The sequence below is a fragment of the Thalassophryne amazonica genome, chromosome 4, assembly GCF_902500255.1.
Source record: "Thalassophryne amazonica chromosome 4, fThaAma1.1, whole genome shotgun sequence".
NCBI classification, from domain to species: domain Eukaryota; kingdom Metazoa; phylum Chordata; class Actinopteri; order Batrachoidiformes; family Batrachoididae; genus Thalassophryne; species Thalassophryne amazonica.
Window position 1 is genome coordinate 16,911,014 of NC_047106.1, and position 67,408 is coordinate 16,978,421.

Genomic DNA, 67,408 nt, shown 5'->3' on the forward strand with positions numbered 1-67,408 from the left:
AAGCTCATCTCCATGCTTGTCGTCCTCATCGGGGTCTCGACCTGACTGCAGTCGTCGTCGTAACTGACTTGAGTGGGCAAATGCTCACATTCACTGGTGTTTGACACGTTGGAGAGGTCTTCTCTTCACGGATAATCCCGGTCACACTGTTCAGGGCAGATGGCAGACAGCGTGTGTGGCGTCGTGTGGGTGAGCGGTTTTTCTGATGTCAATGTTGTGGATCGAGTGGCCCATGGTGGCGGTGTTGGGTTATGGTATGGGCAGGCGTCTGTTATGGACGAAGAACACAGGTGCATTTTTATTGATGGCATTTTGAATGCACAGAGATACCGTGAGGAGATCCTGAGGCCCATTGTTGTGCCATTACATCCAAGAACATTCACCTCATGTTGCAGCCAGGATAATGCACGGCCCCATGTTGCAAGGATCTGTACACAATTCTTGGACGCTGAAAATGTCCCAGTTCTTGCATGCCGGCATACTCACCGGACATGTCACCCATTGACAGTGTTGGGGAAAGTAATTTGGGAAAGTTACTTCATTAGTTAATTTATACAGTTATATTTTACAGTTACTTCCCACAGTTAGTTTCATTAGCAGCTGCGGACACCTTGTCGGCAGCTGCTGTGTTGGGAAAGTGTAGTGACACGGACCCCAAACAGGGGGGCCGTAAATGATCGGACAATGAAAGAGTCGACTATGAAACTTTACTGTTGTGAAAGAGCACAACAAAACACAGAGGATTACAGAATTTGATGCAACAGTCAATCCACAAAGGTGACGTGTGGGCAGGCTCGAGGATAGGAAGACGTCTGTCCTGAGAAGACACCGGAACCCACACGATTTCCTCCGACACCGAACCTGGAGAATATGGAGCCGCCAAGTCCGAGTCCCAGGTGGCCACCGTCTCCGAGTGTCGGATCTGGTACTGCTGGCGAGGAGCAAAAACAGTCAGATGTGGGTGCGTGCACACCCAGTAACAACAATGGTGGGAATTCCACCTCCACCTCTAATACACACTCGTGCAGCTCCTGTCTAACAACTTATCTGGTTGGGGTGTGAAGCAAAGCCGTCGCTGATCACACCAAACGCCAATCTCTCAGATAAGGAACACCACAGGAAAGCGGTCTGCAAAAAAGAGTTCAGACTAAGACACAGTTTATGTTAAGGCTGAGAATATTACCTTCAACAGGTAGATGATATCTCAGCAACGAGTGGAGATGACGTCTGGTTTTTTTATGGAGTGGAATGATGAAGTGTAGATGGATGACAGCTGTCATGAGATAATGAGTGAAGCTGTCACCCCGGGCTGTGTTGTGGCGGCAGCGCCCCTCTAGTGCCTGACGCCCGCACTTCAGGCAGGGCGCACTCTGGTGGTGGGCCAGCAGTACCTCCTCTTCTGGCAGCCCACACAAACATGCTGAATGTATTAATAAAGTTACTCATAATCTAATTGGTTATTTTTAAGACTTTATCTACTCATGAAAAGTAACTATTAGTTACTTTGCAGATGAGTTACTTTGCTGAATTGCTCAATCTACGAGTAACCACGTTACATTACTCGTTACCTGTTAGTTACATACTTATCAGTTGCAAGTTTTCGGCAGATTCTAATAAAGTAATTGCATAATGCTGCTAATGAAGTAACTGCATAAAGCAACTGTATAAAGCAACTAAAAAAGTAACTAAAAAAGTAACTTGTCAAAGTTACTTTTCACAACACTGCCCATTGAGCATGTTTGGGATGCTCTGGACCGGCGTATACCACAGCGTGTACCAGTTCCTGCCAATATCCAGCAACTTCGCACAGCCATTGAAGAGGAGTGGACCAACATTCCACAGGCCACAATTGACAACCTGATCAACTCTATGCGAAGGAGATGTGTTGCACTGCATGAGGCAAATGGTGGTCACACCAGATACTGACTGGTATCCCCCCAATAAAACAAAACTGCACCTTTCAGAGTGGCCTTTTATTGTGGACAGTCTAAGGCACACCTGTGCACTAATCATGGTGTCTAATCAGCATCTTGATATGGCACACCTGTGAGGTGGGATGGATTATCTCAGCAAAGGAGAAGTGCTCACTATCACAGATTTAGACTGGTTTGTGAACAACATTTGAGGGAAATGGTGATATTGTGTATGTGGAAAAAGTTTTAGATCTTTGAGTTCATTCATTCATTCTCTTCTACCGCTTAGTCCAATTAAGGGTCGCGGGGGGCTGGAGCGTATCCCAGCAGTCATAGGGCGCGAGGCGGGGTACACCCAGGACAGGACGCCAGTCTGTCGCAGGGCCACAAATAGACAAACAAACACAGACACACCCACACACACCTAAGGACAATTTAAAGATGCCAATCCACCTAACCCGCATGTCTTTGGATGTGGGAGGAAACCGGAGCACCCGGAGGAAACCCACGCAAACACGGGGAAATGCAAACTCCACACAGAAAGGCCACGGGAATTGAACCCACAACCTTCTCGCTGTGAGGCAACAGTGCTAACCACTAAGCCACCGTGCTGCCCATCTTTGAGTTCATCTCATACAAAATGGGAGCAAAACCAAAAGTGTTGCGTTTATATTTTTGTTGAGTGTAGAATAACGTCACTAGGAATACTAGAACAGACAAGCTTCTACCTGTTCTAATTCACACAAAATGACACAGAGGCAATACTTATAAGCCTGGGTGCAGAGAAGGCTTTAGATTCTGTTAGGTGGTCTTTTCTGTATAAAGTATTAGCAAAATTTGGCTTTCATAAGTCGATCATTGACACATTGCAAGCTCTATATGACTGTTATGTGTCGATGCGGGTTGAGGAGCGGACCTGCGTCTGACTGAACCCAGAGCTGAAATAACCAGAAAGTGGTTCCAATAACAAAACAATTTATTATCCCCCTTTTGTGCAATACTCGGTGTACAAACTTAAAACGCGTCTGTCTGGCGGAGTGAAGGACGGCGCGCTCTCCAGCGCCCAAAGGGATCGAAGCCCGGCGCCTCTGGACTCACGTTCACCGCCAAACACCCCCCAGGTGGACACGACAAACCGACTCTGTGAAGGATAGAAAAGGTGAGGTAAGTCAGCAGCTACAACTAATATCCTTCAAAGGCACACACTATCAGCAACACATTCAGGTCTGAATTTAAGCTTTATGTAAATGAGCAGCTTCTCACAACAGGTGGAGGATCATCAGTCCGCACGTCACGGCCATGAGAAGCAAGCTGCACAACTCTCATCATTCACATATACTGCGTAACAAAATACCAAATTACTGTTAACAATTATTCAGACAATCAAATCACCTCTGATGTGTGCTGACAGCATGTGTCCCTCACCCGTCCTCCTTCACAGGCATGATGTCAAACCCAGGCGCGGTCCTCAGCGTCTCACAAACGAACATCACAAGGTCGAGTTCCCGGCCATTCTGCTTGAATCACACATGGCTTAAATGCAGAACGCCATCTCATTATCTGCTTCAGCTGAAAGTCTTTAAGGTTGCACGTGAGCATCATCCACAGGTGCTGCATATCACGTTGCTGAGGGTGAAGGACTCTTCTGCCAGCACCTTCTCCACAGACAATAAATCAGTTTGCATACCACCTGGAGAGCAAAGAAAAGAACACCCAAATGTCCAGCCAAACCCCCCAACAACAACAATGACAGCCCTTCTGCCAGGATTAAAGTTAATGGTTAAAGGCAATGGATACAGATGGAAAATTCTGACAGTTCTTCTCTCTATGATTAAGTTTTCTTTTTTCCTTTCTTTGCTTTTTCTATCTTTCAGAAACCTGCAAATATATAACAAAAAAGAAATATCCAACATTGTATAAAACTTGTTGGGCTCAATAAAGATAAAATAAAAAAAGAATAACGTCACTAGGAGCTATTTTTAGCCTTAGGGTGTTTTGTGCATACAGTCCCTGGATCTTAGTCGTGATCATTACAATCTCAAACCCACACATTCGATTCCTGACTCAGCTTCTCAAGTGCTGCAATTAGAATATCAACTGATTCTGCAAAGATCCCGACACAGTCCACAAAGTCAAGGTAAACATTTCCTCGCCAACAAAAGCACCTAAGTCGCTGGTTTCCACAACACCCAGTCCATACAAGTGTTGAACAGTGGAGGTGCCAGAACACATCCCTGGGGAACACCAGTTTTCACTTGGAAAAACGCCGAATCTCTGCCTTCACTCCATACAGCACTCACAGCATCCCTGTGCAGGGTGGCTATGATGTCCAGCAACTTCTTGGAGATCCCATGAATTCTCAGGATTTCCCAGAGAGCAGTCCGATCAACTGAATCAGACACTTTGCAAAAACCAACAGAGGCTGCAAGCACTGCTAATATTTTTTTAGAGACTATCACTAAGTGTTCTTAAACCCAAACAAAAATCTCTTTGCACAATGTAAAAAGTGACAAGCATTTGAATGATACACAGTTTACATAATTCCATCTAAGACTTGCATGAGTATTCGCTGACATCTCTCCCTGGGTACATGCGTGCTTTGATTGCTTAGTTTGAAAAGGGGAAGCGTTACTCCATCCATCTTAAGGCGGATCTTGTTCAGCAGCAGCTGTCAGTCTGTTGCAGGCTGTTGGTAACAAGTCATTTCTGCAAGGTGGTGAAGACTGCAAGGTAGAACCGGACTCTTTGAGGATGGTAGGACAAACTGATGCAACCGCTTGAAAGTTTATGCCCTGTTGTCGACATGTACTGCTTCTCACACTTATATGCACATACCCGGTATATATATATATATATATATATGCAGCTGTAATCTGAACCCTATTCGACTGTCGCTCTTTTTCTTTTAGACAGGAAATTGCTCTTTCATGCTGCTTGAAAAACATTTCCTGCTGCTTTCAGTGTCACAAACTGCAACAAAAGTGCTTCAATGTTTAGTGTGACTTTGGAGAGCAGACAAAGAATTTCACATTTTCTGAAGAGCAAGCGTTATTTGTTTCTGTTTTAGGGGCACAGGAGCATTTTCGATATTTGATCGAGTAATACTCATCTTGAATACGTTTCTGTTTGCATGTCAAAGTCGAGTTCTCTTGTCGTGTGTGAGGTGGACGAAAGCCTGAAAGATAAACTGAAAAAGTTTCGATTTCGAAAAGAAACCAACAATGCTGCCATGTTAAGTAAGTAAGCAATACATCACATATAAAGTGGCAACATGAAAGACATGAGAGCAGAATAATAGTTGGAATCATATAAATTTCTCAGTTAAAATAGACATGAAGCAACAGCGTGTCGTCCTTGAAGAGAATATGAGGCAAGTCAAATTTTGTGATTTTTTTTTTTCTTTCTCATTTGTTACATTCGAAGCAAAAAGTTGTTTTACTTTCCTTTTTCAGGATATCACTCTGGATGCACTGAGAGATGAACTTCCAGACCGGCAACCAAGATATCCTTTACAGAATGTCCCCAATGTGCTCAGAGTTTTGTCAAACTTCACTTTACTTACTTTCCAACTAAGTAATCGTAACCCAAAGACAGTAATGATTTTAACTTACTTGTCCTCAAATGTGTGGTTAATGTCTTTAAGGTGGAGATGAACTGCAGACTGATGTCCACTGGCGCCCTCTCTGCAGTGCTGGTATAGCCTTTTGTTTAACGGCTGCTTAGTCTCATCTATGTAGTGTTCGTTACAGTTTTCATGAAATCTGATAGAATACACTACATTGCTCTGTTTGTAACTAGGGATCCTGACCTTAGGGTGAACTAATTTCTGTCTCAGGGTGTTAACAGGTTTAAAGTAAACTGGGATTTTGTGCTGTCTGAAGATCCTCTGTAATTTTTCCCCTACTCCTGCTAAAAAAGGGAGAGACACCCCCTTTTTGTCTTCGTCTCCTGTCTGTCTGGTGTCTTTGTTCTCTGGGACTTCTGCACTTTAGTCCCAAAGACAAAGTTCTCAAAGACAAAGAACATCTTCTTTCAGACCTGCTTCTTCTTGTTGTTACAGCAGATTGCATCCAGGAAAATGGTTTGTACTCCAGAGTGTGAATCAAAGCAATTCATTCAGTATTCAGGAGCGGCCTGTCACGCATGTAAACAGTGCCATTTTGTCCTCATGCCATAGATGATAATACAGCATTTTTTTCTTCATACAAGGTGCTTTAGAAAACATTAGTTACAGGACCTTGCAAACTAGCTAAAAAAAAAAAAAAACATGACTTATAGTCTAGAGAGCACAGTAACTATTACATGAAACTTGGTGAATGTATTAATTAATTTACTTTTAATTAATTCATTATGGATAACTGTTTTTTATTTATTTATTTATTTGTCTATGTTCCACTTTGTGATTACAATGCAACTGAGTGTGAAAGTCTTGTCTGTTCTTTCTCACAGCTTGAAAACATTTCCTGTAAATGTACAATACACACCGCAGTTTAAACTGTGCTAAAACTTTAAAATTACATGACAAACAAAACCCAGCAGACAACTTGTTCACCATGATCCACAGAAAAGTAGAAAAATATTACTAATGTCAAATATGGTTGCAAGTACAATTCCAAATATGCCAACTGTGTATGTGGTGTGAAAACATTAACACAGTCTGGATGTTCCACCAGCATATATTCCAGTCCCAGCTCAACTTGTTTCACTGTGTTTCATGCAGATCACTCTATTACACTGAGTAATCCCACTACAAAACCAGTCTGCCAATGAGAGCAAAAATAGAACCAAATCAGTCGATGTAATAAATAAATTAAGCTCAATGTGTGAGAGTATTGCAAAAGTGCACAATGCTCTCAAATTCCCAGGTCACAGTACGTCTCCATGACTGCTTCCTACTTGTAAAGAGAGATGAAAATGGGAACATTACCTGTGCTATTGCTGTTGATGGGAGAAGACATCCGGCCTGGGAAAGGAAGGTGTCCATTCTGGCCTGCTGGAGACGTGCTGGAGGAAGGGGATTTGTCATGCCAGGCCAGTCCAGGGTCCAGAACCTCACCAGAGTTGGGCCACTCGTCTGAGCCCTGGCGAGGGTGATAGGGGCTCGATGGAGTACGTGAGGATGGTGCATAGCCACTGGATAGGTGCTCTTCCAGGTGGTTGAGCCACATGGCCAGAGACGTGCGATCATCCAGCGTGGTGGCAGGGTGAATGAGAGCGTACGACAGCAGCTGTCTGCTCTCCTCCACAAACAGGCTACTTTCAATAGTGTGGCTCAACACCTTCTGCAGCAACTTCATGTACTCACATTTGGCCTCACTGTTCCGTGGCTGCAGCAGGGGAAGGTGGGACAGCAGCAAGGACACCACTTTCTCTGTCGGCTCTTGGTGCCACCGGCTAACAATCACTAATCGCAAAAGACCAACAGGGAAAAAGGTTAATTCTTTTTGCCATGTTTCATTATTGATTTAATATGTTTTGCTGGTTTTATCAAACCATATATCAAAATAAGTAAAGACGGCATAATTCAAACTAAAAAAAAAAAATCTACCTGCATTGTTGGCCTCAGCTTCAAGGATGTGGATCTCTGTGCAGTCTGCCAGCCAGTGCTCAAGGCAATGTGCAAAAGCGAGCTTGGGTCCGAGACACCCTCTTCAGGAGGGACAACAGAGCCACTGTCTGTTCACACTCGTTCCAGCCCTTAAACCAATCCGTAAGGATACCTACTGGTCTCGGAACATCATGGCGTGATTCCTCAGTAAGGAGACTGGGAATGTTTGGATGAAGAGGGAGGGGTACGGGAAACAAAGATAGGATCAGTCTGGCCCCGCACAGCGGGGTCGTATTTGCAACAGTCCTGGGATCCCCTTCAACTGGACTGAGGGGCCCTCACATGGTTCAGATGCAGAAGCAAATTGCAGTCAGGGACACTGCGTTGGTACTTGGAAGAGGTCTGATGAGATGAAGGTGGAAAGTGTGTCAGATCGTGTGAAAAAAGACACAAAGAGGAAAATGGACTTTCTCACTCTGGTATGTTCAGGATCACATCATGCCAGTCCTATCAAATCAACAAACAGACAGAGAATAGATCTACTCATTCAAGTGAATGTTCAACACTTTTGCCACATACAGATACATGTCTGATGGCCAAGTCACGAAATCAATGAAAGCCTGGATACTGGTCTTGGTAAATCAATATTGGTCCAGGACAATCATAGACCCAGGTGCTGAAACTCTTCTTCTACATTAAAACCGTGGATGTTATTTTATGAGTTTCTAAATCACCAGTTAGGTTAGTATTGGACATACATTTCCCCATATATGATCTGCATAAATAACATTATCAGTACAAAGGCAGGTATCACAAATACACATTCAAATGATAACAATTCACTGTACAGCCCGACCGATATTGATTTTTTGAGGCCGGTGCCGATAACGATATCTGGATGAAAAAATGCAGATAATCAATAAATCGGCTGATTTGCTGCTAGCCGATAAATCAGCCGATATTATTATTTATTATTTAAATGAACAAAATGTTCTTTTTTGGACCCTTAACAAAAGGTATGGGCTAAAAGCTGAATCTTTGTCCTCATATTGATAACTTTATAACAGAGAAGAATTTCAACTTCAAAAAAAAATGCAATTGCAGCAGTTAGGGGGCTATTCAAACGGGCCAACTAGTAAGATATCACTCCTGAAAACGATCTTCGCCATAATCACATGAGGTAATCTGCCCTATGATTGGATTTTGGAAAACCATGTGACAGAGAACCAATTCCGATTGGACACTCACATTGCCCACGTCATCACACTCTTCTATGAGGAGTACCAAGATGGCCGATGGTGGATCGAAAGTCTGCGGAGTTAACTTTTCAGCAAAAAAAAAAAAAAAAAAAAGTAAATTTCTATCTCATATCATTAAAAAGTTATTTACAATTTAGTAAAGCTTGGTCCCAGCCGTCGTATACGACGTTGTCGGCCCCAGAGGTTTAATGGCGAACGGCAGTAATTCCCAGAGCCCTTCCGGACGACAGTGAATCTGAATGTTTCAACCTCTTAGCAGTAAACGAAAGTTTTTCATGCGAGAAATAAGGTCTACACAACGTAAGCTTAATAAAAAGCGTGACCGACACAATGAAGCACATTGACACATTACTACATAAACTGAGTAACCAAACTGAGTTGAACTGCAATGTGGGGTGAATGTAATCGCAAGTTATTACAAACAACATCCTTATAAACTTACTTGTATGATTTTGTCAGCCGATCAGTGCATTGTGACGGCGAAATATGGGGGCCGGTGAAGAAAACATTTAAGCAGGGTGTGTAAGCAGTTCTCAGTTGCATGGAGTCAGAGCTCCATCTACTGGACAACAGTGCAAGGACATTTTACATTGCCGACACAAACGTTGCAGTAACTGTTCTGTTATGAGAATTAATTGGCATTCTATCTGCAAAATTTCGGCCAATAGTGAGTACTTTGAAAAGGGCTTATTTCGGCTGATAATAATGGCCGGCCGATATCAGTCGGGCTCTACAATTCAGCTCAGTAATACTGGGTCGTGCCCAGCCTATAACATATTTGACTAATGCATTAGGTTGAAACACACAATAAGAAGAAATACTCAATTAATCATAGCCAGCTACTGTAATAATGGGTATGTAAACGATTAAAAAAACTTTCCTACAACCCCAATTCCAATGCAGTTGGGACGTTGTGAAAAATGCAAATAAAAACAGAATACAATGATTTGCAAAACCTCTTCAACCTATATTTAATTGAATACACCACAAAGACAAGATATTTAATGTTCAAACTGATAAACTTTATTGTTTTTGTGCAAATATTTGCTCATTTTGAAATGGATGCCTGCAACACATTTCAAAAAATCTGGGACACTGGTATGTTTACCACTGTGTTACATCACCTTTACTTCTAACAACACTCAATAAGCTTTTGGGAACTGAGGACACTAATGTTGAAGCTTTGTAGGTGGAATTCTTTCCCATTCTTGCTTGACGAACGACTTCAGTTGTTCAACAGTCTGAAGTCTCCGTTGTCATATTTTGCACTTCATAATACCCCACACATTTTCAACGAGTGACCGGTCTGGATCTGTAGGCCAGGCCAGTCTAGTACCCGCACTCTTTTACTACGAAACAACGCTGTTGTAACACGTTCAGAATGTGGCCTGGCATTGTCTTGCTGAAATAAGCAGGGTACGCCCCTGAAAAAGACATTGCTTGGATGGCAGCATGTGTTGCTCCAAAACCTGGATGTACCTTTCAGCATTGATGGTGCTATCACAGATGTGTAAGTTGCCCATGTCATGGGCACTAACACACCCCCATACCATCACAGATGCTGGCTTTTGAACATTGCACTGGTAACAATCTGGATGGTCTTTTTCCTCTTTGTCCAGAGGACATGACATCTATGATGACGTAGATGTAGCGACGAACTATGGTAACTGACAATGGTTTTTCTGAAGTGTTCCTGAGCCCACACAGTAAGATCCTTTACACAATGATGTTGGTTTTTAATGCAGTGCTGCCTGAGGGATCGAAGGTTCACAGGCATTCAATGTTGGTTTTCGGCTTGGCGCTTATGTGTAGAAAGTTCTCCAGATTCTTCTGAATCTTCTTGATTATATTATGGACTGTAGATGATGGAATCCCTAAATTCCTGGCAATTGAACATTGAGAAACATTGTTCTAAACTGTTGGAATATTTTTTCACACAGTTGTTCACAAAGTGGTGATCCTCGCCCCATCTTTGCTTGTGAATGGCTGAGCCTTTTGGGGATGCTCCTTTTACACCCAATCATGACACTCACCTGTTTCCAGTTACCTGTTCACCTGTGGAATGTTCCAAACAGATGTTCTTTGAGCATTCGTCAACTTTCCCAGTCTTTGTTGCCCCTGTCCCAGCTTTTTTGAACGTGTTGCAGGGCATCCATTTCAAATGAGCAATATTTGCTACAAAAACAAAAAAGTCTATCAGTTTGAACATTAAATATCTTGTCTTTGTTGTGTATTCAATCGAATATAGGTTGAAGAGGATTTGCAAATCAATGTATTCTGTATTTATTTTACATTTCACACATCCAACTTCATTGGAATTGGGGTTGTAGTTCTAGAGAATTTGCAGTTTCTCATGTTTTTTCTAAATCATGATAAGATGAATACATGTGGTGTATAGCCTGTTAATGATTGCACCAAAATAAGACAACTGAACTTGCTATCTTAGGCTTTAAACAGTGTCATTGCCAATTTTTTTAAAAGTAACATTTTTACAGGCCAAGGAATCTGTTTCCAAACTATAGGGGTGCACCCCTCAGAGATTGCAAGTGAGGAAGGAGTGATCAGAGGAAAAAAAAATGTAAAGTCACTGTAAAGTTAAAATGCAAAGCATCATAAACAAAGAGCAGCACAGTGCCACTGCAAGGCTCTAAGCTCCAGTTTTACACTTCAAACTGAAATGGATACATTTTTCACAGGGACGAAAAACACAAATGCTCACTGACCAAACATCATTCATCCCATCTGTCACATTACTTCCTACTGCAGAGAATGACATTCAGTCACTTTTTAAATATTTATTTAACTTTTTCCCTTAAAAATGCTGACCTACATGCTGTAGAAATGTAGTAAAGTAAAAGTCTGGTCAGAATCCATGCTACGATAACCCCTCCCCTTGTCTAGTATCACGGCTGATAACCTAAAACTGTCTACAACCACCATCACAAAATACGTTACCGTTAAAGATTCACACCCCTAATATATTATATATCAGTGGTAAATTTTTCTTGTGATGACATATCTGAATTAACAAACTGGTCAACCTTTGCATTGATGATTGTATGATGATATGTTGCATTATAATGGACACCCACAGTGACTTAGTGGTTAGCAATGTTGCATCACAGCAAGAAGGTCATGGGATCGATTCCCACCTGTGGCCTTTCTGTGTGGAGTTTGCATGTTCTCCCCATGTTTGCTTGGGTTCCCTCTGGGTGCTCCGGCTTCCTCCCACATCCAAACACATGCAGGTAAGCCCCGGTCACAACCTACCATGTGTTTTTTTTTTTTTTTGCCGTACGTTTTCTGCAGATGCCACGGCCCCCACGTTTTTGTGAAAACGTAGGAAGGCAGTAGCAAGAGCAAGGAGCGAGACGTCAACGCACGCCCCCAGTACTCCTGGTGAATCCGCAGCTCGACCGCAGTGAAAGTCTGCATGCCACTAAAACCTCTGCGGCGTGTCTGCATGCTCCCAAAACCGTAAGGAGGCAGTACTTACAACGTACGAATCTCCAGATTTTTCCCACGTTTTTTGCAAGTAGACTGCACGCACCTGCAAGTTCGGCGGGTTGTGACCACGGCTTTAGGTGGACTGGACTGGTGTGTGTGCGGGTGTGTGAATAAGCAAGCCCAGTACACATGCGCGGCGTGCGCTTCCGGTCGGCGGCTATCGGGACAAACAAAGCCATGTGTGCAGCTGTCAGTGCTTCAGCCAGTACATACATCATCTGACTTCACTCTAAACACACAGGTTGTGGGACATTGTACAGGTGGTACAGCGATATTACGTTGATACGCGTCCGCCATCAAGCATGTGCATTGTTTGTCCCGATGCCTTCCCATCAGCCCCGCACGCTCGAGATGCTGAACGCGCCTATGTGTTTGTGGCCCTGCGACAGACTGGAGTCCTGTCCAGGGGTACCCCGCCCACACCCTATGACTGCTGGGATAGGCTCCAGCCCCCTGTGACCCTTAACTGGAGTAGTGGTTGAAGATGAGTGAGTGATGCATTATAATGTATTTATTTTCGGCTACTGATACCACACCATTTGCAAACCATGAATAGCTGTTATGGCACTCATTACTATTTAAAGTTCCCAACATCATGGTTCATGCACAACCTTAACCCCAACCCTACCGACCGTATGCCCAATTTGTGAGAGTACTCATGACGGTTTGTTACTGGATGCCATATAGGGCCAGATCAATGGTCACTGTTTATTTTAATGCACATCTTCACATAGTGTGTTGCTGCTTTCCGAAGTGTGAGTGACATCCATGAACCGGTTTAGAAGGAGGTGCGCTTGCTAAGTCAATATCATGTGAAACATCAATAACCACAAAGTTTGATTATCTCCCCTTCAAGACACTGGATGGGAATTATTTTTCTTCCAGCACATCTTCATATGATGTGCTATCACTGTGAAAATTCACAGTAACCCAGTAACTGGTTTTGGGGGGTGCTGTGCTTACAAGACTCAAGTCAAGAATGACTGACAGACAGACAGACAAAGTGATGATTCCAACCTACAAGACAGACAGACAGACAGAGACACCACCCCAAACCAATTTACATCAGTCAAGCCACTTTAAAACATCAAGAGTTGAATCCAACAAAGTTTGACAAAAACACATGTGCCAAAGCAACAAGTGCACATGCACACAGCAATCGCAGACTATGACATGGGCAACTAGAAGTGCCAGAACAACAACATGAGCTAGAAGTCCAATCCCTTATTAGACCCACAGTGCATTTGCAACTGTTGGAGCTGGAAGAATAACGAGTCAGGTCCAGATGTCTGGCAATGACCATAAAAACAGGTTTCATTTTGTTCCATGCTTGCTCAACACTAAAAGGTGATTAAAAAATACATCTTTAATTGGTGGGTATGACTTTATGTGGCTTCTAACAGGTGACGTAATAGGAAAAAGTTTAGGAACCACTGGGTGGAAAAAAATGATCAGATAAATGATCGAGTCTATGTCTATTATGTTTTCATATATGGAGAAGCGATACATACAGTTTGTCACTTAGGTCAGACCCCAACCATAACCAGTAATTAACAAGCTATCGTTTTGTGACAAACACTACAGAACTACAAAGTGAGCCGTAAGATGTCTATAAGCACAGGTCATTGCGCTTGTGAAGCCCCCAGCAGTGTTTATATTCGAATCTGACTAACATTATAAACATAGCAGTTAGCCAGTTAGCTTCATCGGCCTAGGATTCGTACTGTTTTTCGTTGCCGCTGTAGCTGCGATGTGCCTTTTTCTCTCTCAGTCTTCTGGCGTTTTAAAACGTTAAATGCCAAAGCTTGATGAAGTAAGCTTTTTAACTGGAGGAAGTTGTGCGGTTTGTTGTTTACCTTTTGTCAGTTGTCGCTGGTTTAGCGAGCTAGGCTAAAGCGCTCCTCCATAGGTAGCTCGGCGCTCGGGCAGGGTTAGCTAGCGTTAGCTTCTCGCCTTAGCTTGAGAAAAAGCGTCCCATACGTAGTATTCTTTAAGGGTATTCCTTAGCAGCGGCAAACTCCTGTGACTTCAAACACACCATGTTAAAAAAAATATATGTAAATATTTATTGGAATACAGAAATAAAGTGTACGCCTAGAGAAGGCTACTTCGATTTTGAGTTGACATAAGGACGTAAAAACGACGTCATACGTCTGGAGTTGACGTTGAATTTCGTACCGCCCCGCCCACAGTCTGGTATGCTCGCAAATAAATAAATAAATAAATAAATAATAATAATAATAATAATAATAATAATAATAATAATAATAATAATAAATAATAATTACTTAGGTAGCACAATTACCAAAAATTTACCAAAATTGTTGAGGAATTATGACCATCTGTATACAGTACACAGTCTGCAAATCAGTGATGCGGACCCACCTAGTACCAAAGACATACCGTTGTTGTCTTAGGTCACTGGTTAGACTTCCAAGTCCACAACCATACAGGCAGGCAGCAGTAGGACCCCTAAAGATGGACCTTCATTCTCCTGCAAAGACATCAACATTTCCAAACGCCTCTGAGCATCCTCAAGAATTCATGAGCTTCACCCAGGTGCCCCTTGATCTAAAAAACAAGTACCCAGAAACATGTCCACTGCCAAGATCAGTGACTGTCCTCTACAGGTCTGGCACTTTCACAACATACAGATGCACTTCTGATGGCTGAGGTTCAGGAAGTCCTTAAAAATCTGGGCTTGTATGCCGGTGCATCTCAAATTCCTCTCAAAGAGGTCCTAATTTAGCTTAAAATATCCTGGCAAGGACTCCCAGAGAGACCCAGAGCTGTCTGAGAGCAACTCTTGGCAAGGAGTTGACAGAAACTTCTATCGTAGTGAGGAGGCGGGGGTTGACCCTGTTGTTTGGTATGACGTGGTCCTGTAAGAGCTGTGATTGGTTGTCACAGAAGGGAGGGGAAATAAAAAAATAAATGCACTCTGCTCCTACATATGAATGAACAGTAAAATCAACCATCATATAACTGCATTAAGAAATGCGTAATCGTGAAAATAATTAATGTCATGATGATGAAACTCAGCATGATTAATTAGGAGCGATCGGTGCTAAACCTGTAAATTCTTGGCTGCAATGCATTATGGGATTTCTGGGTTTGGGGGTTTTAAATGTTGTTGTTATTGGTGGTCATGGTAGTTTAACAGTGTTGTTAGTGTTATTGATTTATTGTGTTTTTGTAGTTAATTTGGTTTAGTGACTTATGTGTCACCATGTTGTCACCATAAGTGAAAAGTGTATCGTGTTTGATGCCGAGCACCTCCTAGTGGCAGAGTGCCAAAAAACAGTCAGTTCACCACAAATGAATTGATACACAGCTTGAAGATGTTTGAACAATCTCATTCACATGCTGATTATCTACATATTAAAAGTGTGCGTGCAGTTTATTAATAAGTTCATTGTAAGTACATAATATAATTGTAAATATGTTAAAATGACATGCATGACGCAATAAAGTGAAAACACTTATTTCCATTGTGGTTCCATTTAAAAATCCAATCACAAAATAGAAGTAATCATAAAACAGAATGATATCAATAATACTGATAATAATAATAAAAATAATGATAATATTAATGTGTGAATATGATAACAGCAACTTAAACAATTTATAAATACATTAAGACAGTAAATTAACATAAATAATTATGTAGATCAAGCCGGTCGTGTGTTACTGGACTCACTGTCATCCTACATATGGAGAAAATCTGTTTCCCTCTCTGTCTTTTCCACCAGCTTGTCTGCTTGAGGATTCTTAAAAGTCCTCCTCACTACGCTTACCAGTTTGGCACCTTAGGAGCGTTCTTAAGGCCTAAGGTGCTTTGCAGACAACTTTCATCTTACCAAGAGAAAATTCTGAGAAATGTCTAAGAATTTGAGGAATTCTAAGACTTTTTTACACTCAACAAAAATATAACGCAACACTTTTGGTTTGCTCCCATTTTGTATGAGATGAACTCAAAGATCTAAAACTTTTTCCACATACACAATATCACCATTTCCCTCAAATATTGTTCACAAAACCAGTCTAAATCTGTGATAGTGAGCACTTCTCCTTTGCTGAGATAATCCATCCCACCTCACAGGGTGCCATACCAAGATGCTGATTAGACACCATGATTAGTGCACAGGTGTGCCTTAGACTGCCCACAATAAAAGGCCACTCTGAAAGGTGCAGTTTTATCACACAGCACAATGCCACAGATGTCGCAAGATTTGAGGGAATGTGCAATTGGCATGCTGACAGCAGGAATGTCACCAAATCAAAAATCAAATCAATTTCATTTATATAGCGCCAAATCACAACAAACAGTTGCCCCAAGGCGCTTCATATTACAAGGCAAAGCCATACAATAATTACAAAAAAACCTCACTGTCAAAACGACCCCCTGTGAGCAAGCACTTGGCGACAGTGGGAAGGAAAAACTCCCTTTTAACAGGAAGAAACCTCCAGCAGAACCAGGCTCAGGGAGGGGCAGTCTTCTGCTGGGACTGGTTGGGGCTGAGGGAGAGAACCAGGAAAAAGACATGCTGTGGAGGGGAGCAGAGATCAATCACTAATGATTAAATGCAGAGTGGTGCATACAGAGCAAAAAGAGAAAGAAACACTCAGTGCATCATGGGAACCCCCAGCAGTCTACGTCTATAGCAGCATAACTAAGGGATGGTTCAGGGTCACCTGATCCAGCCCTAACTATAAGCTTTAGCAAAAAGGAAAGTTTTAAGCCTAATCTTAAAAGTAGAGAGGGTGTCTGTCTCCCTGATCCGAATTGGGAGCTGGTTCCCACAGGAGAGGAGCCTGAAAGCTGAAGGCTCTGCCTCCCATTCTACTCTTACAAACCCTAGGAACTACAAGTAAGCCTGCAGTCTGAGAGCAAAGCGCTCTATTGGGGGTGATATGGTACTATGAGGTCCCTAAGATAAGATGGGACCTGATTATTCAAAACCTTATAAGTAAGAAGAAGAATTTTAAATTCTATTCTAGAATTAACAGGAAGCCAATGAAGAGAGGCCAATATGGGTGAGATATGCTCTCTCCTTCTAGTCCCTGTTAGTACTCTAGCTGCAGCATTTTGAATTAACTGAAGGCTTTTCAGGGAACTTTAGGACAACCTGATAATAATGAATTACAATAGTCCAGCCTAGAGGAAATAAATGCATGAATTAGTTTTTCAGCATCACTCTGAGACAAGACCTTTCTAATTTTAGAGATATTGCGCAAATGCAAAAAAGCAGTCCTACATATTGTTTAATATGCGCTTTGAATGACATATCCTGATCAAAAATGACTCCAAGATTCTCACAGTATTACTAGAGGTCAGGGTAATGCCATCCAGAGTAAGGATCTGGTTAGACACCATGTTTCTAAGATTTGTGGGGCCAAGTACAATAACTTCAGTTTTATCTGAGTTTAAAAGCAGGAAATTAGAGGTCATCCATGTCTTTATGTCTGTAAGACAATCCTGCAGTTTAGCTAGTTGGTGTGTGTCCTCTGGCTTCATGGATAGATAAAGCTGAGTATCATCTGCGTAACAATGAAAATTTAAGCAATGCTGTCTAATAATACTGCCTAAGGGAAGCATGTATAAAGTGAATAAAATTGGTCCTAGCACAGAACCTTGTGGAAATCCATAATTAACCTTAGTCTGTGAAGAAGATTCCCCATTTACATGAACAAATTATAATCTATTAGATAAATATGATTCAAACCACCGCAGCGCAGTGCCTTTAATACCTATGGCATGCTCTAATCTCTGTAATAAAATTTTATGGTCAACAGTATCAAAAGTAGCACTGAGGTCTAACAGAACAAGCACAGAGATGAGTCCACTGTCTGAGGCCATAAGAAGATCATTTGTAACCTTCACTAATGCTGTTTCTGTACTATGATGAATTCTAAACCCTGACTGAAACTCTTCAATAGACCATTCCCTCTGCAGATGATCAGTTAGCTGTTTACAACTACCCATTCAAGAATTTTTGAGAGAAAAGGAAGGTTGGAGATTGGCCTATAATTAGCTAAGATAGCTGGGTCAGTGATGGCTTTTTAAGTAATGGTTTAATTACTGCCACCTTAAAAGCCTGTGGTACATAGCCAACTAATAAAGACAGATTGATCATATTTAAGATCGAAGCATTAATTAATGGTAGGGCTTCCTTGAGCAGCCTGGTAGGAATGGGGTCTAATAAACATGTTGATGGTTTGGATGAAGTAACTAATGAAAAAAACTCAGACAGAACAATCGGAGAGAAAGAGTCTAACCCAGGGGTGGGCAATTAATTTTTACAAGGGGCCACATAGGGAACCTGAATTATGTCCGAGGGCCACACCATCGATAACTTGGCTGTCTCCCATTACAAATTTTTTACAAAAAATTACCTATTTAATAGCTTTTATAGGTCATTTTTATTATTGTAATAATATGTAAATATTTAAATATACCTAAATAAACCTCTCTGATTTGCAACACACAAGCTTGACATTTTTAATATATGTAATAATAATCACAGACCTCATGAGGGCCGGACAGAGACATGCAAAGGGCCGTATGTGGCCCCCGGGCCGCAGTTTGCACAGGTATGGTCTAACCAAATACCGGCATCACTGAAAGCAGCCAAAGAGAATGATATGTCTTTGGGATGGTTATGAGTAATTTTTTCTCTAATAGTTAAAATTGTATTAGCAAAGAAAGTCATGAAGTCATTACTAGTTAAAGTTAAAGGAATACTCGGCTCAATAGAGCTCTGACTCTTTGTCAGCCTGGCTACAGTGCTGAAAAGAAACCTGGGGTTGTTCTTATTTTCTTCAATTAGTGATGAGTAGTAAGATGTCCTAGCTTTACGGAGGGCTTTTTTATAGAGCAACAGACTCTTTTTCCAGGCTAAGTGAAGATCTTCTAAATTAGTGAGATGCCATTTCCTCTCCAACTTACAGGTTATCTGCTTTAAGCTGCGATTTTGTGAGTTATACCACGGAGTCAGGCACTTCTGATTTAAGGCTCTCTTTTTCAGAGGAGCTACAGCATCCAAAGTTGTCCTCAATGAGGATATAAAACTACTGACGAGATAATCTATCTCACTCACAGAGTTTAGGTAGCTACTCTGCACTGTGTTGGTATATGGCATTGGATAACATAAAGAAGGAATCGTTGTGTGGGCCACTGAAGAGGAGGTACTGCTGGCCCACCACCACTAGAGGGCGCCCTGCCTGGAGTGCGGGCTCCAGGCACCGGAGGGCGCTGCCGCCCTACAGGAGCAGCCAGGATGACAGCTGTCACCCATCACTGGAGACAGCTGATTCCAATCAACCGGGAGGTATATCAGCAGGACGGCATCTTCACCTCATTTGCCGAGATATCGCCTTATCAAAGAGGTAACACTCTCAGCCCAAACATATAAATAACCATTGTTGTATTTCTTGTTGAGTATTCGTAGGACAGCTGACTACTGGACAACAGTTGGATAAGTACTCATCTTCCTACAACTCCTGTATTGTTGTTAACGAGAGGTGGAGGTGGACTCTCCACCCTCCGTGTTGCTGGGTGCAGCCGCATCCACACCTGACTGTTTTTGTTCCTTGCCAGCAGTACCAGATCCGACGAGCGGAGGCAGTGGCCACCGGGAATTCGGGACTTGGCGGCTCCAGTATTCCCGGGGTTCGGTGGCAGAGGAAATCGGGTTGGTTCCGGTTCGACTTGGACAGACGTCTCCTATCGTCGAGCCTGCCCACACGACACCGTTGTTATTGGACTCAGTCTCAATATTGTAATCGGCTGTGTTGTTGTGCCTGTTTTCACAACAGTAAAAACAGTGTTATTTGACTCCTCCATTGCCCGTTCATTTGCGCCCCCTGTTGTGGGTCCGTGTTCCTACACTTTCACAACAATCATATCCTTAAACCTAGTTACAGTGCTTTCTGAAAGACTTCTACTGTAATGAAACTTATTCCCCACTACTGGGTAGTCCATCAGAGTAAATGTAAATGTTATTAAGAAATGATCAGACAGAAGGGGGTTTTCAGGGAATGCTGTTAAGTCTTCAATTTCCATACCATAAGTCAGAACAAGATCTAAGATATGATTAAAGTGGTGGGTGGACTCATTTACATTTTGAGCAAAGCCAATCGAGTCTAACAATAGATTAAATGCAGTGTTGAGGCTGTCATTCTCAGCATCTGTGTGGATGTTAAAATCACCCACTATAATTATCTTATCTGAGCTAAGCACTAAGTCAGACAAAAGGTCTGAAAATTCACAGAGAAACTCACAGTAACGACCAGGTGGACGATAGATAATAACAAATAAAACTGTTTTTTGGGACTTCCAATTTGGATGGACAAGACTAAGAGACAAGCTTTCAAATGAATTAAGCTCTGTCTGGGTTTTTGATTAATTAATAAGCTGGAATGGAAGATTGTTGCTAATCCTCCGCCTTGGCCCGTGCTACGAGCGTTCTGGCAGTTAGTGTGACGGGGGTGTTGACTCATTTAAACTAACATATTCATCCTGCTGTAACCAGGTTTCTGTAAGGCAGAATAAATCAATATGTTGATCAATTATTATATCATTTACTAACAGGGACTTAGAAGAGAGAGATCTAATGTTCTAATCTAAGGTGCTATATTATTTTTTCTTTTTGAATTTTTATGCTTAAATAGATTTTTACTGGTTATTGGTGGTCTGGGAGCAGGCACGGTCTCTACGGGGATGGGGTAATGAGGGGATGGCAGGGAGAGAGAAGCTGCAGAGAGTTGTGTAAGACTACAACTCTGCTTCCTGGTCCCAACCCTGGATAGTCACGGTTTGGAGGTTTTAAGAAAATTAGCCAGATTTCTAGAAATGAGAGCTGCTCCATCCAAAGTGGGATGGATGCCGTCTCTCGTAACAAGACCAGGTTTTCCCCAGAAGCTTTGCCAATTATCTATGAAGCCCACCTCATTTCACAGAGCTGTTGCTCATGTCTTCTTCTTTGTCTTTCGGCTGTTCCCGTTAGGGGTCACCACAGCAGATCAATCGTTTCCATCTCACCCTGTCCTCTGTATCTTCCTCTGTCACACCAAACACCTGCATGTCCTCTCTCAGCACATCCATGAACCTCCTCTTTGGTCTCCCTCTTCTCCTCCTGCCTGGTGGCTCCATCCTCAGCATCCTTCTCCCTGTATACCCTGGGTCCCTCCTCTGCACATGTCCAAACCATCTCAATCTCGCCTCTCTGACTTTGTCTCCAAACCGTCCCACCTGAGCTGTCCCTCTGATATGTTCATTCCTAATCTTGTCCATTCTTGTCACTCCCAAAGAGAATCTCAACATCTTCAGCTCTGCCACCTCCAGCTCTGCCTCCTGTCTTTTTGTTAGTGCCACTGTCTGTAAACCATACAACATAGCTGGTCTCACTACTGTTTTGTAAACTTTCCCCTTCACCCTTGCTGATATTCTTCAGTCACAAATCACTCCTGCCACCTTTCTCCACCCACAAACATCATAGTCCATGGGGACTCCTGTCTGATCTCATCCGTCAACCTGTCCATCACCACTGCAAACAAGAAAGGACTCAGAGCTGATCCTTGGTGTAATCCCACCTCCACCTTGAATGAGTCTGTCATTCCGACTGCGCATCTCACCGCTGTCACACTATTCTTGTACATGTCCTGCACTACCCTAACATACTTCTCTGCCACTCCAGACTTCCTCATACAATACCACAACTCTTCTCTTGGCACCCTATCATAAGCTTTTTCTAAGTCCACAAACACACAATGTAACTCTTTCTGTCCTTCTCTGTACTTTTCCAACAGTATTCTCAGAGCAAACATTGCATCTGTAGTGCTCTTTCTTGGCATGAAACCATATTGCTGCTCACAGATCTTCACCTGTTTTCTAAGCCTAGCTTCTACTACTCTTTCCCATAACTTCATGCTGTGGCTGATCAGCTTTATGCCTCTGTAGTTACTGCAGCTCTGCACATCACCCTTGTTCTTGAAAATAGGAACCAGCACACTTCGTCTCCACTCCTCAGGCATGCTGTCACTTTCCAAGATTTTATTAAACAATCTGGTTAGAAACTCTACTGCCATCTCTCCTAGACATTTCCATGCCTCCACTGGAATGTCATCTGGACCGACTGCCTTTCCACTCTTCATCCTCTTCATAGCAGCCCTCACTTCTTCCTTGCTAATCTCTTGTACTTCCTGATTTACTCTCACCACATCCTCCAGCCTTTTCTCTTGCTCATTTTCTTTATTCATCAACTCTGCAAAATATTCCCTCCACCTTCTCAGCACACACTCCTCACTTGTCAGCACATTACCATGTGCATCTTTTACCACCCTAACCTGCTGCACATCCTCTCCAGCTCTGTCCCTTTGTCTGGCCAATCGGTACAAGTCCTTTTCTCCTTCCTTACTATTCAACTTCTTGTACAGCTCGCAATATGCCTTTTCCTTTGCTTTTGCCACTTCTCTTTTCGCCTTACGCCGCATCTCCTTGTACTCCTGTCTACTTTCTTCATCTCTCCGACTATCCCAAAACTTTTTCGCCAACCTCTTTCTCCTTATGCTTTCCTGGACCTCTTCATTCCACCACCAAGTCTCCTTGTCTTCCTTCCACTGTCCAGATGTCATACCCAGTACTGTCCTAGCTGTCTCCCTCACCACATCTGCAGTACTTTTCCAGTTGTCCAAAACTGCTTCCCCTCCAACCAGTGCTTCTCTCACCTGCTCGCTAAATTTCACACAACAGTCTTCCTCCTTCAGCTTCCACCATCTGATCCTTTGTTGAGCTCTCACTCTCTTCTTCTTCTTTACCTCTAAAGTCATCCTACAAACAACCATCCTGTGCTGTCTAGTGACACTCTCTCCTGCTACCACCTTACAGTCTGTGATTTCTTTTAGCTTGCATCTCCTATAAAGAATGTAGTCCACCTGTGTGCACCTTCCTCCACTCTTATATGTTACCCTGTGCTCCTCCCTTTTCTTAAAGTAGGTATTCGCCACAGCCATTTCCATCCTTTTTGCAAAATCAACTACCATCTGTCCTTCCCCATTCCTATCCTTGATACCATATCTACCCATTACTTCCTCATCACCTCTGTTCCCTTCACCAACATGCCCATTGAAGTCTGCTCCTATCACCACTCTTTCATGCTTGGGCACACTCTCCACCACCTCATCTAACACACTCCAGAAATCTTCTATCTCCTTCATCTCACAACCAACCTGTGGGGCATATGCACTGATGATATTCATCATCACCCCTTCAATTTCCAACTTCACACTCATCACCCTGTCAGACACTCGCTTAACCTCCAACACACTTTTACCATACTCTTCCTTTAAAATGACCCCAACACCATTTCTCTTCCTGTCCTCACCATGGTACAACAACTTGTACCCACCGCCGATGCTCCTGCTCTTACTTCCCTTCCACTTGGTCTGTTGCACACACAATATGTCTACCTTTCTCCTCTCCATCTTATCAGCCAGCTCTCTCCCTTTACCAGTCATACTACCAACATTCAAAGTCCCCACTCTCATTTCCACCCTTCTAGTTTTCTTCTTCTCCCGCTGTTCATGGCAACGTTTTCCTCCTCCTTTTCGTCATCTTCGCCCAGCAGTAGCCCAATTTCCACCGGCACCCTGTTGGGCAATAGCACCGGTGGCGGACGTTATTAACCCGGGCCGTGACCGATCCGGTATGGGAATTCGATTCTGAGTCTGCATAGTTCGGTTGGCTTGTTTTACGCAGGATGCCCTTCCTGACACAACCCTCCTCATTTATCCGGGCTTGGGACCGGCACTCAGAATGTACTGGCTGCACACCCCATGTGGCTGAGTTAGAGCTGTTGCTCATGTATTGAATGTTAATTTCTCTACCATAAGCCGTCTCCAAAGGCGTTTCAGAGAATTTGGCAGTACATCCAACCAACCTCACAACCGCAGACCACGTGTAACCACACCAGCCCAGGACCTCCACATCCAGCATGTTCACCTCCAAGATCGTCTGAGACCAGCCACTCGGACAGCTGCTGAAACAATCGGTTTGCATAACCAAAGAATTTCTGCACAGACTGTCAGAAACCGTCTCAGGGAAGCTCATCTCCATGCTTGTCGTCCTCATCGGGGTCTCGACCTGACTGCAGTTCGTCGTCGTAACTGACTTGAGTGGGCAAATGCTCACATTCACTGGTGTTTGACACGTTGGAGAGGTCTTCTCTTCACGGATTAATCCCGGTTCACACTGTTCAGGGCAGATGGCAGACAGCGTGTGTGGCGTCGTGTGGGTGAGCGGTTTTCTGATGTCAATGTTGTGGATCGAGTGGCCCATGGTGGCGGTGGGGTTATGGTATGGGCAGGCGTCTGTTATGGACGAAGAACACAGGTGCATTTTATTGATGGCATTTTGAATGCACAGAGATACCGTGAGGAGATCCTGAGGCCCATTGTTGTGCCATACATCCAAGAACATCACCTCATGTTGCAGCAGGATAATGCACGGCCCCATGTTGCAAGGATCTGTACACAATTCTTGGACGCTGAAAATGTCCCAGTTCTTGCATGGCCGGCATACTCACCGGACATGTCACCCATTGACAGTGTTGGGGAAAGTAAATTTGGAAAGTTACTTCATTAGTTAATTTATACAGTTATATTTTACAGTTACTTCCCACAGTTAGTTCATTAGCAGCTGCGGACACCTTGTCGGCAGCTGCTGTGTTGGGAAAGTGTAGTGACACGGACCCACAACAGGGGGCGTAAATGATCGGACAATGAAAGAGTCGAATATGAACACTTTACTGTTGTGAAAGAGCACAACAAAAACACAGAGGATTACAGAATTTGAGCAAACAGTCAATCCACAAAGGTGACGTGTGGGCAGGCTCGAGGATAGAAGACGTCTGTCCTGAGAAGAACCGGAACCACACGATTTCCTCCGACACCGAACCTGGAGAATACTGGAGCCGCCAAGTTCCGAGTCCCCAGGTGGCCACCGTCTCCGAGTGTCGGATCTGGTACTGCTGGCGAGGAGCAAAAACAGTCAGATGTGGGTGCGTGCACACCCAGTAACAACAATGGTGGGAATTCCACCTCCACCTCTAATACACACTCGTGCAGCTCCTGTCTAACCACTTATCTGGTTGGGGTGTGAAGCAAAGCCGTCGCTGATCACACCAAACGCCAATCTCTCAGATAAGGAACACCACAGGAAAGCGGCTGCAAAAAGAGTTCAGACTAAGACACAGTTTAGTGTTAAGGCTGAGAATATTACCTTCACAGGTAGATGATATCTCAGCAACGAGGTGGAGATGACGTCTGGTTTTTATGGAGTGGAATGATGAAGTGTAGATGGATGACAGCTGTCATGAGATAATGAGTGACAGCTGTCACCCCGGGCTGTGTTGTGGCGGCAGCGCCCTCTAGTGCCTGAAGCCCGCACTTCAGGCAGGGCGCACTCTGGTGGTGGGCCAGCAGTACCTCCTCTTCTGGCAGCCCACACAACATGCTGAATGTAATTAATAAAGTTACTCATAATCTAATTTGGTTATTTTTAAGATTTATTACTCAGAAAAGTAACTATTAGTTACTTTGCAGATGAGTTACTTTGCTGATTGCTCAATCTTACGAGTAACCAAGTTACATTACTCGTTACCTTGTTAGTTACATTACTTATCAGTTGCAAGTTTTCGGCAGATTCTAATAAAGTAATTGCATAATGCTGCTAATGAAGTAACTGCATAAAGCAACTGTATAAAGCAACTAAAAAAGTAACTAAAAAAGTAACTTGTCAAAGTTACTTTTCACAACACTGCCCATTGAGCATGTTTGGGATGCTCTGGACCGGCGTATACGACAGCGTGTACCAGTTCCTGCCAATATCCAGCAACTTCGCACAGCCATTGAAGAGGAGTGGACCAACATTCCACAGGCCACAATTGACAACCTGATCAACTCTATGCGAAGGAGATGTGTTGCACTGCATGAGGCAAATGGTGGTCACACCAGATACTGACTGGTATCCCCCCCAATAAAACAAAACTGCACCTTTCAGAGTGGCCTTTTATTGTGGACAGTCTAAGGCACACCTGTGCACTAATCATGGTGTCTAATCAGCATCTTGATATGGCACACCTGTGAGGTGGGATGGATTATCTCAGCAAAGGAGAAGTGCTCACTATCACAGATTTAGACTGGTTTGTGAACAACATTTGAGGGAAATGGTGATATTGTGTATGTGGAAAAAGTTTTAGATCTTTGAGTTCATTCATTCATTCATCTTCTACCGCTTAGTCCAATTAAGGGTCGCGGGGGGCTGGAGCGTATCCCAGCAGTCATAGGGCGCGAGGCGGGGTACACCCAGGACAGGACGCCAGTCTGTCGCAGGGCCACAAATAGACAAACAAACACAGACACACCCACACACACCTAAGGACAATTTAAAGATGCCAATCCACCTAACCCGCATGTCTTTGGATGTGGGAGGAAACCGGAGCACCCGGAGGAAACCCACGCAAACACGGGGAGAACATGCAAACTCCACACAGAAAGGCCACGGGAATTGAACCCACAACCTTCTCGCTGTGAGGCAACAGTGCTAACCACTAAGCCACCGTGCTGCCCATCTTTGAGTTCATCTCATACAAAATGGGAGCAAAACCAAAAGTGTTGCGTTTATATTTTTGTTGAGTGTAGAATAACGTCACTAGGAATACTAGAACAGACAAGCTTCTACCTGTTCTAATTCACACAAAATGACACAGAGGCAATACTTATAAGCCTGGGTGCAGAGAAGGCTTTAGATTCTGTTAGGTGGTCTTTTCTGTATAAAGTATTAGCAAAATTTGGCTTTCATAAGTCGATCATTGACACATTGCAAGCTCTATATGACTGTTATGTGTCGATGCGGGTTGAGGAGCGGACCTGCGTCTGACTGAACCCAGAGCTGAAATAACCAGAAAGTGGTTCCAATAACAAAACAATTTATTATCCCCCTTTTGTGCAATACTCGGTGTACAAACTTAAAACGCGTCTGTCTGGCGGAGTGAAGGACGGCGCGCTCTCCAGCGCCCAAAGGGATCGAAGCCCGGCGCCTCTGGACTCACGTTCACCGCCAAACACCCCCCAGGTGGACACGACAAACCGACTCTGTGAAGGATAGAAAAGGTGAGGTAAGTCAGCAGCTACAACTAATATCCTTCAAAGGCACACACTATCAGCAACACATTCAGGTCTGAATTTAAGCTTTATGTAAATGAGCAGCTTCTCACAACAGGTGGAGGATCATCAGTCCGCACGTCACGGCCATGAGAAGCAAGCTGCACAACTCTCATCAATATTCACATATACTGCGTAACAAAATACCAAATTACTGTTAACAATTATTCAGACAATCAAATCACCTCTGATGTGTGCTGACAGCATGTGTCCCTCACCCGTCCTCCTTCACAGGCATGATGTGTCAAACCCAGGCGCGGTCCTCAGCGTCTCACAAACGAACATCACAAGGTCGAGTTCCCGGCCATTCTGCTTGAATCACACATGGCTTAAATGCAGAACGCCATCTCATTATCTGCTTCAGCTGAAAGTCTTTAAGGTTGCACGTGAGCATCATCCACAGGTGCTGCATATCACGTTGCTGAGGGTGAAGGACTCTTCTGCCAGCACCTTCTCCACAGACAATAAATCAGTTTGCATACCACCTGGAGAGCAAAGAAAAGAACACCCAAATGTCCAGCCAAACCCCCCAACACACAACAATGACAGCCCTTCTGCCAGGATTAAAGTTAATGGTTAAAGGCAATGGATACAGATGGAAAATTCTGACAGTTCTTCTCTCTATGATTAAGTTTTCTTTTTTCCTTTCTTTGCTTTTTCTATCTTTCAGAAACCTGCAAATATATAACAAAAAAGAAATATCCAACATTGTATAAAACTTGTTGGGCTCAATAAAGATAAAATAAAAAAAGAATAACGTCACTAGGAGCTATTTTTAGCCTTAGGGTGTTTTGTGCATACAGTCCCTGGATCTTAGTCGTGATCATTACAATCTCAAACCCACACATTCGATTCCTGACTCAGCTTCTCAAGTGCTGCAATTAGAATATCAACTGATTCTGCAAAGATCCCGACACAGTCCACAAAGTCAAGGTAAACATTTCCTCGCCAACAAAAGCACCTAAGTCGCTGGTTTCCACAACACCCAGTCCATACAAGTGTTGAACAGTGGAGGTGCCAGAACACATCCCTGGGGAACACCAGTTTTCACTTGGAAAAACGCCGAATCTCTGCCTTCACTCCATACAGCACTCACAGCATCCCTGTGCAGGGTGGCTATGATGTCCAGCAACTTCTTGGAGATCCCATGAATTCTCAGGATTTCCCAGAGAGCAGTCCGATCAACTGAATCAGACACTTTGCAAAAACCAACAGAGGCTGCAAGCACTGCTAATATTTTTTTAGAGACTATCACTAAGTGTTCTTAAACCCAAACAAAAATCTCTTTGCACAATGTAAAAAGTGACAAGCATTTGAATGATACACAGTTTACATAATTCCATCTAAGACTTGCATGAGTATTTGCTGACATCTCTCCCTGGGTACATGCGTGCTTTGATTGCTTAGTTTGAAAAGGGGAAGCGTTACTCCATCCATCTTAAGGCGGATCTTGTTCAGCAGCAGCTGTCAGTCTGTTGCAGGCTGTTGGTAACAAGTCATTTCTGCAAGGTGGTGAAGACTGCAAGGTAGAACCGGACTCTTTGAGGATGGTAGGACAAACTGATGCAACCGCTTGAAAGTTTATGCCCTGTTGTCGACATGTACTGCTTCTCACACTTATATGCACATACCCGGTATATATATATATATATATATGCAGCTGTAATCTGAACCCTATTCGACTGTCGCTCTTTTTCTTTTAGACAGGAAATTGCTCTTTCATGCTGCTTGAAAAACATTTCCTGCTGCTTTCAGTGTCACAAACTGCAACAAAAGTGCTTCAATGTTTAGTGTGACTTTGGAGAGCAGACAAAGAATTTCACATTTTCTGAAGAGCAAGCGTTATTTGTTTCTGTTTTAGGGGCACAGGAGCATTTTCGATATTTGATCGAGTAATACTCATCTTGAATACGTTTCTGTTTGCATGTCAAAGTCGAGTTCTCTTGTCGTGTGTGAGGTGGACGAAAGCCTGAAAGATAAACTGAAAAAGTTTCGATTTCGAAAAGAAACCAACAATGCTGCCATGTTAAGTAAGTAAGCAATACATCACATATAAAAGTGGCAACATGAAAGACATGAGAGCAGAATAATAGTTGGAATCATATAAATTTCTCAGTTAAAATAGACATGAAGCAACAGCGTGTCGTCCTTGAAGAAGAATATGAGGCAAGTCAAATTTTGTGATTTTTTTTTTCTTTTCTCATTTGTTACATTCGAAGCAAAAAGTTGTTTTACTTTCCTTTTTCAGGATATCACTCTGGATGCACTGAGAGATGAACTTCCAGACCGGCAACCAAGATATCCTTTACAGAATGTCCCCAATGTGCTCAGAGTTTTGTCAAACTTCACTTTACTTTACTTTCCAACTAAGTAATCGTACCCAAAGACAGTAATGGCTACGTCAATCTGGCATTTTACCTCATTGACCTTGACCTTTACCCAAATGATTGACCTTTGGGCATCCACCTAAATATGTGCCACATTTGATCCAGATCAGGTGGAAAATCAAATTCTTTGATCTTGTCCTTTGGTAAAAAATAATTTTAACAGCAATTTCTGAATCAACCTCCAGTGACATGCCAGTTTTGGTCAGAATTATTATTGTGGACAGTCTAAGGCACACCTGTGCACTAATCATGGTGTCTAATCAGCATCTTGATATGGCACACCTGTGAGGTGGGATGGATTATCTCAGCAAAGGAGAAGTGCTCACTGTCACAGATTTGGACTGGTTTGTGAACAATATTTGAGGGAAATGGTGATACTGTGTATGTGGAAAAAGTTTTAGATCTTTGAGTTCATCTCATACAAAATCGGAGCAAAACCAAAAGTGTTGCGTTTATATTATTGTTGAGCAGTGTTGCCACAGTTACTTTGAAAAAGTAATCCAATTACTGATTACTGATTACTCCTTGAAAAAGTAACTTAGTTACTTTACTGATTACTCAATTGTAAAAGTAACTAAGTTAGATTACTAGTTACTTTTTTAGTTACTTTTCCCAGCTGCCGACAACAACCCTCTGCCACCTCAACATGACAATACCTGTTTTGCCAAAACTCACTTTATAGTCACCCTTTCTTGACTTCAATGAAAATAAATACTTGTTTTATAAAAAGTAAAATAAAGACCTCTATCTTGACCTCATATTTAACTGTTGACAGCACTGTAACAGTAAAACTTGCAATTTTGAACCTACATTGTTTATAAATGTAACTATTAAATTCTAACATTTTTCTAACATTTAAATTCTCTCTAAACATTTTACTTGTCGAAATTATTATTATTTTAAGCAATATTAGTTGTAGTAAAAAACGGCTTCAAAATTGCACCTTTAATCTAGGGGTGTTGTGGGGGAGGGGGGCACATCCCTGCCCCATGCCCCCATTCCATCTGGATTCGCCCCTGCTTTGGCGTTTGAGCACAAAGAATGGATAACATTTATTTATGCAGGAAAACAGGACCAGATTTACAGGTAAGAAAGTTTTATTGCGTTTTCACATCATGTGGTCCTCAGAAAGAGAGTTTAGGTGCATTTGAGTGGAAAATAGTGTTAGTTGTTGACGCGTCGCGGAGGATCAGCTGTTTTTAACGAGACGATACGGAGCGGCTCAGCTCAGAATTCTAAATAAAGGCGGGAAAAAAGTATAAAAATGTCTTTGTAAAGCTCAGTGCAGGTGTGCTGATCACCGCGCTTTAAGAGGTGAGGACGAGTCGAGCAGCTGCAAAAAACCGCGGATGAAAAGCTCACAGCTCACTGAAAGTGGGACGTTCAGTCGAACCCCGACCTCCTGCCCACGGACCAAGTTTAATGCTGTTATCGACCCACAATGAAAAATAATAGTAACGCACAGTGACATGGAGAAGTAACTTTAATCTGATTACTGATTTGGAAAGATTAACGCGTTAGATTACTCGTTACTAAAAAAAAGTGGTCAGATTAGAGTAACGCGTTACTAAGTAACGCGTTACTAAGTAACGCGTTACCGGCATCACTGTTGTTGAGTGTATGAGAGACAAAATGAGAAAAAAAAAATCCAAGAAATCACATTGTAGGATTTTTAAAGAATTTATATGTAAATTATGGTGGAAAATAAGTATTTGGTCACCCACAAACAAACAAGATTTCTGGCTCTCACAGACCTGTAACTTCTTTTTTTAAGAAGATCTTCTGTCCTTCACCTGTTACCTGTATTACTGGCATCTGTTGGAACTCGTTATCTGTATAAAAGACACCTGTCCACAGCCTCAAACAGTCAGACTCCAAACTCAACCATGGCCAAGACCAAAGAGCTATCGAAGGACACCAGCAAGACAATTGTAGATGTGCACCAGGCTGGGAAGAGTGAGTCTACAATAGTCAAGCAGGTTGGTGTGAATAAATCAACTGTGGGAGCAATTGTAAGAAAATGGAAGACATACAAGACCATTGATAATCTCCCTCGATCTGGCGCTCCACGCAAGATGTCATCCTGTGGGGTCAAAATGATCATGAGAACGGTGAGCAAAAATCCCAGAACTACATGGAAGAACCTGATGAATGACCTGCAGAGAGCTGGGACCAAAGTAACAAAGGCTACACACTACGCAGAGAGGGATTCAAATCCTGCAGTGCCAGGCGTGTCCCCCTGTTTAAGCCAATACGTGTCCAGGCTCGTCTGAAGTTTGCCAGAGAGCATATGGATGATCCAGAAGAGGATTGGGAGAATATCATGTGGTCAGATGAAACCAAAATGGAACATTTTGGTAAAAACTCAACTCGTCATGTTTGGAGGAAGAAGAATGCTGAGTTGCATTCCAAGAACACCATATCTACTGTGAAGCATGGGGGTGGAAACATCATGCTTTGGGACTGTTTTTCTGCAAAGGGGAAAGGACAACTGATCTGTGTTAAGGGAAGAATGAATGGGGCCATGTATCGTGAGATTTTAAGCCAAAACCTCCTTCCATCAGTGAGAGCATTGAAGATGCAACGTGGCTGGGTCTTCCAGCATGACAATGATCCCAAACGCACCGATCAGGCAAAGAAGGAGTGGCTCCGTAAAAAGCATTTCAAGGTCCTGGAGTGGCCGAGCCAGTCTCCAGACCTCAACCCCATAGAAAATCCAAGTCCATGTTGCCCAGTGACAGCCCCAAAACATCACTGCTCTAGAGGAGATCTGCATAGAGGAATGGGCCAAAATACCAGCTACAGTGTGTGCAAACCTGGTGAAGACTTACAGGAAACGTTTGACCTCTGTCATTGCCAACAAAGATTATGTTACAAAGTATTGAGTTGAACTTTTGTTATTAACCAAATACTTATTTTCCACCATAATTTAGAATTAAATTCATAAAAAAAAATCCTACAATGTGATTTCCTGGATTTTTTTTTTCTCAGTTTGTCTCTCATAGTTGAAGTGTACCAATGAAAAAAATTGCAGACCTCTCTCATCTTTCTAAGTAAGAGAACTTGCATAATCAGGGACTGACTAAATACCTTTTTACCCCACTGTATGTGCACCAACTTTGTTGGACATCAGAGAATAGATAGATAGATAGATAGATAGATAGATAGATAGATAGATAGATAGATAGATAGATAGATAGATAGATAGATAGATAGATAGATAGATAGATAGATAGATAGATAGATAGATAGATAGATAGATAGATAGATAGATAGATAGATAGATAGATATAGATAGATAGATAGATAGATAGATAGATAGATAGATAGATAGATAGATAGATAGATAGATAGATAGATAGATAGATAGATAGATAGATAGATAGATAGATAGATAGATAGATAGATAGATAGATAGATAGATAGATAGATAGATAGATAGATAGATAGATAGATAGATAGATAGATAGATAGATAGATAGATAGATAGATAGATAGATAGATAGATAGATAGATAGATAGATAGATAGATAGATAGATAGATAGATAGATAGATAGATAGATAGATAGATAGATAGATAGATAGATAGATAGATAGATAGATAGATAGATAGATAGATAGATAGATAGATAGATAGATAGATAGATAGATAGATAGATAGATAGATAGATAGATAGATAGATAGATAGATAGATAGATAGATAGATAGATAGATAGATAGATAGATAGATAGATAGATAGATAGATAGATAGATAGATAGATAGATAGATAGATAGATAGATAGATAGATAGATAGATAGATAGATAGATAGATAGATAGATAGATAGATAGATAGATAGATAGATAGATAGATAGATAGATAGATAGATAGATAGATAGATAGATAGATAGATAGATAGATAGATAGATAGATAGATAGATAGATAGATAGATAGATAGATAGATAGATAGATAGATAGATAGATAGATAGATAGATAGATAGATAGATAGATAGATAGATAGATAGATAGATAGATAGATAGATAGATAGATAGATAGATAGATAGATAGATAGATAGATAGATAGATAGATAGATAGATAGATAGATAGATAGATAGATAGATAGATAGATAGATAGATAGATAGATAGATAGATAGATAGATAGATAGATAGATAGATAGATAGATAGATAGATAGATAGATAGATAGATAGATAGATAGATAGATAGATAGATAGATAGATAGATAGATAGATAGATAGATAGATAGATAGATAGATAGATAGATAGATAGATAGATAGATAGATAGATAGATAGATAGATAGATAGATAGATAGATAGATAGATAGATAGATAGATAGATAGATAGATAGATAGATAGATAGATAGATAGATAGATAGATAGATAGATAGATAGATAGATAGATAGATAGATAGATAGATAGATAGATAGATAGATAGATAGATAGATAGATAGATAGATAGATAGATAGATAGATAGATAGATAGATAGATAGATAGATAGATAGATAGATAGATAGATAGATAGATAGATAGATAGATAGATAGATAGATAGATAGATAGATAGATAGATAGATAGATAGATAGATAGATAGATAGATAGATAGATAGATAGATAGATAGATAGATAGATAGATAGATAGATAGATAGATAGATAGATAGATAGATAGATAGATAGATAGATAGATAGATAGATAGATAGATAGATAGATAGATAGATAGATAGATAGATAGATAGATAGATAGATAGATAGATAGATAGATAGATAGATAGATAGATAGATAGATAGATAGATAGATAGATAGATAGATAGATAGATAGATAGATAGATAGATAGATAGATAGATAGATAGATAGATAGATAGATAGATAGATAGATAGATAGATAGATAGATAGATAGATAGATAGATAGATAGATAGATAGATAGATAGATAGATAGATAGATAGATAGATAGATAGATAGATAGATAGATAGATAGATAGATAGATAGATAGATAGATAGATAGATAGATAGATAGATAGATAGATAGATAGATAGATAGATAGATAGATAGATAGATAGATAGATAGATAGATAGATAGATAGATAGATAGATAGATAGATAGATAGATAGATAGATAGATAGATAGATAGATAGATAGATAGATAGATAGATAGATAGATAGATAGATAGATAGATAGATAGATAGATAGATAGATAGATAGATAGATAGATAGATAGATAGATAGATAGATAGATAGATAGATAGATAGATAGATAGATAGATAGATAGATAGATAGATAGATAGATAGATAGATAGATAGATAGATAGATAGATAGATAGATAGATAGATAGATAGATAGATAGATAGATAGATAGATAGATAGATAGATAGATAGATAGATAGATAGATAGATAGATAGATAGATAGATAGATAGATAGATAGATAGATAGATAGATAGATAGATAGATAGATAGATAGATAGATAGATAGATAGATAGATAGATAGATAGATAGATAGATAGATAGATAGATAGATAGATAGATAGATAGATAGATAGATAGATAGATAGATAGATAGATAGATAGATAGATAGATAGATAGATAGATAGATAGATAGATAGATAGATAGATAGATAGATAGATAGATAGATAGATAGATAGATAGATAGATAGATAGATAGATAGATAGATAGATAGATAGATAGATAGATAGATAGATAGATAGATAGATAGATAGATAGATAGATAGATAGATAGATAGATAGATAGATAGATAGATAGATAGATAGATAGATAGATAGATAGATAGATAGATAGATAGATAGATAGATAGATAGATAGATAGATAGATAGATAGATAGATAGATAGATAGATAGATAGATAGATAGATAGATAGTAGTGTTCAGAATAATAGTAGTGCTATGTGACTAAAAAGATTAATCCAGGTGTTGAGTATATTTCTTATTGTTACATGGGAAACAAGGTACCAGTAGATTCAGTAGATTCTCACAAATCCAACAAGACCAAGCATTCATGATATGCACACTCTTAAGGCTATGAAATTGGGCTATTAGTAAAAAAAAAGTAGAAAAGGGGGTGTTCACAATAATAGTAGTGTGGCATTCAGTCAGTGAGTTTGTCAATTTTGTGGAACAAATAGGTGTGAATCAGGTGTCCCCTATTTTAATTAATTTTGATTTTAATATTCTACTTGGTAAATTGGAACATTATGGTGTTAGGGGTTTAGCACTTCATTGGTTCAGAAGTTATTTAAATGAAAGAGAGCAATATGTGAACATAAATGATAAACTATCAAAACGAAAACCTATACAATGTGGGATACCTCAAGGCTCAATTTTGGGTCCACTTCTCTTTATTATTTATGTAAATGATTTCCCAAATTCTTCTAACATTCTCCATAAAGTACGTGATTCAGCAGCACGAAATACGAGGTCTATTAGAAAAGTATCCGACCTTATTTTTTTCAAAAACCATATGGATTTGAATCACGTGTGATTACATCAGACATGCTTGAACCCTCGTGGGCATGCAAGAGTTTTTTCACGCCTGTCGGTTACGTCATTCGCCTGCGGGCAGTCTTTGAGTGAGGAGTCGCCCACCCTCTCATTGTTTTTTTCATTGTTTAGGAATGGCTCAGAGACTGCTGCTTTGTTTGATCAAAATTTTTTCAAAACTGTAAGGCACAACTGAGTGGACACCATTCGATAAATTCAGCTGGTTTTCGGTAAAAATTTTAATGGCTGATGAGATTTTGGTCTGTTAGTATCGCTTTAAGGACGGCCCACAGCGCCTGACGGCGATCTGCGCTCCGAGGCAGCGTCGTCTCGCTGTTTCAAGCTGAAAACTTCCACATTTCAGGCTCTGTTCACCCAGGTCGTCGTCAGAGAACAGAGAAGTTTCAGAAGAAGTCGGCATGAGGAGTTTATGCGGACATTCCACTGTTAAAGGAGATTTTGTAATGAAAGAACATGCGGGCAGAGTCACATGTCGGGCTGGACCTGACCGCGGGGGGTCGCAACAGGAAAAACACCTCCATTGGAAACCTTAACGGACAAGTTGGAACATGCCCACCTGTTAAACAATTTCTCAGATACTCACTTGTTGAAAGCCATCAAAAACTGCCTGAATTTTACAAATGGTTTTCAACATGGAGGTGTTTTTCCTGTCGCGGCGCAGACGGATTTGCGTCGTCGTCACGGAACCGACTCGGTGAATTTGCCCGCACGTTCTTTCATTACAAAATCTCCTTTAACAGTGGAATGTCCGCATAAACTCCTCATGCCGACTTCTTCTGAAACTTCTCTGTTCTCTGACGACGTCCTGGGTGAACAGAGCCTTAAATTAGGATGTTTTCAGCTCGCAACAGCCAGTCGGACGCCACCTCCGACCGCGCTGCGCCGATCCACTTTGTGAGCTGTCCTTAAAGCGAAAGAAACTCCACAATCTCTCATCAGCCGTTAAACTTTTCACCGAGAACCAGAAGAATTTCTTGAATAGTGTCCACTTGGATATCCTTCACAGGTCCTGAAAAAATTTTGATTTAGCAATGTGCGCCGTCTCCAGCAGCGTCTCAGACAAAGGATTTCAGCCGAGAGGGCTGGACCAGTGCTCACTCAAAGCCTGCCCACAGGCGGATGACGTCACCGACACGCATGAAAAAAACTCACGCATGCGCACGAGGGTTCAAGCATGTCTGGTGTAATCGCACGTGATTCAAATCCATATAGTTTTTTTTTTTTATAAAACTGCTGGTTAGTTAACCTCGTATTATTTGCAGATGACACTACCTTATTTTTTATCTCATAAAGACCCGCAATACCTTCAAAATCAACTAAATTATGAATTGGCAAGAGTTGATAATTGGTTTAAATGTAATAAATTGTCATTAAATACGAACAAAACAAAATGTATTATATTTCGTTCTTGTAGAAATCGTAAATGTTTTAAAAATGTACAAATTAATATAAATAATAAAGTGATTGAAAGAGTTGAATCAATCAAATTTCTTGGAATCCAAATTGTTGAATTTTTAAATTTCAGTAAACATTTAAATTACTTGATCAATCAATCAATCAACTTTTTTCTTATATAGCGCCAAATCACAACAAACAGCTGCCCCAAGGCGCTCCATATTGTAAGGCAAGGCCATACAATAATTATGAAAAACCCCAACGGTCAAAACGACCCCCTATGAGCAAGCACTTGGCCACAGTGGGAAGGAAAAACTCCCTTTTAACAGGAAGAAACCTCCAGCAGAACCAGGCTCAGGGAGGGGCAGTCTTCTGCTGAGACTGGTTGGGGCTGAGGGAAAGAACCAGGAAAAAGACATGCCGTGAAGGGGGGCAGAGATCGATCACTAATGATTAAATGCAGAGTGATGCATACGGAGCAAAAAGAGAAAGAAACAGTGCATCATGGGAACCCCCCCACAGTCTACGTCTAAAGCAGCATAACCAAGGGATGGTCCAGGGTCACCCGATCCAGCCCTAACTATAAGCCTTAGCGAAAAGGAAAGTTTTAAGCCTAATCTTAAAAGTAGAGAGGGTATCTGTCTCCCTGATCTGAATTGGGAGCTGGTTCCACAGGAGAGGAGCCTGAAAGCTGAAGGCTCTGCCTCCCATTCTACTCTTACAAACCCTAGGAACTACAAGTAAGCCTGCAGTCTGAGAGCGAAGCGCTCTAATGGGGTAATATGGTACTACGAGGTCCCTAAGATAAGATGGGACCTGATTATTCAAAACCTTATAAGTAAGAAGAAGAATTTTAAATTCTATTCTAGAATTAACAGGAAGCCAATGAAGAGAGGCCAACACGGGTGAGATATGCTCTCTCCTGCTAGTCCCCGTCAGTACTCTAGCTGCAGCATTCTGAACCAACTGAAGGCTTTTTAGGGAACTTTTAGGACAACCTGATAATAATGAATTACAATAGTCCAGCCTAGAGGAAATAAGTGCATGAATTAGTTTTTCAGCATCACTCTGAGACAAGACCTTTCTGATTTTAGAGATATTGCGTAAATGCAAAAAGGCAGTCCTACATATTTGTTTAATATGCGCTTTGAATGACATATCCTGATCAAAAATGACTCCAAGATTTCTCACAGTATTACTAGAGATCAGGGAAATGCCATCCAGAGTAACGATCTGGTTAGACACCATGCTTCTAAGATTTGTGGGGCCAAGTACAATAACTTCAGTTTTATCTGAGTTTAAAAGCAGGAAATTAGAGGTCATCCATGTCTTTATGTCTGTAAGACAATCCTGCAGTTTAGCTAATTGGTGTGTATCCTCTGGCTTCATGGATAGATAAAGCTGGGTATCATCTGCGTAACAATGAAAATTTAAGCAATACCGTCTAATAATACTGCCTAAGGGAAGCATGTATAAAGTGAATAAAATTGGTCCTAGCACAGAACCTTGTGGAACTCCATAATTAACTTTAGTCTGTGAAGAAGATTCCCCATTTACATGAACAAACTGTAATCTATTAGACAAATATGATTCAAACCACCGTAGCACAGTGCCTTTAATACCTATGACATGCTCTAATCTCTGTAATAAAATTTTATGGTCAACAGTATCAAAAGCAGCACTGAGGTCCAACAGAACAAGCACAGAGATAAGTCCACTGTCCGAAGCCATAAGAAGATCATTTGTAACCTTCACTAATGCTGTTTCTGTACTATGATGAATTCTAAAACCTGACTGAAACTCTTCAAATAGACCATTCCTCTGCAGGTGATCAGTTAGCTGTTTTACAACTACCCTCTCAAGAATCTTTGAGAGAAAAGGAAGGTTGGAGATTGGCCTATAATTAGCTAAGATAGCTGGGTCAAGTGATGGCTTTTTAGGTAATGGTTTAATTACTGCCACCTTAAAGGCCTGTGGTACATAACCAACTAACAAAGATAGATTGATCATATTTAAGATTGAAGCATTAAATAATGGTAGGACTTCCTTGAGCAGCCTGGCAGGAATGGGGTCTAATAAGCATGTTGATGGTTTGGATGAAGTAACAAATGAAAATAACTCAGACAGAACAATCGGAGAGAAAGAGTCTAACCAAATACCGGCATCACTGAAAGCAGCCAAAGATAACGATACATCTTTGGGATGGTTATGAGTAATTTTTTCTCTAATAGTCAAAATTTTGTTAGCAAAGAAAGTCATGAAGTCATTACTAGTTAAAGTTAATGGAATACTCAGCTCAATAGAGCTCTGACTCTTTGTCAGCCTGGCTACAGTGCTGAAAAGAAACCTGGGGTTGTTCTTATTTTTCTTCAATTAGTGATGAGTAGAAAGATGTCCTAGCTTTACGGAGGGCTTTTTTTATAGAGCAACAAACTCTTTTTCCAGGCTAAGTGAAGATCTTCTAAATTAGTGAGACGCCATTTCCTCTCCAACTTACGGGTTATCTGCTTTAAGCTACGAGTTTGTGAGTTATACCACGGAGTCAGACACTTCTGATTTAAAGCTCTCTTTTTCAGAGGAGCTACAGCATCCAAAGTTGTCTTCAATGAGGATGTAAAACTATTGACGAGATACTCTAACTCCCTTACAGAGTTTAGGTAGCTACTCTGCTCTGTGTTGGTATATGACATTAGAGAACATAAAGAAGGAATCATATCCTTAAACCTAGTTACAGCGCTTTCTGAAAGACTTCTAGTGTAATGAAACTTATTCCCCACTGCAGGGTAGTCCATCAGGGTAAATGTAAATGATATTAAAAAATGATCAGACAGAAGGGAGTTTTCAGGGAATACTGTTAAGTCTTCTATTTCCATACCATAAGTCAGAACAAGATCTAAAATATGATTAAAGTGGTGGGTGGACTCATTTACTTTTTGAGCAAAGCCGACATTAAGACATTATCTAAATATGTTGGACTATTCTTTAAGGTGAGGTATTTCCTCCCCTTTGAGGCTCTTCTGACTCTATCCAGGTCTTTATTCGAACATCATCTAAATTATTGCAATATTATTTGGTGTAATACTTACCCGAGTTACCTTTTAAAACTACAAACTTTACAAAAGAAAGTTATAAGAGCCATTTCTTGGGCCAAATATAATTCTCAAACTGATTCTCTCTTTTATAAATATCGACTTCTGAGGCTCACAGAGTGCAACTTATTTCACAATGCCTGTACCATGTACACTGTGGTGCACAGACTTAATGATAGACTCTGTCAGCTCATTCCCATTTCAACTTCCTCTCATCATTATAACACCAGAGGAAAATTACACCTAAAGGGTAAAAGTAGGAGGTTAAAAAGTACTAGTTTTAGTATATATATATATATATATATATATATATATATATATATATATATATATATATATATATATATATATATTCTCTGATGTCCAACAAAGTTGGTGCACATACAGTGGGGTAAAAAAGTATTTAGTCAGTCCCTGACCTTGACCTCACAACTGTTTGTTGGTTAGCCTGAAACAAGTTTCAGAGACCCAAAATCCAGAATATAAGATTAAGAATTTTTCATAATATGTGGCATTTAAGGCCTTGGTGGTGATATTCACTCTGTGATTTGCCCATAAATTTTTTGTTTGTGTGGTTAAAAAAAAAAAAATACAAATGCTGAAGTGTGATTTCCTTGACAACAGTGCACATTCATGACATACAGCTACAAATACGTCCATGATGATGGTAGAGTGTCCTATCCCCTGTGTTTAATCTTCTCCAGTCCAGTGGGTAGGTAATCACTCATCATAGGCGGCTCTCTACTTGGGGAATGACTAAATAATTACACCCAACAAGAAAGTGAAACTCTGGAGTCGCCGCTGCTGCTGCTGAAAAATTTATGAATTCACATTTATGGAAAAAATACAGTCTTGCTGATGGTGATGTTGGATTAATTGAAGTAATTTAATTCAATCAGATTAGTGTTTTGTATTTTTTTTAAAAAAAGAAAGTGTCTAATTTATTCTAACAGGGTGTAAACCAGAGCAGCAGATGATGTACGCAGGGAGCAAGAACCAGCTGGTCCAAACTGCAGAGATCACAAAGGTAATTTTCAAATGAAGACCAACCCCAATGCTGGCCAAAGAATTTGGATTTAAAGGTCACCTGCATGCCAAATATTCTGACTCGAATTTGTTTCTCCAATATCTCATGTTCTCTGTTTTAATTAAAGGTCTTTGAAACCAGAAACCCCGATGAGCTGACAGAAGAGTGGCTGAAAAACAAACTGGCGTTTTTCCGCTGAAACATTAAAAATTAATTCCAATTACATTTTCATTTGTGTACTTTGTTATTACACCTTTGTAATACGATGCTTTTTGTGTTTTGCCAGATTCACTGCATTCAGCAATGTATTTCTCTTCTGGTTATGTTTTATTGTTGCTATACACTGTGATGTACAAATCTATGCAAAATGTTTACATACATTTTAATAACTCAAATAATGAAAAACAGCTAAATAAATGTATAACGTGTCACTCCTTTTCAATTTCAAAAAATACAAAATTTATTTTTAATGGTGTACAATGTACAAGAGAAATTGCTTATATATTAGTCAGTTTTAACTATTTTTTTTTATTTGTATCATTTTGGGGGTTATGCGACTCAGCCACATGGGGTGTGCAGCCAGTACACTCTGAGTGTCGGTGCCAAGCCCAGATAAATGAGGAGGGCTGCATCAAAAAGGGCATCTGGTGTGAAACAAGCCAAAATAAAGATACAGAGTACAAATCGAATTTCCATGCCAGATCAGTCGAGGCCTGGGTTAACGACGACTGCCTCCGGTACTGTAGCCCAACAGGGTGCAGCCAGAAATTGGGCTACTGCTGGGCAAAGAAGAAGAGGTGAAAGTGTCCAGAGACACCAGAAGAGCAAAACTAGAAGGGTGGAAATGAGAGTCGGGACTTTAAATGTTGGCAGTATAATTGGAAAAGGGAGAGAACTGGCTGATATAATGGAGAGGAGAAAGGTAGACATATTGTGTGTGGAAGAGACCAAATGGAAGGGAAGTAAGAGCAGGAGCAAAGGTGATGGGTACAAGTTGTTGTATCATGGTGAGGACAGGAAGAGAAATGGTGTTGGGTCATTTTAAAGGAAGAGTATGTTAAGAGTGTGTTGGAGGTTAAGCGAGTGTCCGACAGGGTGGTGAGTGTCAATTAATTTTATTTGTATAGCGGCAAATCACAACAAAGCTACCTCAAGACGCTTCACATGAGTAAGGTCTAACTTTACAAACCCCCTGAGCAAGCAGCAAGAGTGGTAAGGAAAAACTCCCTCTGGTGATAACAAGGAAGAATCCTCAAGCAGAACCCACTGCTTAGTGTGAAGCTGGAAATTGAATGTGTGAAGATGAATATCAGTGCGTATCCGCCACAGGTAGGTTGTGAGATAAAGGAGAAAGATTTCTGGAGCAAGTTAGATGAGGTGGTTGAGAGTGTGCCCAAGCGTGAAAGAGTGGTGATTGGAGTGGATTTCAATGGGCATGTTGGCGAAGAGAACAGAGGTGATGTTGAAGTAATGAGTAGATATGGTATCACGGACAGAAATGTGGAAGGACAGATGATAGTTGATTTTGCTAAATGGATGGAAATGGCTGTAGTGAACACGTACTTTAAGAAACAGGAAGAGCACAGGGTAACATAGAAGAGTGGAGGAAAGTACACACAGGTGGACTACATTCTTTGTAGTAGATACAAGCTAAAAGAAATTGGAGACTGTAAGGTGGTGACAGGAGAGAGTGTAGCTAGACAGCATAGGATGGTGGTTTTTAGGATGACTTTAGAGGTGAAGAAGAACAGAGAGAGCTCAACAAAGTATCAGATGGTGGAAGTTGAAAGAGGAAGACGTGTGAAATTCAGTGAGCAGGTGAGACAGGCACTGGATGGAGGCAAAGCAACTTTGCAAAACTGTTAAAGTACTGCAGATGTGGTGTGAGACAGCTAGGAAGATATTGGGCGTGACATCTGAACAGTGGAAGGAAGGCAAGGAGACTTGGTGGTGGAACGAAGATGTCCAGGTAAGGAGAAAGAGGTTGGCAAAAAAAAAGGATTGGGATAGTCAGAGAGATGGAGAGGCAGTGTGAGTGAAAAGACCAGTGGCAAAAGCTAAGGAAAAGACATATTGCGCGCTGTACCGACTGGACTTGTACCGATTGGCCAGAAAAAGGGACAGAGCTGGAAAGGATGTGCAGCAGGTTAGGGTGGTAAAAGATGCAGATGGTAATGTGCTGACAAATGAGGAGAGTTGAGAAGGTGGAGGGAATATTTTGAGGAGTTGATGAATGAGGAAAATCAGAGAAAAAATGCTGATGATGCGAAGAGAATAAATCAGGAAGTGCAAGAGATTAGTAAGGATGAAGTGAGGGCAGCTATGAAGAGGGTGAAGAGTGGAAAGGCCAGATGACATTCCAGTGGAGGCATGGAAATGTCTAAGAGAGATAGCAGTGAAGATTCTAACCAGATTGTTTAATAAAATCCTGGAAAGTGAGAGGATGCCTGAGGAGTGGAGACGAAGTGTGCAATATGGTTTCATGCCAAGAAAAAGCACTACAGATGGAATGTTTGCTCTGGGAACTGATGGAGAAGGCCAGAAGGAGTTACATTGTGTGTCTGTGGATTTTGCCAAGAATTGTAGTATTGTATGAGGAAGTTTGAAGAGGTAGAGAACTGAGGTGTGAGAAGTGAGGGTAGTGCAGGACATGTACAAGGATAGTGTGACAGCAGTGAGATGTGCAGTAGGAATGAAAGACTCATTCAAGGTGGATGTGGGATTACACCAAAGATCAGCTCTGAGTCCTTTATTGTTTGCAGTGGTGATGGACAGGTTGATGGATGAGATCAGACAGGAGTCTCCATGTACTATGATGTTTGCAGATGATATCGTGATCTGTAGTGAGAGTAGAGAGCAGGTAGGGTCTAGCCTGGAAATGTGGAGATATGCTCTGGAGAGCAGGAGAATGAAAGTCAGTAGGAGCAAGATGTGTGTCTGAATGGGAGGGAGGCCAGTGGAACAGTGCAGTTACAAGGAGTAGAAGTGGTGAAAGTAGAGGAGTTTAAATTCTTGGGGTCAGCTGTCTAAAGTAATGGAGAGTGTGGTAGAGAGGTGAAGAGAGTGCAGGCAGGGTGGAGTAAGGTGGCAGGAGTGATTTGTGACTGAAGAATATCAGCAAGAGTGAAGGGGAAAGTTTACAATACAGTAGAGAGACCAGCTATGTTGTACGGCTTAGAGATGGTGGCACTAACAAAAAGACAGAAGGGAGAGCTGAAGATGTTACGATTCTTTTTGGGAGTGACAAGAATGGACAGGATTATGAATGAACATATCAAAGGGACAGCTCAGGTGGGAGGGTTTGGAGACAAAGACAGAGAGGCGAGACAGATGATTTTGACATGTGCAAAGGAGGGACCCAGAGTATATAGGGAGAAGGATGCTGAGGAAGGAGCCACCAGGCAGGAGAAGAGGAGGGAGGCCAAAAAGGAGGTTTATGGATGTGCTGAGAGAGGACATGCAGGTGGTTGGTGTGAGAGGAAGACAGAGAGGACAGGGTGAGATGGAAACGGTAAACAATTGATCTGCTGTGGCGACCCCTAACGGGAGCAGCTGAAAGGAGACTCTTGCAGTTATGCACATCTATTTTTTTTTTCTATTTAAAAGTGTTTAGAATTAATTAAAATAAAATTTGGTAAAATAAAAGTCACATTCATGCTGGAGTCTGGACCTCAGATGTTTGGACATTTCAAGCTACTTTTTCCTGGCACACTGAATAAAAACATTTCCACATAACTTCTCATCACTTTGTTTTTAAAGTCCTGAAGCAGATTTTGTTTGCATTTAGCTAAAAATCTGAGTTTCTTAAGACAGATTAGCGCAATTTGCTGCCTCACCAAACCAGATCCATGACAAGCCAAGACCAAATTTAAATGGACCAATCAGAAAGCAGCGGGCGGGACTCAGGGACAGGTTGGTTCTTCCAGGTTTTTCAGGGAGCAGTTTGCATTTAACCATTATTTTCCAGCAGTGTATTACTGTTTTTTTTTTCCTCTCTTCCAAAACCCATTTATGAAAAGAAACCATAACAACCAGTTTTCTTTCTTATAAATGCCACTTCCATTTTATTTCGATAGGTTTGAAATACATCTCTCAGCATGGGGGGTTGGGGAGTGTAATGTGTACTATGGGACCCTACAGTGTTTTTCCTCACTTTCCTGTAAATCCAGCTATCAAAGTTACAAAAAGCCATGTCTCCAGCATACTAACTTACTAATAAGGAACATTACTCGTTTATAACGTTAAAACTAAGTAATCATGCATCGTGGTGTCGGCTCTAATGTCATGACGCAAAACTCTGTGTCTAGCAACAACAAAAACGGCTGCACACAAAATGGATCAGGAACCGATCTTCACAATCTCAGGATTACCGGTGTTGTGTCCAGAATTTTACGGTAAGTAAAACGCAAGCTATGCTGTTACGTCAACCTTACCGTCAGACACATGACCTGTTTTGAACCTTTAAAGTTTTGTTAAAGAGTAAACTTAATAAACGAGCATTACCTTCCTTCCACTTGAGGTTTTGGTTTCACTTTAAAATGCTTATATTATTAAGCACGTTCAGGAAGTGAAGAGCAAAAAGCAGCTTGGTGCAATTTTTATTCATTGCAGCTGCTCACAACCTCACATGACGCATCAAGTTCAACATTCTATTGTCATGCTCGTAAGCGTGCACAGATCTCTCCAGTACCAGGAGCATAAGAAGACACCAGATGCTGACCTTTTTGTGGGCCAGCAGTGTCCTGCTGTGGCCCGACCAGACGCCTGGTCTGTCCAATGGCAGAGGAAACTGTTCTGAAGACGTGATAAAATAAAAAAAAAAATGTACAAGAAACAAAAGTAGCATGAACTAATTCTTTACATGAGAAAACTGAAGATACACAAATCCAGTCCAAAAGTCATGAGCTTCTGTCACAAATACCCTTGAATCCCAAAGTCAGGGGTGCCACCATCATGACAAAACACACAGATTAAAAAAAAAAAAAAAAAAAAAAAAAAAAAAAAAGGCAATGACCAGTTGAACTAAAGATACAGATTTAAAAATAAGACAGTATCCAGCCCACTCGTCTTATTCGCTGTCGCTGATGTCGCTGGAACCCGAGCCTTGCTCGCTTCCACTCTGAGCTCGGGTCTCTGAACGCTCACTGCTGCGATCGCTTTGCGCAGGAGGAGAGGCACTGCGACTTCTGCTGCCTCTTTCATCTTCACTCCCGCTGCCCTCCTCCCCACTGCTCCTGACAGAGTTCTTGGGTTCGTTTTCGTCACTGTCGTCGTCACTGCCAAAGATCTCTTCCTCGTCTCGCATTTCGCGCGTCCTCTCCTCGCCACTCTCACTGCCGCTGCCACTTCCCTTTCTCCTTCGTTTCGTTCTGTCCTCATCCTGTTCATCATCTCCTCGCTGCTCGCGATCTTCGTCCTCCCTTTCAGATTCACTACCAGAGTTCTCTGCCTCAGTACCGCTGCCCTTCTCTTTCTCGTCACCTGAAGAAAACGAGAACAGTTGCAAAATAATTATTCTGTCATGTGAACCAGTACCAGCACCAAGAAACCCAATTTAGTGACAGGAATGGGCCTGACCTGAGTCCTGCATGTCTTTATCCATGTCCATGTCTTCCTCTTCATCTTCTGGCTCGTGGTTCTCCAGCTGAGCTTTACGAGCTTCCTGAGAACCACAAAAAGCAAGACTCATCAGGGCAATTGTGCTGTCTCAGGAATGAATGAGAACAACGCATACTAGAGCTACTTTACATACACTCAGACTCACAGTCTCTACACTACAACGATCTGTAAGTAGTGTGTTTGTAAAATCCATTTGTACGCATCAACCAGAGGAGGTCAGTCTGGTGTTTAGGTGTTTAAAGTGGAGACAGTCAATGTGGCCGTTCTTACAGAGCAACAACCTTCAACCATGTACCATGAAGGCCTGACAGGTTGCCGGTTTTCATCGTAACCACAGAATGCCGCAAAGATTTTTATCAGCTCCATCAGCTGGAGTCAACAAGTGCTACGAGAACCTGCAGCATCTCCAGCTTGTGGTCACCATTAATAAGAGGCTGCATTTCAGTCTTTTTGTTACAGTCTTTGTTGGCACTTTGTCACCATCACAGTTTGTCTTTTGCTTGTATGTGATACTAGGGATGCACCGATCCACAATTTTTCACTTCCGATCCGATCCCAATACCTGAATCTGGATATCTGCGATACCAATACTTTTCCGAAACGATACCAGAGCTCTGTTTGCTTTAATATTATTAATCATCATTATTGTTGATTTCATAAAGATTTTCTTAAAAAGGAGACATGAAAGCTGAGCTACAATTTGCCAGAAGGTGCAACTAAGATGAAAGCCTAGATGTGATGTTTTGGTGAAAGACTTAAGTACTTTTATTTTTTATAGACTTAAAAAGAAAAGACAATACTCTCTCTCCCTCCCTGTCTCCTGCCCTGCCTCTCTCTCTCTCTGTCTGTCTCTTGCTCTCTTTCTCTCGCTTTCTCTCTCCCTCTGTCTTCCTCTCTCGCTGTTTTCACACTGCGCAAAGTTCAAACTTTTGGGAAACATGAAGCCTTTCAACTGTAAAATAAATATCATCGACATTCATACAGGATTTTAACAGAGACTTTTTTCCCCTTTCAGCAGACAGAATCTCTGTTCACCTTCTCCTCCTCGGCTACACGCTGAGCTGGTGTTTTACAGCCTCGGGACAGTGAAGCGGCTAACTTTTTAGCACACATTTTTAGCAACAATTCTGTTAATTTTTCGAAAAATCCGTGCTTGATGAACAGACAATTTGAACCCGAGAGGCTTCAGAAAACCTCCCCCTCCTCCCGCTCAGCAGTAAACAAGCAGAGAGCAAACAACAACAGTTGAGAGGATTCACAGTGACTCTTCTCCGGTATCGGAAAATGTCGCAGGTTGGATTGGTATTTCCCGATACGTGAATTACGTCGGTATCAGAACCTGATGCCGACCCAGGATCGGATCGATCCCATCCCTGTGACACAGTCAAAAAAATTAATTGAAAAATGCAGTACTCTCAAATATAAGCTCAACGGTATGAACCAGCTGTGACTCGTAGTCTAACAATGCTGCATTCAAATGTTAACTGTAGAAAACTCATCACAGTAGAATTACTGTCTGGAGTGGCAGATTGCAAGTGACGCGAAGCGCAAGCCATCTTTCAACGTTAATGACACAAACAATAATTTACTTCACTGATACAGAGTTTTAACTTTTTTCACAGCGTTATATTAAAAACAGGAAGCTACAACGAGTTAACTTTTTTTGAGGTTATAGATTAATTTCTCTCTGTAATATCACAGAAATTATTCAAGGAGGGTCACTCTGCACATAAATAATCCATCTCTTGCTGTTTGTCTTTTCTCCTCTTTAAAGATAAAACAACATCTGGTCTGTGCTTGTTGCAGGCAGTAGAAAATTGCTTTAACTTTTGACGCAACATGCCACTGCTGTGCGCTGATACAGCACCCTCAGCCAGCGGTGGCAGGACTGTCTGTTAGATTCTCACTGATAACAATAGAACGTCTGTCTCTGCCTGTTACAGCAGACGTGAACGCAGCATAATATACAATGATAGAATTATGACACTTTGTTTTTAAAATATGTGAGGAGAAAACACCTCATATGCATGTTTACATTTTAAATTAAATTGTGGAGATTTGTGCTCACATTGAAGTTGAAGAACAGCATATATCAAAGTTAGCACAAGACTGGTGTCCCACCATCATTTTAAAATTGTTCAGTGTACTTTAACTTTGGACAAACAGCAAAACTATAACAAATCACTAACTACTGCACCCTTTAAAATGATTGTTAGAAAGTTCAACCAGCTGCAAAATTCCACTACACATCTTTCTGAGGGTCGTAAACATACATCACATGTCCGACAATATTTAAAATTATTGTATAAAGACGTTTTAAGGATTAGTTTTAAACTGATGTAATAAAACCATGAAAAGTAAAAACATGCTAGTTGTACGTAGATATGTTTTGTTGATACTACATACTGAGCTCAAACATCAGAATGGATAGTGTCTTCACGTGCACACTCACCTGCGCTTCCAGCTCCTTCTCATTCATGTCTCTGTGCTTACACACCAGCACAGCGTTTGTGGTCGACTGAGCGCCGGCCTTCGCTCGCCTCTTGCTCAGACGCACCCTGAAAACCAGAACAGCCAATCCTTTTCCATGAAATTATACATCTCACACAAGGTAGTGACGTCTGCTTTTTTTTATATGAATTGAACTGAAATACAAGCCATCACCTTGTCTCCAGCTCGTTGTAATAAACCCCGTCTCCATCTCTGAAGATGAAGAAGTAGTTCTCCTCGTAGCCCTTGCTGGCTTTATTCTTAACATTCCAGTTGTATTCTCTGGCTATCTTGTAATCATACCTGAAAGAAAAGTTCTAATGCTTCAGCACTTATTGGAACACTTGTTAATAAAGTGAAAGCAAAAAAAAAATAAATAAATAATAATAATAATAATAATAATATATATATAAATGAATAATTTACTTACAGGTCATCCGGCATATAATCCATCCCCTCCTCAAAATCTCTTTTCCGCTTGCCAAGTGTTTCCTCATTTGGCAGGAAATAGGCCACAAACTGATTTCCTTCCTCATCCATCATACCTCTGCAATGCAGCCAAATAAATCAGCTTTGAAGTTGAAAAAAAACAAAAAAAAAAACAAACATCTTGGAACAGAGTCACATAACAGACAGCATGTCCATACCTGATCATGGCCTGAGACATCATCTCCACCGCTGCTGGTCCTGTGGTGTCTTTTGGTGCAGGATCAGAGTCAAAGATGACCTGAGCACACGGGTTGATCCACATCTAGAAAAGAAGTGCACGCACAACAAACATCATGAAGTATTCATGTTTGTTGAAATTAACATCTGCTAAAGAAGTCATGTTGTTCCCCCGTTCAGGACTGTTTAAACAATAAAACTGCTGAAAGAGATGAGCGTCATCTGGAACAGAAGCCACCTACGTCTGTATTTAAGGTTAACTGGAGTACAAGTCGCACTGCTTTGTAACAGCGTTTTCCTAACAACAACTCAGTGTGGCACATGTGCACACCACATCCTTTGCGGTTACGTAACACGGGGACTGTTAAAGTGTGCACTGGACAACATATCAGGTGTCATTTGATGCAGTTTGTAAAACAGGAACTGGCTCACAGCACTGGAAACACTATAAACATAAATCTGTTTGATTTTATTTTTTAATTAGCTCTGTAATTTGGGATTTTTTTTTGCACTGTTGCATATTTTTATTACTGGTGTTTACTCATATTATTGGAGTTTATTTTGTTTAGTTCTCCAGCTCCTGGGAAACAGTTGTTCTTCTTTTCTTAACATTAAAAATAAAAAATGAGAATTGCATGTTTTATGGTGTATATGTCACACCGGAGTCCAAGTTGCAGGACATCCCAAGCTCGCAAAAAATAAAATAAAACAATAATAATTGGACCATGATTTACACTCCAGAAAATACATTAATTAAATATAATAAATAAATGTATTTATATTTTTAAATGAACATTTAGGACACATCATTGTGCTCCTATTGCCAAAGCCATTTCTTCCTGATGGTGTTTCACAATAAAACCATTTCACTGCTGCACTTTCTGTGAAACTGAAAATGCTGTTGCGTCACAGTTAGCCAACACCGATGCTGCCACAGACTGACTCAGTCAACTTTGTACAAACTCACTGACGTGTTTTTGAAGTACTGAAACAGTTTTACTTTGTGTCCAGCAAAACACAAAGAACAGCAAAGAAAATGGCAAATGGTAAAAATGGTAGAAATCTGAAATCATCACCGCAGTCTGTAAAAATTAATAAAGTATGTGACACATTGTTTCTGGACAGAAGCAGCTCACCTTAAAGTCGGGGAACACGGGCAGTACCTCCACAGGAGTAACTCTAGGTTTACTATAATGCTGTGCAATCTGAAGAGAAAAACATGTTTTACAAGATTAAAAATATCACTTTTTCATTTATCTATCTGGATAAACTGAGCAACACATTCATTCAACACATCACAACATTATCTACTGATGTAGAGAGAGGAACACTCTCCCAGTTTGGTGTTTTTAAACATCTCCAGTTGTTGGTTGAGGGATTTATCATCACAGCAAGAAAGATTTTCAAGAAGAAACTTTAAACTATCACTCTTGAAGCTCTCAGAGTGTCCTCTAGTTAAAATACTTAATAACTACATCTTATAAAAGTTAATAAATTCAACCTTCAATAACCAACGCCTGGTTTCCCCATACGTAACATATGGACTGTGTCTGTAATATTTGCGATTTGCCATCTAACCATCAACAGAAAGAAATGCATTTCTTGACATGAGTTCAAACAGTGCAGTTCAAATAGGCTTGCAACATTTTGTGTAACTTGTTGACTCACTGTTTTTTGTGCATCTTCAAAGGTCTTCTCAATAGCAGAAATCTGACTGTCTCTGTCCTTGTAAATCTCTTCTTCTGTAAACTGCTGTTTGACAGATACACCAATCCTAACAACAAAAACACATTCAGGTCTGACACTCAATAGCTCCATTAAACAGTCATTTTAAAGTAAACACTCGGAGTGTGAGGAAACATCAATCTGGATCAATGTATTGACTCAACAGTCAATGATTCAACATCATCAATGCTAAATGGAAATGTCGAGCCATATCATCATGCTTCGAATTTGAAATTCCCATGTCATGCCTGTGTCACCATTTCTGTCCATGCACATCATCGTGGTTGCAGTTGTGGCCCATTTCCAGGAATAATAATCAAAAGACATCGCCTCGGAGCAATCATAGAGCTCTGAACTGACTCAAATCCTGGGAGACTTTGTGACATCAGCAGATATTTTATCATTGACTAAAGAATTGTTATAATGTATTGTGATGAAACTCATGATTAAACACATTTTTAACCAACTTACTTGACCTCCACTTTTTCATTGGAGACACCGTATCTATTGAACTCTGTGGAAATATATTCTGTCTTCCTCATCCATGGAACCACTTTGGCATGCTGCTGTGACCTGAGAAAGAAAGGTTTAAATAGAAAACAAATAAATTAGAAATAATGCGGAATACTGGAGCAAGACTGGACAAATCATGAAATGATTAGTTGCTGGCCACAAAATTAATTTCAAAGTACATACAAAAACATCTGGCAACAAGAAGGAATAACCAGTGTACAATATCTGCTCCTGACATGTCTCCCACCAATTCATGCAAATTAAACCTTTGTGATCATCATAATATATGGTTCTGTTTGTCCTCAACAGTCAATTCTGCCAAAACTGAGCCTCTTTATCCTCGACTAACACACAACATGTCCACCATGATTCATCCACACTCCAAACTGTTAGATGTTAACTATTAGGTCATGTAAGGTCAATGGTCACTTGAGTAGCAGAAAGGTGATAAATGATTTCATATTTAGGGTATAACCCCAACCAAAGGTGCATCTTTAACCAGTTCCCCAGACTAGCTATATCCACCATTTCCAAAAACTGAATTTTTGGTCAAATAGAATTTTTGGTCTCTGCCATTGTAGCACATGGGTGTGATAAATGTTCTCCCTCTGCCCCTTTATGCAAATCTGCACCAAAATATAATGGCACCTGCCCTTTCATGAACAGATATTCAATTACCCAATGCCCAGTCTCTCTACTTCTTATTCTATCCAAAAATACTAGAAAGCTCTGACTTTCTACCAGAAGACAATCTCATCAACTCCAACCAATCTGGTTCAAGAGCAGTCACTGTACTGAAACAGTTCCATTTCCTGTTGAAGCATTTCACTCAGCAAGACCAGCATTCCAGTCATACGCCTTCATTCTACTGAACCGCAGCTTCTGATACAACCACCAAAACCTCCTATCCAGACGTTCTTGACTGGACATACCCGAACTGCACCTAGCTGGTTGTGAGTCCATAGGTGTGTCGGAACTCACTTCATGTCATCATTCGCTCTCATAATTTTTTCGTGCCGTTGCCACGCTGAAGACAAGCAGCCATGCCTATGTAGGTTTCTACTGAATTAATCAAACCCTTACATACAGGCATACTATGGCACAACCAATCTCTTTGGACAGAAGTCAAAGAAATTAACTACTGAATGCAGCTTTATCGCATTTTTCAGAGCCCTACCTCTTTGAACTAGACGGAGCTTGGATGTCCTCCTCCAGCAGTTTTTCATCAGTGGGATCCAAAGGTACTGAAAATGTCAAGTGTTCAGTCTCAGAATACATCGGTAGAATCACTGTTGACATTTTGACTCCACAAGTGGAGACTTACTGATGGGGTCAATGCGGTAGGTGTCTGGGTTGATTAAGTCAATGGTGACTCCAAGGTCCGGCTCGGTCAAGAGCTCATGCCGATGCTGCTTCTCCAGAGAAGTAGCTTTGTACTGTACAAACCTGACAACAGCAACATAAACATCACGCTGCGTACATGTTTTTAAATGACAAGGGATGGACTCAAGTTAGGGCACTTACCTGTGCTGATCAAAGGGATATGTGATAAATTTGGGGTCAAAGGGGATGTCAGGCAGCGTGTTACAATATTTAACCCGACAGACAACTCCTGACCTGTCATGAAGTATACAACAAACAAAGTTACACAATTCTCAGTATTACCCTATGGAGGTACACTCTAACCAACAGTGCATGACAAACAGTTGTAAAGTTGTTTACCTCTCTGGGACCGTTCGGTGTGAAGTGGGCCGACTGGGAGCAAAAAACAAAAACAAACAAAAAACTCCATTATATCATAATTAGTTTAGTATTTATGTTATGTGCATGCAACTGTGGGAACAGTCTGTCTGTCAAGCACACATAATAGCTTTTCTTTTATATATATATATATATATATATATATATATATACACACACACAGACTTTTTTTATTATTATTATTTATTTATTTTCTGCTCTCCAAACTCTGGGGTTCCATGGGTGTGTCCTGGACACCATGTGAAGTGGTGGGCAGAGAATACATGCAATAGGCCCACTGATTCCAAGGTACATTATTTTATTTTGTCCTTTCATTCAGATCTCAATGGGACTAACCTGGTTAAATAAAGGTTCAATTAAAATTAAAAATACAGCTACTCTCATTGGTTGTGACAACAGAACATCTTAACTTCCCACATACGTCACGGAAATCCAGTGCACCTGTAACACTGATGGAGGGTTGAGTGTGTGATTATGTCTGTGTCACCAAGTGCATCTGTGTGTGCTGCCTGCCAGTGTGTGCATGGGCTTGTGCGCCACTGTAAGCATCTTGTTATAACATGTGCAACACCACACAATGCATGCTATGATGTAATACAGGAAATACTGTACCAGCTACACTGCAAAAGTTTTGAATATTCTTGAACTGTGGCAATGCAGTCTAACCTCACCAACACACATATTAATAAAGCAGATGCTTTATATGCACTGCAATACAATGTGCTCTTATCAATGAGCTTGGCAGAATGTGCATTTCTATTGCAATTCAGTGTACTGTATGGCCAACTTAACATCACCACATGCTCGCTGCATAGATTTAAAAAGACAAAATAAATAAATAAATAAAAATTCCTTTTCACTAACCATTAAATGGTTGTGTACAGTTTGCACATCTTGTAAAGAGTAGGATAAACGGCTGCCTCCACATCTCTCTCACAACACAGACTATCACATAAACACTTTCTAATGTTCTCACACTCACTTTACACGTATCCACTAACTAACCTATTAATCTCTCTCTGGATGTATACTTACTATGTGTGTGTAAATCAATATGTATAGTGTCTGAATGTCTGTGTCAATGTGAGTGTGTAAATGTATGATGATTTATCTAATCTAATACTAATCTGACCTAAAATCTTGCTCTGTCAATGGCTGTCAACCAATGAAACTATAGTAACAATGCACACCAAAACTCTCCTTTCAAAAAAGCCATGAGGTACAGAGGGATTGTGTCCGTTTATAAGCACTGTGATAGTTTCAAATCGGTGTGACACATCGCCAATACGCGTGTAATGTAATGAAGCTTCATTTTGGGATTCATGTGATTTTTTTTTTTTTTTTTTTTTTGCAGGGTGAAGCAAGGCATCAAAATAGCTTGCAGCGACACTTTTTCTCTGAAAGATCAATACTGTGTCGAGCCATCTGCTTCAAGCATATCACTGCTGTCAACAGTTCATACCGCATCCCACTATAGGTCAGTCTGACTGTGTTTACATTTCAGGCAACATCCCTTCCTTAGCATTTGAGCTCAACTTGATAGCTTAAGTCAATGTAGAAGCAATAAGTTGGAGACAAATATCAAAATTAGTCCACTTCTGGAAGTAGATCTGGATCCAATCATAAATCAGATCTGTGCAAGATTATGGAAGTGCATGTGAGCAAATCTGTGAAGTTTCCGCAGACAACTTTTGTATATTTCAAAGAAACTAAAATCTTTCCCCTCAACCACTAAAAAAAGTAATCTGCAAGGAACCAAAGCAGATGAGACATAAACTAAGAGCCTGTGAGACCTCCTCCACAGGAATCAGACACACCAGAATGCCAACACACACACACACGTCTTTTGATTGTGACTCTCAGAGGGCACTGTGAAATGATAACATAACTTCTCGCGAGAAAAGAACAAAAAACAATCAAAAACTGAAAGTTTTTGCAGTAAACCCATATGGTACTTGGTGACGCCATCTGATCAGTCCTTTTACCCAGATGTTAATAAATGATGCATGCCCATCTATGTTGTGAAAATTTGTATTTTGCAATGGCAGATATGTTTTAAACTGTTCCTGATGTATTTGTACCTGTTCATGGCCCGTCACACCTTTACAGTTTTCATGTACGTACTCATCTTTCTTTGAATTTTTAAGGAAAGGTCTTCAGATATGGGATAGCTTAGTGTTGTCTGTTTGCACACTACGCCATAAGGAGATCATCCAGGTAACCTTTGTGTACTACTAAATACATACAGAATATTCGGCCACCCTGCAGATTATGTATAGTGTTTTTTGCCTACTGTATAGCACACTAGTAAGAGTATTCGATTGGAGCCAATGGGTCGGACATGCATTTGATTCCAAACCACATTTTTAGAGGGTCGGACATGCTTTTGATTCCAAACCACATTTTTAGAGGGCAGAGTTAGAAAGAGGAGGCGAGAAGCACAAGACATGAGTGGGTAACCGTGAACTCTGACCCGGTCAGGCTGCACAAAAAGTACCAGGTTGCAAAACTGGAAACATTTTAAAATATTCTCAACATTTGCCGCTTCAAATGTTACAGAACTTGCACAAAATTTCGAAACTGTGACGTCAACATCAGGCTAGCATTAGCTTCCTTCACTGTAGCTAAAATATGCTAAACTGAGCTAGCTTAGTGTCCGGTTAAGTTAAAACAGTTTGCTTTCACTTCATTACAAATAACACAATAACGGAGCGTCAAGTTAACTTTCATACGCTTAACATTAAAGCTAAAGGTGGATGAGACTTAAAAAGAAACAGCTTAAAATAACTTCGCGATGACAGATTTACAGATTTTTACCTGTGGCCGTCTTCACGTTGAGCTTGAGTCTGAACAGTCGGAGCCATATTTCACGCAAACTGTTCCCAACTCAAAAGTATGTTGTTTGTCTAAATAAACGTGATGAATATTTTCTTAACCGAAACAAATTTCAGCTCGCTTGTTTTCAGACGCGACTACTACTTCGAATTTGTAACGATTGTCGTATTACCTTTGAAGCGCACTACCGCCACCTATAAAGGAGGGGTGGAAAAACATACAAAATTCTGTTTGCCACATGTCCTCGGAACACATTTAAAGGATTATAGGGGGCAAGTAAACAAGAGAAAAATTACTTGCATGTTTGTCACATCATCATCAGGTTTGTGCATCATAACTATCATAATCACTCGTGGTTGGATTGTGTTTAAATGTAATTAGGATGGGTTAAATGCAGAGGACAAATTTCACTGTTTGTATGTGTATTTATGTACAATGACAAATAAAGCTCTATTCTGTTCTATGTACAGTCTTTGATCATAACAGTTTTATAAAATTATTTAGAGATAAACTCACTGACCAATTTCTTTTTTTTAAGTAGGTAGATATGCATGACTAAACTCAGTCACATGGGGTGTGCAGCCAGTACACTGAGTGTCGGTCCCAAGCCTGGATAAATGAGCAGGGTTGCATCAGGAAGGGCATCCAGTATAACAAAGAGCCAACCCAATCATGAAGACTAAAACTCGAATTTCCATAATGGGCCGGTCGAGGCCTGGGTTAACAACAACCACCACCGGTGCCGTTGCCCAACAAGGTGTCGGCGGAAATTGGGCTGTTGCTGGGTGAAGAATAAGAAGAGGAGGTGAAAGTGTCCAGAGACAGCAGGAGAAGATGAAAACTAGAAGGGCAAAAGTGAGAGTTGGACCTTTAAATGTCAGCAGTATGACTGGAAAAGGGAGAGAGCTGACTGATATGATGGAGAGGAGAAAGGTAGACATACTGTGTGTGGAAGAGACCAAATGTAAGGGAAGTAAGAGCAGGAGCATAAGTGGTGGGTTCAAGTTGTATCATTGTGTGGATAGGAATAGAAATGGTGTTGGGGTCATTTTAAAGGAAGAGTATGTTAAGAGTGTGTTGGAGGTGAAGCAAGTGTCTGACAGGGTGATGAGTGTGAAGTTGGAAATTGAAGGGATGATGATGAATATCATCAGCGCATATGCCCCACAGGTAGGTTGTGAGATGAAGGAGAAAGAAGATTTCTAGAGTGCATTTAATTGAGGTGGTGGAAAGTGTGCCCAAGTATGAAAGGTGATAGCAGCAGACTTCAATGGGCATGTTGGTGAAGGGAACAGAGATGATGAAGAAGTAATGGGTAGATACGGTATCAAGGACAGGAATGTGGAAGGACAGATGGTGGTTGATTTTGCTAAAAGGATGGAAATGGCTGTAGTGAATACCTACTTTAAGAAAAGGGAGGAGCACAGGGTGACATGTAAGAGTGGAGGAAGGTGCACACAGGTGGACTACATTCTTTGTAGGAGATGCAAGCGAAAATAATTCCGACTGTAAGGTGGTGTCAGGAGAGAGTGTAGCAAGACAGCATAGGACGGTGGATTGTGAGTTTAGAGGTAAAGAAGAAGAGAGTGAGAGCTCAGCTTTCACCATCTGATCCTTTATTGAACTCTGATTCTCTTCCTCTTATTCATCTCTAAAGTCATCTGACGGTCACGGGTAAAAGCCCACAGGACTCCTGGTAGTATTTTTCGTATTTTACAATAATTTCATGTATTTTACAAACTTTAAACCCTAACAAAACATGACAGAATGATGCTACCACCACCATGCTTGACAGTTGGTACAGTGTTCTTAGGTTTGAAAGCCTCACCTTTACTAATCTTGTCATTGTGTCCAAATCGCCAAATCTTTGTCTCTTCTGTCCATGTGGGTAGCTTTAAATCTCAGCCTAGCTTGAAAGTGTCGATTTTGGAGCAGGAACTTCTTTCTTAGTTGACTCTCGAAGTCCATGCTGATGTGAAACTCACTTCACTGTGGACAGTGATGCTGGTGTTCCATCAGTTTCTAGTTCATGGTAGGGCTGAGCCCTGATGGTTCCTGGGTTGTTCCTGAACATCATAACCAATTTCCTCTAATCTCAGCATGACAGTTTGGGTCTTCTTCTAGACCTTGGCAAAGTGGTGACACATTGGACAAACTCGTACTTGCGTACAGTTGTTTGAACTGATGATCTTGGTATCTGTAGTTGATTAGAAATGGCTCCAAGAGACCTTCCCAGCTTGTGTCAATCTACAATTCTCCTTCTTGGATCTTCACTGAGTTCCTTGGACTTTCCCATTTTTTCTGAGTATTGGTCAGTCCAATGAGTGCTGTCAAACACATAATTTTTAAGCTGACAAAGAGAAACTATCAGTCATAATCAGTCACAATCATGAATGAGTTCATAGACCTTCACCTTGTCATGTTGAAGACAATGTAGAACCTTCAGCACCACATCTTTAAAGATTTAAGTGAATCTATGAGACTGTATGTATAATTTTGACCCTGTATGGATTTGAGAAGATCCAAAATAAATTCAAACTGGTGCACTCAATTCTCAGTTTTTAAATTTGTTCATGATGTATGCTGTACAATCATTACACCGTGGCAAAAGAACAGTTCAAAGACATTAAAAGCAAAAAATTACCACTGACAGTTTACGCCGCATTGAAACCCAAACAGCAACAGAATCAATTTTAGCATAAAACTCCAATGGGAGTTCACACCATACAAACCAACATTTTTCCTCATTGCACGCATTGAGTTAAAACTTCATTATTCTACCTAGTATTTTTATTGCCTATAGTGTATATATAGCGCCAGCAATTTTAAAATGATACAAGCCCCGTAAATTATATTTTCCCTCTCTCTCAGTAAAAAATTCTTGAATTCTAAAGGGCACTTGTTTATTTTTCACTTTGTACACCAATTGAACAGTTTTGAACAAAATCATATTGTGAAGATTTAATATTTGAGATTATTGAACAATGTGTTGGTGTGGTCTCGATAACCTGCATTATGAATTGTTCTTAATGCTCTTTTTTGAAGAATGAATAATGGTTGCACTGTAGTTTTGCCTCAAACCTCAGCACAGTAAGTCAGGTAGGGTGCAACCAATGAACAATACAAAATATGTAGTGCTCTGCAATGAAGAACATGCTTTGCTTTATTTAATACTGCAATACTCTTTGATACCTTCTTATGAACATGTTGAATAAGAGCTTTCAAATTAATTATTTCATCAGTAATGACACCTAAAAACTTATTTTCTTTGACACACTCTTTATTTACCCCTTGTATATTTAACTGTATTTGTATGTTTTTTTTTTATAATTTCCTTAATAATTTAGTTTTTGACAAATTTAATGATAATTTGTTAATATCAAACCATCCGTTTATCATTTCAGTTCCTAAATCAGATAATTGTTGCAGATTTTCTCCTGAGCAAAACAGGTTTGTGTCATCTGCAAAGAGAACTGCTTTAAACAGATCTGAAACTTTACAAAACTCGTTGATGTATAAAATAAATAATTTTGGTCTCAATACCCCATGGAAGCCCACAAGTGATGTTCAGACATGAGGCACAATAGTCCCTGAGTTTAACAAACTGCTTCCGGTTTTCTAAGTAACTTTTAATCCAACTCAGAGCCACCCCTCTGATCCCATACAGTTCCAACTTTTGAAATATGTTGTGATCAACTGTGTCAAAAGCCTTTCTTAGGTCAATAAATAAACCTAATGCTATTTCCCTTTGGTCCACATGTTTATTGATCACTTCTATTGAATTGAGCAATGCCAGTGCAGTGGACCTTTTTGCTCTAAAACCATATTGACTTTCATCAAGCAAGTTGTGTCGTTCTATAAATAAATCCAGTCTGCTGTTATAAAGTTTTTCCAATATCTTTGTGACAATAGAGACACAGGCCTGTAGTTGTTAAAAGGATGCTTGCTACCAGATTTAAATAAAGGCATCACTTTTGCCACTTTCATATCGTTAGAACAATTCGTTTGAATGATTTATTAAAAATATAATGGTTTTGCGATTTCAGTAATTATTTGCTTTAGTAAGGACATATGTACCTCATTATGAGCCGCTGACTTTTTACTTTTACATGTACTAACTACATTAATAATTTCCCTTTCATCTATTGGGCCAAGAAACATTGTGTGCGGATTCCTGGCGATTAATTGCTGATTTTCCCATGGGCTGTGTGGAATGTCAGCTGCCAGACCTGGCCCAACATTAGCAAAAAAATTTATTGAAACTATTCATTACTTGGCTCATGTTATATTCATCTTTGTTGTTATAAGTAAAGTATGTTGGGTAGTTATTTGATTTGGGTTTATTTGCTCTAACACTATTCAGTATTTTCCATGTTTCCTTTATGTTGTTTTTATTATCGTTTAGTATTTTTTCAAAGTATGATTTTTTTTACAGTTCCGCATAATAGTTGTTAGTTTATTTTTATAGTCCTTATATTTAATCTCTGCCTCTCTTGATTTACTTTAAATGAATTCTATAGCATATTTTTCTTCTTACAAGCCTTTTGAAGACCTTTTGTCATCCATGGGTTAATTTTATATTTATTATTTTATTATACTATATAATTAGACAATTTTTGTTGTATATATTGAGAAATATGTTTTCAAATTCAGAATATGCTAAATTCGCATCTTGCTTTTCATAAATGGGATTCCAATCCTGTAAATCATTTTTTTAAAGCAGCGATAGCTTCTTCAGATTGCAGGCGCTTGCAATATTGTATTTTCTCAGTACATTTTTTATTGAAATTTAGATCAGTTACTATAAAAATTGGGAAATGGTTACCAATATCATTAATTAACAAGCCACTTAATGTTTTGGTATCGATATCATTTGTAAATATATTATCAATGAGAGTAGCTGAATGTGAAGTGATTCTTGAAGGCCTAGTAATTTTTGGATATAATTTTAAACTGTACATTGTATTAACGAAATCCTCTGTCACTTTATGCTGATACGGATTTAAGAGATCAATATTTATATCTCCACAGACAAATACTCGTTTATTACCCATCTGTGAAAAAAAAAAAAGAGAAAAAAAAATTTCTCTGTCCAATTTTGAAACTCTTCAATCATAGAGCCAGGAGCTCTATATATCAATCAATCAATCAATTTTTTTTATATAGCGCCAAATCACAACAAACAGTTGCCCCAAGGCGCTTTATATTGTAAGGCAAGGCCATACAATAATTATGTAAAACCCCAACGGTCAAAACGACCCCCTGTGAGCAAGCACTTGGCTACAGTGGGAAGGAAAAACTCCCTTTTAACAGGAAGAAACCTCCAGCAGAACCAGGCTCAGGGAGGGGCAGTCTTCTGCTGGGACTGGTTGGGGCTGAGGGAGAGAACCAGGAAAAAGACATGCTGTGGAGGGGAGCAGAGATCGATCACTAATGATTAAATGCAGAGTGGTGCATACAGAGCAAAAAGAGAAAGAAACAGTGCATCATGGGAACCCCCCAGCAGTCTACGTCTATAGCAGCATAACTAAGGGATGGTTCAGGGTCACCTGATCCAGCCCTAACTATAAGCTTTAGCAAAAAGGAAAGTTTTAAGCCTAATCTTAAAAGTAGAGAGGGTGTCTGTCTCCCTGATCTGAATTGGGAGCTGGTTCCACAGGAGAGGAGCCTGCCTATATGCAGCTAATAATTATATTTTTACTTTTTTCCATACCTATTTCGATTGTGATGGATTTTCCACTGCCATTGTCATTTGATCTTTAATTTTGTAGTCAAGCCTTTTGTCAACATACAAAGCCACTCCTCCTCCTCTATTTTGTCTATTCAGATGATTGAATTCATCACCCTCTGCAAGCCAAGTTTCCGTTATAGCAATTATACTGAAGGGTTGACAAAATTGTTTAAATAGTCTTTGATACTCCCCAAATTTTTGTAGACTCCTATTATTAAAATGGATTATTTATAATTTTCCTTCATTTGTAATGCAGTTATTGTATTGTTCCTCTGTATAATACTGACAGTTACTATCTGTGAGGGAATAGAAATGATTGTCTGGATCTATCTCATACTCCAGATCCTGTATATGATGCTCAGTATACTGAAAAGGTAATTCCAGACTCTCATAACCATTTATCATCTCAATTATACTATTACTGTTCAGAAGCACCGATGAGTTTTATTCATATTTTACCAATTCCTCCATGCTTCTGAACAGCAACACTTTGGCGTCTTCTGGGCACCTGTTCAATTTAATGAATACTTTAGTTTGTAGTCCATGTGTTTTGAATTTATTAGAGAGAGAGAGAGAGAGAAATACATAGACATGAAAGCACTCTATGGTACCACATTGTGAGATATATATGTATATATGTGTGTGTGTACTGTAGTGTCATGTTGATGTTTGTGTTCAGACAAAATAAAAACCAGATGTTATTCCTGCTTCACTTTCATTTATTGTATTCCAGGATTCATATGTGAATTTATAAAGCTGTGATTATCTACAGTATGAACAATCTCCAATACCATCATATTTAAAACATACAAGCTTATTTTCATTCAAATTGACCGTCAGCTCATTGCACCCTACAAACACCTGCATTTACACAAAATTACCACACTGGTAATTACTGCATCTTTCTGGCTCACTATTAACCACTATACTGAGAATCATGTTAACGAGGTGATGTGCAATTAACAGAACTGAAAAATTAATTCATTCAAACCTGAGAAAGAAGAGCAGATCAATTTGCATCTTCCACAGTTCACCATTCAAATCCAGCACGTCACATTATTTACTGAAAAAAAGACATTTAATTCTTTTTTTCTTTTTTACATGATAAGACATCACAAAAACATTGATAGAATGGAACTCCAAATTTTGTATGCAAATAACCTCCAAACGGGGCTTACATTCCTCTCTTGGTTGTTTTTTGACACCAGTATTAGTAAGAAGAAAGAAAGAAAAAACAAAACAAGTGTGGATCCAATTTGGTCAGTAATTTTTGTTGTTACCTGTATTTAAAACACACACACACACACACACACACACACACACACACACACACACACACACACACACACACACACACACACACACACACACACACACACACACACACACACACACACACACACACACACACAAAACTGATGTACAGTCTGATGTACCTTTGAACATCAGACTGGACTTGTGTACACCTTCACATGACGTTCTGCCACTGTGTGAAGTTGAGTGGTTAAAGTGTTAGGGCTTGAGAGCAGAGGATTCTTGGTTCAAATCCCCCATCAGTCCACAAAAATGACTTCAATGTGTGCAGTTAACGCACTGAGCTTCTGATTCTGATGGAAAAGTGATATTTAAAAGCAAACCATTCAATTAAATCACCTCGCGGTTTTAGAGTTGCATTAACAAAGTTCATAGACGGATGGAGACAATGATTCCTGCAGCCCCCCCCCCCCCCCCCCCCCCCAGCCCTGTCCAAGGTTCTGCGTCACTGCAATTAACATTTTTGTATTTTCAACATTTTATATCAGGTTCACACAAAAATCCAGTTGACCTAAAACACACTTTCCAAGTATTAATATGGAAATAAGCGGCTGGGCTTAAGGACCCGTCTACTGTTACCGAGTGCCCCCCCCCCCCCCCTTTTTTTAATGTAACCTAACAGTGTCCACACGATGTGCTACTGATCTGCTGTAAAACAAAATGAGTAAAACGAGCAGAAAATGTGCTCAAGTCACTGTCTGCACTTTTGGCTGTGTTCATGACATCACTTCCTGGTCTGTCTCTATCCTGTAATAACCAAGATAGCTCAGAGGACGATGATGATGATGACTCGCCACTCTATGCTTCCCTTCTCTTGCCAGGTGCAGCGCCAAGTTGCTGCACTCAGTTCCTGTGCAACAGGACACTCAGTGCCCTATCTTGACAATCTGTAGCGTGGGTTAATTTGGGGCGTGTCCAAGCTCATGTTATCACTACAGGCTGACAAAGGTGTTGCCACTTAATTCGATACAGGTGTGGTTTGGGCATGATGAACTAATGAATCACAGTGGCACCTGTCATCACTACCAGTTGATCCGTTGCTACTGAGATGGCGACCACAGAAGCGGCTGAACACGCATCCAAACTAAAGCGTACCTAAACACTGAAATCCCTTCACAAAGTCAACGTGCTAATCAGGCTACAGCTGAAGCAGCTCCTCTGCTAGCTCATCTCTTTGTGCCACAGCTTCTACCGGAAAATTGGAGTTCACTGGCATCTGCACCTGCAGTTCAGCATCCCACCTTCTTAAGTCCTCTATGTTGTCTTCATTTATGTCCAGGAGGCATCCATGACGCATGGCGATGTTGTGCAACACACAACACGCCACGAAGAACGACCCCACCTTCCGAGGGCTGTACTGCAACGTTCCGGCCGTCTTTCTCAAACACTGAAAACGCATTTTCAGCATTCCAAGCGTTCTCCTTATGACAGCGTGTGCTTTCGCATGTTTACGATTGAAGGAAATATTGCGCACCGTTGCTGGCTTAAGATACGGTGTCATTAGCCAAGTCTTTAACGGATAGTCACTGTCGCCTAACAGCCACCCTTCAACGTGCGGGTTCCCCTGGAACACTGCAGGAATGGCAGACTTGGTTAGTATGAAGGAGTCGTGGCACGATGCAGGATAGTTTGCAAAGACGTACGTGACATTACATGACGCATCGCTAATCACCTGGATGTTTATGGAATGGGTCCCCTTACGATTCACGTACACCAGCGCGTTCTCTGATGGGCCGCGCAGTTGCACGTGCGTGCAATCTATCACACCCAGCACTCCAGGGAACCCAAATTTAGCCATGAACTCCTGCTTAACTGCTTCTTGGCTGGCAGGGGATACAGGGAATTTGATGAAGTTCTTCGCATGTGCAACTAGGCTAACTGTAACTGCGCGTATGGCCAAACTGACGGTAGACTGTGACATACCTCCAATAGAACTAAGGGGATGCTGGAAGGAACCGGTGGCAAAGAAATACAGCGCAGCCGTTACTTTGACAGCAACGGGCAGAGCGTATGGACAGCTGGGAGTGGCCTCCAAATCATCTGCGAGAAGATGGCACAAGTATGTTACAGCCTGTCGGGATAACTGCAGCTTACTGCGGCATTCAGCCTCCGATAAGGACAAGTAGGTGGTCCATGGCCGGTGGACCCTCTGCCGCCGCCGCCGCCTCTCGATCCTCTGAGCCAACAACAGCTCCATGTGACTGTGGAACACACCCTGCTGAAGTGATGAGGAGATCAAGATGCAAATGAATATTGCGCTGTGTAAAAGGAAAAAAATAACAAAACCCCTAGGTCAATACTACTAATGACACTTGCGTTGCCCCAGGTAGAAGACAGGGCCCCCTGTTTATTCTGGTGCCATAAAATTTAAGCTCAGTTTCCCCACAGAATAACACTTGTAATTGCATAGAATGAAGCAGTTCAAACAAGAAAACTATAAACACACAATCACATTTGCAAACAAAGAGTTTAGCTTCTCCCGTATCGAAAATTAAAACATGCGGCACATATGAGCATGGCAGACATTGTTCAAGATCTCTGAGGTCTCGGTTACTGATTTGTTCAAGCTGTTATTTTGCCATCACCTAAAGCGAAAACACAATAACAATGTGCAAGGCACTAATTGTAAAGGGAAAAACTCTTCTATCACATGTTTGCAGCAACCCTGCATTGAGACATTTGTGCAGAGGTCCGGGTCTTGGTCTCAGGTCTGTGTACGAGGATCAACTCTGTGGAGAGATGAGGTTTGATCAACAACAGGGGGGAGACACAGCTCAAATTTATCCTCCTCTCACCCAAACACAGTTGATCAGAGTCAAGAACACTCTCACCTGCTCAAGGTGTACATCATCTGACCAGGATCATCTGC

At 40.7% G+C, this 67,408-nt stretch overlaps 4 protein-coding genes and 1 long non-coding RNA gene across 6 annotated transcripts in view; 2 read left to right on the top strand and 3 right to left on the bottom strand.

The window, feature by feature from the left end:
• The first annotated feature begins 4,565 nt into the window (after positions 1-4,565).
• Positions 4,566-5,277, top strand: LOC117509106. Its single transcript, XR_004560247.1, has 3 exons — positions 4,566-4,667; positions 5,053-5,149; positions 5,235-5,277. It is a non-coding gene; the product is annotated as an uncharacterized LOC117509106 (long non-coding RNA).
• Positions 5,278-6,805: 1,528 nt separating this feature from the next.
• On the bottom strand, positions 6,806-7,651 carry LOC117509329 (protein Smaug homolog 2-like). Its single transcript, XM_034168989.1, has 3 exons — positions 7,638-7,651; positions 7,462-7,562; positions 6,806-7,317 (listed from the first exon to the last, which is right to left on the bottom strand). Exons 1-3 carry the CDS (start codon positions 7,649-7,651, stop codon positions 6,806-6,808), a joined length of 627 nt encoding a protein of 208 aa, XP_034024880.1.
• Positions 7,652-28,903: 21,252 nt separating this feature from the next.
• On the top strand, positions 28,904-42,110 carry gmfg (glia maturation factor, gamma). Its single transcript, XM_034168893.1, has 7 exons — positions 28,904-28,999; positions 29,383-29,479; positions 29,566-29,615; positions 29,698-29,747; positions 41,488-41,570; positions 41,812-41,885; positions 42,013-42,110. The coding sequence occupies exons 1-7, from the start codon at positions 28,997-28,999 to the stop codon at positions 42,082-42,084; spliced, it is 429 nt and encodes a 142-aa protein (XP_034024784.1). The 5' UTR covers positions 28,904-28,996; the 3' UTR covers positions 42,085-42,110.
• A 4,802-nt stretch (positions 42,111-46,912) lies between these two features.
• Positions 46,913-57,658, bottom strand: paf1 (PAF1 homolog, Paf1/RNA polymerase II complex component). The gene is made up of 14 exons (XM_034169147.1): positions 57,477-57,658; positions 54,621-54,653; positions 54,423-54,515; positions 54,223-54,344; positions 54,076-54,142; positions 52,857-52,958; positions 52,329-52,434; positions 51,797-51,865; positions 50,642-50,745; positions 50,425-50,541; positions 50,169-50,297; positions 49,957-50,062; positions 47,463-47,547; positions 46,913-47,366 (listed from the first exon to the last, which is right to left on the bottom strand). The coding sequence occupies exons 1-14, from the start codon at positions 57,521-57,523 to the stop codon at positions 46,954-46,956; spliced, it is 1,593 nt and encodes a 530-aa protein (XP_034025038.1). The 5' UTR covers positions 57,524-57,658; the 3' UTR covers positions 46,913-46,953.
• Positions 57,659-64,626: 6,968 nt separating this feature from the next.
• LOC117509453 (putative nuclease HARBI1) overlaps positions 64,627-67,408 on the bottom strand; it is a 4,704-nt gene continuing 1,922 nt past the window's right edge. For both annotated transcript variants that reach the window (XM_034169151.1, XM_034169149.1), the window contains exons 3-4: positions 67,371-67,408; positions 64,627-67,268 (exon numbers count right to left, since the gene is read on the bottom strand). The exon at positions 67,371-67,408 is cut by the window's right edge and continues 7 nt beyond it. In XM_034169151.1, the coding sequence (XP_034025042.1) occupies positions 65,678-66,736 (1,059 nt within the window). In that variant the 5' untranslated portion in view covers positions 66,737-67,268; positions 67,371-67,408 and the 3' untranslated portion in view covers positions 64,627-65,677. The remainder of the gene's footprint in view (positions 67,269-67,370) is intronic.

What these genes read in the sequence shown, in the direction of transcription:
- paf1 (XM_034169147.1), bottom strand. Translation starts at nt 57,523, where the DNA reads ATGGCTCCGACTGTTCAGACTCAAGCTCAACGTGAAGACGGCCACAG. An exon ending in TTGAAGATGCACAAAAAACA is followed by an intron (nt 51,866 to 52,328) that starts GTGAGTCAACAA and finishes TTTTCTCTTCAG; the next exon opens with ATTGCACAGCATTATAGTAA. An exon ending in CCGTGTTCCCCGACTTTAAG is followed by an intron (nt 50,746 to 51,796) that starts GTGAGCTGCTTC and finishes CTTCTTTTCTAG; the next exon opens with ATGTGGATCAACCCGTGTGC.
- LOC117509329 (XM_034168989.1), bottom strand. An exon ending in AGCTGAGGCCAACAATGCAG is followed by an intron (nt 7,318 to 7,461) that starts GTAGATTTTTTT and finishes TTTTGCGATTAG; the next exon opens with TGATTGTTAGCCGGTGGCAC.
- gmfg (XM_034168893.1), top strand. An exon ending in CAACAATGCTGCCATGTTAA is followed by an intron (nt 29,480 to 29,565) that starts GTAAGTAAGCAA and finishes TAAATTTCTCAG; the next exon opens with TTAAAATAGACATGAAGCAA. An exon ending in AAACTGCAGAGATCACAAAG is followed by an intron (nt 41,886 to 42,012) that starts GTAATTTTCAAA and finishes TTTTAATTAAAG; the next exon opens with GTCTTTGAAACCAGAAACCC.